The 68,657-nt window shown below is 36.3% G+C and overlaps 1 protein-coding gene and 1 long non-coding RNA gene across 2 annotated transcripts; one reads left to right on the top strand and one right to left on the bottom strand.

Moving 5' to 3' along the window:
- The first annotated feature begins 17,476 nt into the window (after positions 1-17,476).
- On the top strand, positions 17,477-23,755 carry LOC145087270 (uncharacterized). The gene is made up of 6 exons (XM_079025200.1): positions 17,477-17,529; positions 17,622-17,748; positions 18,284-18,781; positions 21,738-21,869; positions 21,999-22,624; positions 23,007-23,755. The coding sequence occupies exons 2-6, from the start codon at positions 17,622-17,624 to the stop codon at positions 23,703-23,705; spliced, it is 2,082 nt and encodes a 693-aa protein (XP_078881326.1). The 5' UTR covers positions 17,477-17,529; the 3' UTR covers positions 23,706-23,755.
- Positions 23,756-40,229: 16,474 nt separating this feature from the next.
- LOC145090560 (uncharacterized) lies at positions 40,230-40,732 on the bottom strand. The gene is made up of 3 exons (XR_013701649.1): positions 40,670-40,732; positions 40,382-40,564; positions 40,230-40,293 (listed from the first exon to the last, which is right to left on the bottom strand). It is a non-coding gene; the product is annotated as an uncharacterized LOC145090560 (long non-coding RNA).
- Between the last annotated feature and the right edge of the window lie 27,925 nt (positions 40,733-68,657).

A 68,657-nucleotide genomic window follows, 5' to 3' on the forward strand; every position in this document is an offset into this window, starting at 1 on the left:
CATACTACGAGTCCAATCTGTGACAACCGGCAAACTTCTGGTCAAAGTCAAAGTAAAGTCAAGGTCAACGGACCATCTGGTCAACTCAACTAGTACCTATATGTTAGGAAATTCTTTATGTTTCTAATGTTCAACTATATTTCCTATTGAAAAGTAACACTTGAAAGTCTCAAAAGTTCGAAATTTGAAACCCAAACTTGATTTAGAGAAGTATCAGCTCTATAAAGCACTATTGAGTACCCTTCGGGGGGTATAACACACAAAATTGAATGTATCTAAGTCTAAGGACCTTTCACTACGAAGAAAAACACTAATAAAGGCTCCCGACAAAGTCTCTCCTAATCTCTCCCACTGTATCTCTCTCTCTCTCCCAAATCACTCCAAGCATGTGAAATCTCTCCCAAATCTCTCCAAGAATATCGAATCTCTCCTAAATATCTCCAGGCATGTTAAATCTCTCCCAAATCTCTCAAAGTATGTCAAATCTCTCCCAAATCTCTCCAAGTATGTGAAATCTCACCCAAATCTCTCCATGTATCTCGAATCTCTCTCAAATCTCCCTAAATACCTTCCTTAGTCGAAAACAGCTTAAAACCGGAAGAGGAAACCCCAAAAGGACCCTCTTGGTCCGGAACCCTCTTGGTCCGGACTCCTCTTGGTCTTGAACCTCTTGGTCCGGAATGTCTCCTAACGAAGCCAAGAGGAAGCTCATCTCGGAAGCCCCTCATCCGGACAGGTTCGCAGCTCCGGAAGGCCTTACCCCACTTCGATTCGAAAGCACCTCGGTCCAGACCACTGATCGCTTCTGACTTCGGAACTCCGCTTGAAGACTCCGGAAAGTACTATTCACTTCGAAACTTGTCATGCGACTCTGGAACTCCCTGCCAACCACTTCGGAACCTCGCAGGCCCTCCTCTCCCCTCCGGAACATAGCTAAGGACTTCGGAATTTGCATAAAGGCTCCGGATTTCACCTTTTAGCTCCGGATTTTGGGCTATTCCGTACTTTTTCACCGTTTTTAGGTATTTTGAGGTAGGGAATCGCACCAAACTCATCTTTTTCATGTCCTAAACCCCTGAAACTCCTATTTTATGCCAAAATTAAATATTTTAAATATATTTATATAAAATAAAACCCCAAGATTTTAGGAGGATCCTAAGAAGATAAAGGAGTTTGACTTATGATGTGTTGCTAATTCCTCATTTCCCATACAAATCCCAAATAAACACACATTATCCATGAGAAAAGAAGCTTTACTTACCAGTTTTCCATGAAAGTGTCAAGTCACTCCCTTATCCTCCCCTTTAGATACGTGAATCTCTTTTCCTCCCTTATCCCACTTCTCACTTCCTCTCCCAGAAAACTCTCACGAACACTCTCAATTCCTTCAAGCTCCAAGTCTCGTCTCTTTAAGGAAAATTTCCAGAATCTTTGGTAAGTGTTCATCCTCCTTGAATAGTGATTTTTCCTCACCATTCCTAAGATTTCACTATACTTACACATAAATTATTCTTATAAGCATCCTAAATTCCTAAGAACCTTTCAAGTGTTGGAAACTTGGAAGCTCCTCATCATCTCCTCAAATCTCCAGCAAACTAAACCCATATGAGCTGCATACCTCTTCTTTTTCCTAAACTTCTATTGATTTTGGGGGATAGTACAAGTCATCTTTTGGTCCAAATTCTTGAATGATTGCATGTATACGTGTGTTTGCTATGTGTGTTGAAATTATATTATATATATTTTTTTCTTTTTGCAACTCCCTGTGAACGTGAGGTTTGACAGAGCCCATGAAAACAAATAATATTATAATCACTATATAGGAGCCTCCCAAGTTTTGGGGAGTGTTCAACATGCACCCTTATATCCATGTTTTCCTAACAAGAAATAAAAGTTGTTGAAATAGACCTTGAAATGTTAACACCAAGTCTAGAATTGTGAAATTTGAAACTGTGTGTTCCATAAATGACTATTTGCAAACTGTAAAGGTGTTATTTTCAAAAGTTTGATAAGTAATTTCACCAAGAATTATATGCAAAGAGAAACTTTATGACAGAAAAATTTGCATGTCATAAAGCTGCTGTCATAACTTCACACAAGGCATAGTTTTACACAGATCAGAACTTGACATTTTCCGGTAAATGGGATCTCACTTAGTAATATATAGAGAGAGGAAAGCCATTTTATCAGACTTTGCTACTATTTAATCGATCTAATAAACATTTAAAGCGGATTGTTTTCAACAAACGAAACGAAACGAAATATATAGTCAACGAGTACAACTATTATTATTTATTTAGTAAATAATGGGTCTCAATGATTTACTCGAAACTGTTAGTATTCTAGTCAGACAAATCTTCACGGTACATATATTATATACATAAACACGATGTAAAACAAATGTAAGCTTGTTATAATGTATGATGTTTGGATTTGCTATGTTTCATTTATATGGAATTGTTATGATACTACACAACGAAGTCACCCGCCTCTGGACGTTTCCGCCGTTTTGGTTCAAGGGTGTGACAAATTAGCATTGTTTGTAGTGAACTCGTATATCTAGCCATAATAGATATACAACTATAAATACAATGAGACTAAAGCATTCTGACTAAACATATACATACTTGCTAAGGCTGCATCATAACAAGGATACAAGTAAACGTTTTTGGAAGAGTTGGACATCACGGTTAAACCTGGGCAGTTATATAATTGTATTAGAGGTAAATATAGCCCGATCAACTATATTTATTCAGAATACGACCAAAATGTGCTTGGGAGTGATCATGGTGCCTAATGATCTAGAAACTTACCAAAACTCAGTTCAAAATTTGTAAGGAACCAAACCTAAACAATTAAAATACTATAGGAGTATTTTGAACCTATTCACGCACACACTCTCCTTACCCATTTCTCGCCTCTTGTGCAGACTATATGGCTGAATTTCATCTCTGATGAAATAAATTCTAGTAGGATCGATAGATTATAAACAGAAAACAAAACGATAATACGAAAAACACAAGTATGGCTCAAACATTATCGAATGATTAAAACTTTCACACCTCAGAAGAGCTTGATTAAGAACTACTACTGTAGAGGTGTTTAGGGTTACAAACGATAATAAAGATAACAATTAAGATCACTCTTTAATGCATACATGCATGCAATATATATACTACGTAACCCTAGTAAATCACGGATGGAGAGGCCTAATCCGGTTTATACAAAATATCAGCCCATGACGCAACACAATAATCCTATAATCTCCCTGGAGACCCTTACTTTCCCAATCAAGGGAGTGGGGGTTGGATTGAAGAAGACCCAGAAGAAGACCACGAGGAACCCATGGAGGATCCCGAGGAACCAATAGAGTTCGAAGAATAGGACATTGATAAAGAAGTCGAGGAAGATGACGAGGAATCAAACATAGAGTCTGAGGTTATCAACCCTCCCTATATAGCAAGGGTACCACCGCATAGGATGGGCTACAACGACCCTACACCTCCTTGGGCTGACGATATCGAGAGATGGAGCCAACGTCAGGGTCAGCAACCACCGTTTGGGATGAACCGAGGTTAGTACGATCTTTGAAATGGAGGACCAGCAGATCGCGCACTCCCTGTCGTGGTCAGACGTATTAGAGACATTGGTACCCAGGCTCAAATGACCGCCAACCGAGTAATGCAGATGCGAGCGGCTATGCAGATCACTGGTACTCGCACGCGAGACCTAGAACAAGACTTCTATCCAATAGAACGACTCATGGAAGATCTTTCCATTGCACGAGCGGAGGTCAGAGAATACCAGGTATTCCACGCCGCTTTGGAGGAGAGTGTGCGGATCACCGAACGCAGGTTAGCTGAATTCCAGGGCACGTCCAATTCATCATCGGCACCACTAGAACCAAATCATCATGACTAGTACCTGTCTACTTGCCACCGTATCGACTTTCCCTTTGTGTACTACTCTATGTATTTTCGTGCTAGCTTTTATTTCACTATGTGTATTGTATGCCGTTATAAGGAAAAAATTTCATGTACTCGAAAGATTATTATTGATGAAAATCAGATATATATATATATATATATATATATATATATATATATATATATTCTTGGGATGTGTTGCTTGTTATGTGCTTTATTACCAGTATTACATGTTAATTTTATGCACACACTTGTTATGTGCAACTAAATCACCGATACTGTCCAATATTCAAGGAAATCGTGAAACAAAATGCATTGGATACTCATTGACCTTCTGTGCCATGACAAAAATTTGCCGAGGAGACCGACCCGTAGGAACAACAACACACCACCACTGCTGCCGCCACCAAAAATGAACATCATGGCTTTCCAAGTGGTAGTGACAACAGCGTTAGCCCATATTCAAAACGGAAATAATGGTGGTAATGGTCAAGGGACGGGAAGCTCCCACCAAGGAATGAATCAAGGACCTGTAAAGACCTGCACGTACAAGGACTTCTCCAATGCAAAACCCCGCACCTTCAATGGGACTAGAGGAATCATAGCCCTGAAATGATGGATCGAGAAGATAGAATCAGTGTTTAAGATATGCGAATGTCCGGAAGGAAGTAAGGTCAAATTCGCTGTCTGCACCTAGCATTGTCATGGTGGAATGGTCATATCGAAGCCATCACACTTCCCCGTTGTGAACGCCATGACCTGGGAAGAACTCAAAGAAATGTTAATCGCAGAGTACTGTCCCCGAGGAGAGGTTCAAAAGCTCGCGCAGGAATTGTGGAATCTTACGGTGCAGAATTCGGACATTGACATGTACATCTCAAGGTTTAATGAGCTATCCCTCTTGTGTCCTGGTATGATAACATCCAAAGGAGAGAAGGTCGAGCGATTCATCTGGGGGTTGACGCCTCCCATTCAGGGTAATGTAATTGCCTCGAAACCTGAGACCTATGATAGTGCAAAACGCTTGGCCAAGAAACTTTATGATCATGGCGATAAGAAGAGTCCCAAAATAACCGAGGGAGAGAACAAACAGGAAGGATGAAGCAAGAAGAACGGGGGAAACAAGCGAAGAGGACGCCAGAACGCAGGGCCATCCAAGAAACCACAGACAGTAGCAGTCGATTCTGCTACCGCTCCAGCAACACCAACCCCAACAGCCCTTGCAGTAGCCGCAACAACGCCAACAAAGACATATGTGGGATCTAATCCCATGTGTGACAAGTGTAACTATAATCACTAAGGGGCATGCAAGGATTTCCAATGTACTAACTGCAATCGAAAGGGGCACACTGTCCGGTATTGCAAGATGCCCCCACAACAAAACAAACAACCTAATGACAATAACGCCGGAGCCAGCCGCGCATGTTATGGATGCGTAGAACCCGACCATTTCAAGCGCAACTGCCCTAAGAACAACAATCAAAATGCAGGAAGAGTTTTAACCATGGGACAAGGAGAAGCGGTGCAAGATCCAACAGTGGTGACTGGTATGTTTCCCCTCAACAACTCTTATACGTGTGTTTTATTTGATAGTGGTGTCGAACGAAGCTTCGTGAGCAATAAATTCAAGCACTTATTAAACCAAAACCCTCACAAATTGAAAGATACTTATACGGTTGAGATGGCCAACGGTAAAATGGAATCAACCAACGATATCTACGTAGGGTGCACACTAACATTGAATAATCACTCCTTCCTTATCAGTTTAATGCCAGTTAGTATTAGGAGTTTTGATGTGATTGTTGGCATGGATTGGTTAAGCCCCCATCATGTTGAAATTATGTGTCACGAGAAGGCCGTTCGCTTTCACCTCCCCAACAACGAAACCCTGATAGTTTATGGCGATAAACCCAGCCCAAACCTTCGACTCATTTCTTGCATCCAAGCACAAAAGTGCCTGCATAAAAAGAATTACGCCTTTCTTGCTCACGTTGTGGATAAAATGAAGGAGGAGAAAAGTATTGACGATATTCCTGAAGTACGTAACTTTCCTGACATATTTCCCAAGGAATTGTCAGGAATACCTCCCGAGCGCCAGGTCAAGTTCCGAATCGACCTTGTACTTGGAGCCACTCCTATCGCCAAATCACCTTACAGATTAGCTCCTGCCGAGATGCAAGAGTTATCTAGCCAACTAAGTGAGCTTCTCGACAAAGGATTCATCAGGCCGAGTTTCTCGCCTTAGGGAGCTCCGGTTCTGTTTGTCAAAAAGAAAGACGGGTCTTTCAGAATGTGCATAGATTATCGAGAATTAAACAAGCTCACAGTCAAGAATCGATACCCACTTCCCCGAATCAATGATCTATTCGACCAACTCCAAGGAGCCAGTTACTTTTCCAAGATAGATCTGAGGTCCGGATACCACTAACTAAGAGTCCGAGAGGAGGATATTCCAAAGACTGCTTTCCGCACCCGTTATGGACACTTCGAATTCGTAGTCATGCCCTTCGGTCTCACCAATGCGCCAGCAGCCTTTATGGATTTGATGAATAGAGTCTGCCGGCCATTTCTTGATAACTTTGTAATTGTTTTTATCGACGATATACTCATTTACTCTAAGAGCGAGGAGGAGCATAGCCAACATCTCCGACAGATTTTGGGAACATTGAAAGCAGAAAAGCTTTACGCAAAGTTCTCAAAATGCGAATTTTAGATCCGCAGAGTGGAATATTTGGGTCACATCGTCAGCGAAGAGGGAATACATGTAGACCCTGCCAAGATCAAAGCTATTAAAGGCTGGACGATCCCAAAAACCCCAATCGAAATCTGAAAAATTTTAGGCCTCGCCGGTTATTACTAAAGGTTCATCCAAAATTTCTCCAAAATCGCCAAGCCTCTCACCGCTCTCACCCAGAAGAATGCGCCCTTCTACTAGACTGACAAACAAGAAGCTGCCTTCCAAACCTTAAAACGAGCCCTCTGCAGTGCACTAGTGCTGTCGTTACCAGAGGGAACAGAGGACTTCGTGGTGTACTGCGATGCTTCTAACCAAGGGTTAGGTTGCGTACTCATGCAATATTTGGGTCACATCGTCAGCGAAGAGGGAATACATGTAGACCCTGCCAAGATCAAAGCTATTAAAGGCTGGACGATCCCAAAAACCCCAATCGAAATCTGAAAAATTTTAGGCCTCGCCGGTTATTACTAAAGGTTCATCCAAAATTTCTCCAAAATCGCCAAGCCTCTCACCGCTCTCACCCAGAAGAATGCGCCCTTCTACTAGACTGACAAACAAGAAGCTGCCTTCCAAACCTTAAAACGAGCCCTCTGCAGTGCACTAGTGCTGTCGTTACCAGAGGGAACGGAGGACTTCGTGGTGTACTGCGATGCTTCTAACCAAGGGTTAGGTTGCGTACTCATGCAGCGAGGAAAGGTGATAGCATATGCCTCAAGGCAACTAAAGACCCACGAAGTAAACTACACCACTCATGATCTTGAGCTAGGAGCTGTGGTCTTCGCCTTAAAGATTTGGAGGCACTACCTTTATGGTACCAAGTGCACCATCTTCACAGACCACAAGAGCCTCCATCATATTCTGAATCAAAAAGAGTTGAACAAGAGACAGCGAAGATGGGTCAAGCTGCTAAACGACTATGAGTGTGAAATCAAGTATCATCCAGGCAAAGCAAATGTGGTAGCTGATGCCTTAAGCCGAAAAGAGTACTCGGGTATCCGAGTAAGAACGTTAACAATAAATGTCCATTCCCATCTATCCTCTCAAATCAAGGAGGCGCAGCAGGAAGCCTTGAAGCTGGAAAACATCACCAATGAAGCATTGCATGGAATGGAAAAGAATCTGATGATCAAAGAAGACGGAGCCTATTATCTTATGGACTGAAATTGGACACCGAGGTTCGATGGGTTTCGGGACATGATAATAAATGAGGCTCACAAAACGAGGTACTCTATCCATCCGGGTTCCGACAAGATGCACCTGGATATCAAACAACACTATTGGTGGCCGAACATGAAAGCGGAGATTGCCACTTACGTAGGCAAGTGTCTTACTTATGCCAAGGTTAAAGTGGAGTACCAAAAGCTCTTGGGTCTACTGCAACAACCCGAAATACCCAAGTGGAAATGGGAGAGGATCACAATGGATTTTATAACCAAGCTACCCAAGACGGCAGACGGTTTGGATGCTATCTGGGTAATCGTTGACCGATTGACAAAATCCGCCCATTTTTTGCCAATAAAGGAAACGTACAAGATGGAAAGACTAACGCGGTTATACTTGAAGGAGGTTGTGAGACTTCACGGAGTCCCAATATCTATTATCTCAGATCGGGATAATAGATTCACGTCTCGTTTTTGGCAGTCACTCCAGAAAGCATTAGGAACCCAACTAGATATGAGCACTTCCTACCACCCTCAGACAGATGTTCAAAGCGAGCGAACAATCCAGACTCTGGAGGACATGCTTCAAGCATGCGTAATGGATTTTGGCAAAGCCTGGGACACCGACTTGCCCCTCGTCGAATTTTCATATAACAACAGCTACCACACAAGCATAGGAGTCGCCCCCTTTAAGGCCTTGTATATCCGGAGGTGTAGATTACCCCTTTGTTGGGCCGAGGTGGGTGACACCCAACTGGAAAGAGGGCGATTACAGGATAGCACCCTCACAGGGCCCGAGATCATCCAAGAAACAACCAAGAAGATTGTCCAGATCAGATCACGTCTGCAAGTGTCCTGGGATAGACAGAAAAGTTACGCAGACAAAAGACGAAAGCCACTGGAGTTCCAGGTGGGAGACCGCGTGTTACTAAAAGTCTCTCCCTGGAAAGGGATGATCCGCTTCGGGAAGTGAGGAAAGTTAAACCCGCGATACATCGGACCATTCAAAATTCTAGCCCAAATTGGTCCAGTGGCCTATAAACTGCAGCTACCTTCCGAGCTCAGCAACGTGCATCCCGTGTTCCAAGTATCCAATTTGAAGAAGTGCCTATCGGATGAAACCCTTGTTATTCCCTTAGAAGAGATAGAGATAAACGAGAACCTCTTGTTCATTGAAGAACCAATCGAAATCATGGATAGAGAAGTGAGGCGTACCAAGCAAAGTCGTGTCCCAATCGTAAAAGTTCGTTGGAGTGCCAAACGCGGACCTGAGTTCACTTAGGAGCGCGAAGATCAAATGAAACAGAAGTATCTCCACCTATTTGCGAACCTTTCAAGGCTACTTCAAAGCAAAATTTCGGGACGAAATTCCCTCAAGCGGGGGATGATGTGACAATCGGCAAACTTCTGGTCAAAGTCAAAGTCAAGTCAAGGTCAACAGACCATCTGCTCAACGGAACTAGTGCCTATATGTTAGGAAATTCTTTATGTTTCTAATGTTCAACTATATTTCCTAATGAAAAGTAACACTTGAAAGTTTCAAAAGTTCAAATTTTGAAACCCTAACTTGATTTAGAGAAGTATCAGCTCTATAAAGCACTCTTGAGTACCCTTCCGGGTGTATAACACTCAAAAAAGAATGTATCTATGTCTAGTGACCTTTCACTAAGAAGAAAAACATTAATAAAGGCTCCCGGCAAAGTCTCTCCCAATCTCTCCCACTGTATCTCTCTCTCTCTCCCAAATCTCTCCAAGCATGTGAAATCTCTCCCAAATCTCTCCAAGAGTATCGAATCTCTCCTAAATCTCTCTAGGCATGTTAAATCTCTCCCAAATCTCTCCAAGTATGTCAAATCTCTCCCAAATCTCTCCAAGTATGTGAAATATCTCCCAAATCTCTCCACGTATCCCGAATCTCTCTCAAATCTCCCTAAATACCTTCCTTAGTCGAAAATAGCTCAAAACCAGAAGAGGAAACCCCAAAAGGACCCTCTTGGTCCGGAACCCTCTTGGTCTGAAACCCTCTTGGTCCGGAACCCTCTTGGTCCGGACTCCTCTTGGTCCTGAACCTCTTGGTCCGGAATGTCTCCTAACGAAGCCAAGAGGAAGCTCATCTCGGAAGCCCCTCATCCGAACAGTTCGCAGCTCCGGAAGGCCTTACCCCACTTCGGTTCGGAAGCACCTCGGTCCGTACCACTGATCGCTTTTGACTTCGGAACTCCGCTTGAAGACTTCGGAAAGTACTATTCACTTCGGAACTTGTCCAGCGACTCCAGAACTCCCTGCCAACCACTTCGGAACCTCGCAGGCCCTCCTCTCCCCTCCGGAACTTAGCTAAGGACTTCGGAATTCACATCAAGGCTCCGGATTTCACCTTCTACCTCCGAATTTTGGGCTATTCCGTAATTTTTCACCGTTTTAAGGTATTTTGAGGTAGGGAATCACACCAAACTCATATTTTTCATGTCCTAAACCCATGAAACTCCTATTTTATGCCAAAATTAAATATTTTAAATATATTTATATAAAATAAACACCCAAGATTTTAGGAGTATCCTAAGAAGATAAAGGAGTTTGACTTATGATGTGTTGCTAATTCCTCATTTCCCATACAAATCCCAAATAAACACACATTATCCATGAGAAAAGAAGCTTTACTCACCAGTTTTCCATGAAAGTGTCAAGTCACTCCCTTATCCTCCCCTTTAGATATGTGAATCTCTTTTCCTCCCTTATCCCACTTCTCACTTCCTCTCCCAGAAAACTCTCAAGAACACTCTCAACTCCTTCAAGCTCCAAGTCTCATCTCTTTAAGGAAAATTTCCAGAATCTTTGGAAAGTGTTCATCCTCCTTGAATAGTGATTTTTCCTCACTATTCCTAAGATTTCACTATACTTACACATAAACTATTCTTATAATCATCCTAAATTCCTAAGAACCTTTCAAGTGTTGGAAACTTGGAAGCTCCTCATCATCTCCTCAAATCTCCAGCAAACTAAACCCAGATGAGCTTCATACCCCTTCTTTTTCCTAAACTTCTATTGATTTTGGGGGATAGTACAAGTCATCTTTTGGTCCAAATTCTTGAATGATTGCATGTATACGTGTGTTTGCTATGTGTGTTGAAATTATATTATATATATTTTTTTCTTTTTGCAACTCCCTGTGAACGTGAGGTTTGACAGAGCCCATGAAAACAAATAATATTATAATCACTATATAGGAGCCTCCCAAGTTTTGGGGAGTGTTCAACATGCACCCTTGTATCCATGTTTTCATAACTAGAAATAAAAGTTGTTGAAATAGACCTTGAAATGTTAACACCAAGTCTAAAATTGTGAAATTTGAAACTGTGTGTTCCATAAATGACTATTTGCAAACTGTAAATGTGTTATTTATAAAAGTTTGATAAGTAAGTTCACCAAGAATTATATGCAAAGAGAAACTTTATGACAGAAAAATTTGCATGTCATAAATCTACTGTCATAACTTCACACAAGGCATAGTTTTACACAGATCATAACTTGACATTTTCCGGTAAATGGGATCTCACTTAGTAATATATAGAGAGAGGAAAGCCATTTTATCAGACTTTGCTACTATTTAATCGATCTAATAAACATTTAAAGCGGATTGTTTTCAACAAACGAAACGAAACGAAATATTTAGTCAACGAGTACAACTATTATTATTTATTTAGTAAATAATGGGTCTCAATGATTTACTCGAAACTGTTAGTATTCTAGTCAGACAAATCTTCACGGTACATATATTATATACAATAGTGTACGCCTAAAAGTCTTGTAAGAGTTATAACCAGAGTCTCCTGTAGGGGGAAACGGGAATTTGTGTATAGATCTATACGGGGTTGACACCCCGCACTTTCGTTGTTCGCTACAGCTAGATCGGCCAGTCTAGGATGACAAATGTCTTGAACAAACTGACGCCTGAAGAACGTCATAACAGGCACTCCGCCATATTAGCATGGTTATAACGACTCACTAGAATGTATCAGAAGTGTACTTATACAGATTTCACCTTTGGTTGATGATCAGGTGTGTTTTGAATCTCCTCAAACGAGACTTTTCCCACCAGTGTTATTGTTTTAGAAGCTAATATTTTATACATAAAAAACAATATAGGATTTTCTGGAGGAAGCGATTTTACACGATTTTGAAAACAAAGAACTAAGACACACATGCAATTATACTCGATTTGAAACAAGACTTACAATGATTTTGATAAGAAAATATTGGATTTTCTGGATTTCTAAACTATCATCAAGTTTCATACGAAAATGCTTATGAACTCACCAACATATTTTATTTTGACCATTTTCAAACGACTTGTATTCTCAGGGAACCAATAAGCAGGTTGTTGGATCGCGGACTCAAGATTATTTTGCTATCTTTTGGAATTTGCTTATTAATGTCTCTTTTGTGTAATATTTGAGAACATAAACACGATGTAAAACAAATGTAGGCTTGTTATAATTTATGATGTTTGGATTTGCTATGTTTCATTTATATGAAATTGTTATGATACTACACAACGAAGTCACCCGCCTCCGGTCATTTCCGCCGTTCTGGTTCGGGGTGTGACACAATCATCCTTGGGATGGAATATTCATTGCCCACAACCATCGGGTTGGAATGCCCATATACTACGAGTTCAATCACCCTCGGGATGGAATACTCACGGCCCACAACCAACAGGTTGGAATGCCCAAGTCTATTGGCTTTTGCACAAAGCAGATAAGCCTCGACCACCAATCAAACATGTGCACATATAACAAATAATCACATAACAGTCTATAGACAGATAAACCGATCTAACTGATCATAGCAGCATAATAACATTCTATCTACCAGGATATTGATCTAACAGATCATAATAGAATATACCATCCTATTTACTAGGATACCGATCTAACGGATCATACTAGCATAACATATCAGGATAACAATCCAAAAAGGGCCAGTCTTGGTGCCTTAGACCCTTGAGTATAGTGAGGAAAACTCACCTTACACTCCTAAAGTCCCACGGATAAAACTCCAGCTGCCGGTTAACAGATTCCCGAGTTGTCAACATCAAACAACACCCAATTAATAATTGGGTTCCAAGCCCAAGGTCCAACTCACACTCTAAAGGCTAATAGTCAACCAATGGACTAAAGCCCAACATATGGCCCAATTTAGCAAATTTGGACCAGACCTCTAGATGGTCTTTCCTTAAGGCCTATCCAATTATTCTAGTCTAAACTCTTGGAATTCCCGTGACCCAATATCACATAATCATAAAGGCCCAATTATGGACCATCTATGGCCCAAATTTCCAAATTAGGCCCAAGACTCTCACATGGGCCTTATCCTAAAACCCATACAATTATTTAGTCCATTTACTTATTCTTGGAAAGGCCATCAGTAACCCAATCACCGAAGTCCAAAAGAAAGGCCCAACTCAAGGCCCAAGTGAAATTAAGGTTTTCACATGAAATGACAATTAGGGTTAAGTGTTCCTACTTAACCCATTAAGGACTTAATACATTAAGTCCAATATTGCCTTAGGTTAATTTGCACAAGATTATTAATTAATATTTCAAGTTCAATAAATAATTCCCGTGCGATCCCAATAAATCCCAAAATTAGGGTTTCAAGGCATTAGGGTTTTCCAAACCCTAATAAGGGTTTCCAACCCAATACTAGCTCATTAATCAAATGGTTGGGCTTTTAGGTCAATTTGGGCTTCATTGGGCCCAATAGGGTTTCATTAGGACTACTAGGGTTTCATTGGGCCCACTAGGGTTACATTGGGCCCACTTTGTCTAAGCATCCCTAAGCGAATCAAACACAACAAGCACACCGCCACCCAACACGGCGGCCAGTGGCGGCAGCCACCACCTCACAGTGGTGGTTATGCATTTCCTTTTATTATTTTTATACCGATTACAATAGAATTTACAATAATATACAAATAACACACACACACACATAGCCACCTTGGGGCGGCAGGCGGCTGTATACGATGGCAGCCACCACCCGACGGTGGTGGCGATGGGTTTTTCTTCGGATCTCCGGCCAAGGGACACTCCGACGGCCTTATACCATCACAGCACATGAGCACAAACACCATAACACACACACATCGTTTTTTTTCTTGGAAAATAAACCCAACACCCACCTGTGGTGGGTGGCGACGACAGCAGCACAAGAAAACGGGCAGCAGCAGCGGCCATTGGCGGTGATATTGCCATATTTATACATGTTTTTAAGCAATATTTACTTATATTTTTATTAATATTTTAGTTATTCGCATTGAATAATGGTACTTATGAGGATAAATTGTTATTGCAGCCAAATAAAAGGCATTTTGAAGAAAAGGACTAAAAATGACAAAACATGGGACTTTGGAGGCTTGGAGACTTAAAAGAATGAAAACCCACATAAAAGATAAACTCATGATGTGAATATTTAGTATTCACGACGTGAGTATGAATCTTCCAGAAGATAGACATCGCCAAGAAAAGTCCTTAGCCAACACAGAAATCTACTATTTACATTGTGAGGTATATCCATTCACGACGTGAGTTTGGAAACATCAAAAATATATATACTTTTTGATCATTACGACTTTAGGGACTTTTTTGGCTGCCTTGAGGGTTCATGGAGACAATTTTCAGAAGGAGAAAAGTTCTGGAATTGGCTATTAGCACCTATGGAGAGGAGAAGTTCGTATTAGTTTAAGAATTTGGTACACTTTAAACATGTCTTTGAATTTGAGTTATTTGTGTTTGTTAGCTAGTATGTCTAGCTAAATCTAGCTGCTTCGGTTAGCTAGATGAAGCTGGAACTTATGGTGTAATACTTTAGCTTTGATTTACTTGTTAGTTAAGACTCGTGTTGGATTGATTGAACCTAACATGTTTAATTTAGTAGTTGATTGCTTTGATTTCTTATTATGTGTAGTTGATGACCATTAATTTGCATGAGTTAGAATACCTGGTAATTTAGTGAATATTAAATTATTAGAGCTAGGATCAAACCAATCTTAGTCAAGCAATTAATTATTGAATTAGGTTGTGCCAGAGAACTCAAATTATGAATATAATTGTGTTTTGTTAAACAATCTTACATAGCTTCAATCCATTAAATAATTGATTATGTGTTAACTTAAGTGTCAACGTACTTTGATTTACATGAATTAATTAATGTTAGTAGATTTAAAACTAAATTGCTAATACTATCTTAAATGGTAACCAACAATATTGTCATAGCTAATTTATAAACCATTGAGGGAAAGTGGATTCAAACTAACAGGAGTGTTTTGTTTACTGATTGAATTTGTGTTAAAGAATTAAGCTCATCTAAACTTGCAAAATTAGATAAATCCCATTTATTTGATAGTAATTAGGTTAATTTAGTGGTAGATAGATTAATTACTCAAAACCGTTCCCTGTGATCGACACCCGACTTACCCGACTATTCTATAATTTGACTAGGTACACTGCCTAGGTGCAATTTAGTTAGTTAAGTTAGTTAGGTTATAAATATAAAATTAGCTGAAGCTATTTGTACGCATCAAGCGGCAACGACTTAGTCATCTACGGCGGCCACCATGGCCGGCTGCCATGGTGGTTCTTTACGACCTCCATCTGACAGAAAACCCACTGGACAAAAACTACACACGCAACCTCAGCACAACCACGAACCACCATGGTCTCTACGGTTGTCGGACTTGATCCCCACGACTGAACAACGATATACGACGACCTTTTTGTCTTCGTCGACAGTGGATGGAATAGTGGAGGTGGTCGTGGCTGAAACGCAGCAAGCGAAGGATAGAGAGGGAAGGCAGCGACGCGAGTTGTAGCAGCAATAATGGACAGTTTTCGCCGGTCGGAAAACATGTATGAAAAGGGTGGTGGTGCGGCGTTCGCTGACGAGGCAGCAGGCGGAATGGCAGTTGTCGGGCTCGGTGATGCCAACAGCGGCTGAGGAGGGCTCCAATGGGGTGACGGCTACCAGAAGTGAAGAAGAAAGAGGGTGGCGGCTGTCTCATACGGTTAGGGTTAGGGTTACGAACAAGTGACGAGTTTATACCCGGTTGTGCACATATTCCCCCATAATTACATTTCCAACCCCTCCATCCTAATTCTCTTCAAAACAAGTCCTTAATTTACCATCTAAACCCTCCCTTCTGAAAATCATTACATATCAAGTCCGAATACTTACCATATGGCCCCTCCATGATCAATTATTTTCAACTTAGGCACCTAATTTACCCTTTTAGCCCCAACCATCCAAGATCCTTTTCAAATTAAGTCTGGTATTTATTCTTTAACCCTCGAAACTAACATTCCGATAATTATTATTTGATTATGGACTATAATAACATATAATAATAATAAAAATTGTTTATCGGGGTTCCGGGTTTATTATTTAATTATTATATTTTAAATGGGATGTTACAAAGTCGTTCCTCGTTTTTTTGTAGCTTTTCCTTTTGATTGCTTTCTTCTAGATGATTGTGTTTCTTGGACCCGTTCGTTGTCGTCATTGTCGAGATTTATAGGTTGAGATTGAGATAATGAGACTTGAGATGGTTATGTTTGAAATTGTTTGAGATGGTTGTGTTTGGAATTGTAGAGGTTGAAATTGTTGAAAAGCCTGGAATTATGATTGATTGAATTGTTTGAATTGTTGTGGTCTTTGTTGTTGGAAGTAGTTTGTTTGATATGAAATGTTGGTAAATAGAGGTTGTTGTTGGATTGGGGATGTTAACATTTGCATGTAATTAAGATGTTGATATTGATCATTTAGAGTGTTTAGGGTTGTTGAGGTCTTTGGAGTAGTTGATGTATTTTGATTTTAATCCATACTTTGAGAAAAAGATGAAAAATAGAAAGAAATTTGAGTGGTTTTGAGGTGGGAAATGATATAAAAGTGTTGGTATATATATGATTTAATTTAAGTTAGAAAGTAAATTTTCTTTTATAAAACTTGGTTAACGAGTCATTTTTGACCAGTTGTGGGATTCGCTTTCTATTGGTCGAAACAACATGTAGCGGGTACCAATTCATATCACATTTGCAGGTTGGGGACGGTGTTCACGCATGAAAAACTCTGCCACCTCAGCCTTTACGCGTCAAAAAGTAAGTCATACCCGATGGCCTAAACAGTTTGGTGTCGATTGGATATTCAAAATTCCACATACGATATGACCAAATAAGGTTGTGCTAATTTTAATGATCTATTTGAAAACGAAAAAAAATTTGATATCCAATTTATCAAAATTAAAATAGTTGGTTGCAGCAAGAATGAGTTAACTTTTTATACACGTGTATACAAGATATAGTTTTCTATACTTAACGTAAGAAATTTATCATATTTTATTTTATATGATTTTACTCGTGAATGGTGATAGATGATAGATGTTATATTAATTAATAAAAATATGAAAACATTTTTGATTTTTTTTGGCTATTAACACTTGCCGTTATTATTTTATTTTCTTAACTGCTGCAAGTTGTCGCTAATTATTTATTGATTGGCAGAAAAATTGAACTTTTAAAGACTTACGACGTTGACTTAAGCAAGGGAGGGTGTTAGGTGTATATAAATCATAGCATGCATGTTCGAATAATCAATCTCAAGTCTTCTTTCACATTCATTCATTCATACGTAATAATCACTTGCTGACGCAGAGGTATTGTCATCAGTTGCACCAAATCCTCTGATTTTCTAGTCATGGCGTCAAGCAATTATTAGAGTTATAACTTTATAATCATCAATGTGCAGATGGCGCAAACAGGTGTGCAAGCCCCAATCGATGAGCATAAGTCCTTAACCCATGAGCAGCAGCAGGAAATCAGAATTTCGGTTGCTTCTCAAGGTCGCTCAAAACCTATTCCAGATCTACTTAATGGTAAATTCTGCTACCCATTTTACTCTTTACTTCATGTACTGCTATTTTACACCACATTTCATACAAAGAAGACGATTCCTTTGCACTAGTGACTGTATGCACTGGCATTGACTCTTATGTTGGAACAGGCCCTCAAGTTTACACACTTAACTGCGTGATTTTTCAGGAAAGAAAAATATAGGAAGAAAGAATGAGGTTTTGTGGGTTATCTCCTGCTACATTAATCAGAAAATAAAAGGCGTTAAATAGCCTGCACATGACAACCGAATTAAACAAAACAACCTAGAACCTAGCTACTACTCCTAGATAATAGGACGCATTCAATGACCAAGCATAACACGTTCATCTCCTAAATACTTAGTCAAATATCCCTTATTCAAACTAAAACCCTACACTTGATCCAACAACACAACTCGAGAACAATCAAGATTATCCAAACCCAACATCTTAATCATGGCGAAATTTAAAGAATATTAACAATATTGTCCCTGGATAAATAAATTTGTGCTAACTTTGAATTTGAATTATTTTAAAGGAACTAGTAAAGAGAACATCAAAATCGCTATCCCTCTATATGAAGCATCTATTAGAGGTGATTGGAATGCTGCTAAAGAGATTCTTGATGAAAGGCCAGAGTTGGTAAGGTATAGTGTCACTGGAAATAATGAAACAGCACTTCATGTTGCTGCATCGACAAAAAGCACCAAACAGGTTGAAGAGTTTGTGAAAAATCTAATGAGTAAGATGGAAAAGGAGGATCTGGAACTTAAAAATAACAGTTCCAACACTGCCCTCTGTTTAGCCGCTGCAGTTGGAAATATTAAAATGGTTGAGATTATGGTTAAAAAGAGCAGGGCCTTGGTGGCAACCACTGGTAGTGGAGGAATGACGCCATTATATATGGCTGCATTGTTTGGACATTATGAGGTGGTGAAGTATCTGTACAAAAATTCCGATAAGTTGTATGATGATTATTGGACACCTCAGAACCGTGGTTGGCTTCTTCAGAAATGTGTTGAGAATGATATGTTCGGTAAGCGTTCTAGCATGTAACTATTACACCTACATATTTTGTTTATTGATTAAATAGTAAATCGTACCAATTTGGATAACTGGCTAAATTTTAATCAAATTAATCAACCTCCAAATTACCTTGGTACACAAGGTTTAAGCGAAGGGATGAACAAAGAAACAGGGACAGACCAAGGGAAGTAACACAAATTATTTGGTATCCAAGGCTTTTATTGAAGTATTGAAATAGGAAACATAGTGCTCTTTTTTTGTTATTATCCATCTTCATGTTCAGATAAGTAATCAACATGATAAAAGTTTAAGATAGACGTAACGGGTAACAAACAACAAGCTACATCGCTAATTATTTTAAACACTTATAATAAATGGAAAGGAGTCATGCTTGAACCAAGCTCGGTCTAGACGATGGGCGATAATAGCTACCGCACATGGCCCATTGTTACAAGCTAGGGGTCCAAAATTTTCATGGGTTATGTAATATTGGTATATAATCATTAGCTTATTTTTAAGAAAAAAAATAAATAGTAGGAAATTCAAAGGCACGATACATTACTAGATATGGAAAGAAACAACAACATGCATATATTTATCGTTGTTAACTTATAAATAAGATGGGTAGGTGCAACCAAAATTGGGGAATATAAAATCGACAAATCATATAAGACAAACTATGAAGGCTCAAACAACAATATAAAGTAGAATAGTCGATTAGGTCGTATGGACTTCTAAGTATTAATGGTTAGAATTTATTGCATATACAATCTTATTAACTATCTTGCTACGAGCAAGCATTTGTAGATAAATTTTTTTTCTCAAATTTGAAAGTTATTTAAAAATTACTTAAGTCATCAATGTTACAAAAAATGTTAAATGGTTTGACTATTTTATGTATATATAAAGATATGCTATTTATGTATATATAAATATATGCAAGAGAAGATTGATCTTAATATTATCATTAATAATTTTGTATTTAAAAAAAAGTATAAGAAGTTTTCTTTCTTTAAATTAATGGATTTTTATAAATTGTTTGACTACATTTGTGTATTTGATACTATTATCATGATTTTGCATCTAAAAATACTAGATTTTTTTTTTAATTAGTGGATCTTTATAAATTGGTTGGTTATACTTATGTATTGAAGGGGCCCATTTATTTTCTCTCACTCACAGCCAAAAATATGTTTGGACCGGGCACGGATTCAACACAGTTACTGCTTAAAAACTTTCCAAACATACCCTTATGCCTAAAAAGCCCTTATTCTGAATTATACCAACATTTTCCCTAATTTAGTATCTGTCACCTTCTTTACTCCCAACAAATCCCTAATTTGGCTCGGACGTCATTCCAACTAAACGTTCATCCTATACTTGGTTCAAAATAATTCTATACATAGGTTATGTAATTTTTTACGTCATGAATCCAGAGAAACGACCTATGCATGCTCACTCGGTCACCATTATTATGCTAATACATAGTCTTAAAATGTAGTATACTTCACAAAGTACTCAATGTACACCATTCTTGCATTGAAATTTAGTAGTACCTTTCCCTTTGGCCTTGTGAGTTGTTGGTGTTCTCATTGTAGTTCTTTTGAGAGTATCTTGATTACTCTTGATTTTGCTTCTTACATCTTTCATACCATTCTTGGTGTGTAAGAAGCAGCTTCTTTAGCTTCTTTTTTCAACCTGACATTGGCCTCGAATTATCTCCTCGCGAGCTTTCAATCTCCCAACGACCTCTTCAACTATCATGGTGTCTAGATCTACAAACTGCTCAATGGTTGAAGCAATATCTAAGAATCTAGACAGTACTGCCCCTAGTATTTCTTGGCAATGTTAGCCTCTTCCATCATGTCTCCTAAGGTTCGAATACTACTTACTATGTTGCTGATCTCTGTAGAGAAACTCATCCTGTCTCTTTTTGTCTCTTTTTCCTTCATCTTTAAGATCTCAAACTCTGTCTTACACAATCAATACCTATGTATACAACTTTAAGTGTGTCCTAAGCTTCCTTTGTTGTCTACTTATCCGCCAACAACAACAAAATATCTTCAGGGATAGCCTGGTAGATGACATCCCTTTCCATCTTATCCTTCTTGACATTCACGACATTTTGAGTGTTCTTTGCTCATTTTCTTGTCTTGATTAGCATAAAAACCCTCATGTTGATGTCCCAAGTAGCATAGTTACTTATTGTTAACATTGGGTAATGGAGCAAGAAAGGTTCGTCTTTCTTTTGGCTTTCCATGTTGAGGTTGTACTATTTATTTTATAAACCTGGTTAGCTCTGATACCAAATGTCATCAAATCAACCTGCAAATTACCTTGGTGCACAAGGTTTAGGCATTTAACATGAAGAACAAAAGCAAACAAGGGGAAAATATAGGAGAACAGTGGATGGAAAACAAATACTCCTTCCATCCCAAAATTATTGTCCACAAACAAAAAACACATAGATTAAAAGAACATTAATTATCACTAACTTTGTGGAATGAAATGACAGTCTTGCCTTTTTTGTTGCACTTAATTTTATGATAGTTGCATTTAATTTATAGTAGTTTAACTAATAATTAAGGGTATTTTGACAAAATGAATATTCATTTTTAGAAGTAGGCTATTATTTTGGTACAAACTAAAAAAGAAACATAGACCATTAATATGGGACAAGGGAGTAACTTGGTATGCAAGGTTTTTATTGATAAATTGCAAGTAAAAACTTATGTAAAACCTTAAACAAATTACCCTATTTATACTAAATGGAAAGGAGTCCTGCTTCAACACAATTACCTGGAAATATGCAAAGTTTCCAAAAATAACTAAACGCCCAAAATCTCTTTTTCTGAATTGTACCAACAGAAATTAGTTGGTAGACATCATTCTTGTTTTGTTGGTGATTATTGTTGCTTTGGCAATAGTAATTTTCCCTCACATAGTGATTGTTAAATCTCTTTTAGATATCGCACTGGACATACTGCGAGAGCACGAAGAACTTAGTAGCAGTGGGATTGTACTTGCAGCTTTGGCTCGAAAGACTAATGCATTTGCTGAAATAAAATCTAATATCATAATTAGAACCATAAAATGGGGTAAGCATCTCTACTCCTTGATGCGGATTATATCCATATCCGATTATTATCATCCATCAATTTTTACTGTTAAATATCTGGCATATATCCTCAAGTTTGCTTCTTTTCTGGTTGCTTTGAATTTTACAGTCATTTTCCCTAAGATGCAAGCTCGTGAAAAGGAAAATAAAGCAAAAGCATTGGAGATACTAAAAACCATTTGGCGCTATATTGCTGAGAAGCCTAGGGAAGAAATTGATATCATACTCAGAGGCCCCCCTGATCCCCCCGTTAAACGATATGAAAAACCAGCTTTTGACAAGATAGATGAAGCTCTCCAATTACTAAAACTCATTTCTGATAATGTTGTCAATATACCTGTTGAAATCCGCAACATAATCAAAGGACCTGCTGCAAGAACTATTGAAGGTCTATCGGGAAATGTACGTAAAAAGTATTCTTCTCGAGTACTATTTATTGCCACAGAGGTGGGCAATACTAGATTCGTAATTGAGCTCATGCGTCTATATCCTGATCTAGCATGGAAAGTAAATGATAACAATCAAAGTATATTCCACGTTGCTGCCAGACATCGTCAAGCGGATATCTACAACCTATTGCATGAGATAGGCTTAAATAAGGATATGATTACTCCTCTCAAAGATCCAAATGAGGACAATATGTTGCATTTGGTTGCGAGGAGTGTGGAGAGAAAGCGACTTGAGGATGTGTCTGGAGGTGCTTTCCAGATGCAACGTGAGCTACTATGGTTCAAGGTACATATTCCTCCCCACACTTCAAGGCTTATATAACTTTCTTTGATGTAAAATTAGTTGTTAGAGGCTCTTGTAGCAAGGAATTTAAGATACAAATGATTGATTTTTGTTTGAAATTACTTGTTCTCATGCATGGCTAACTTTGGGGGCTATGAATTTTTCTCACCTTTTATGATATAAATTCATTATTAATGTTTTATTAATTATGGTGGTGCCATGCATGGGCTTCATGTGAGTAAACTATTTTACTTTTTTATATCCAGCGTATGTTGTTAAGGGGATAATCAGCTATAAACATGTGTTCTTTGCGATTGGCATGCATAGTTGACACCTCAATCGAATTGATCTACTCGATTTATAATTTTATTTATGTTGTACGTAGGAAGTAGAGAAGATGATCCTACCTTCTTATCGGGAACGGAAGAACAAAGATGGACTAACACCACGCGAGTTATTCACCAAGGAGCACCAAGATCTAGTTGTAAAAGGTGAGGAATGGATGAAAGGAACAGCTAGTCAATGTATGGTGGTAGCGGCGCTTATTGCCACCATTGTATTTGCTGCAGCTTTTACAGTTCCGGGTGGATACGATCAGACCGATGGTATCCCTTTCTTCCGCAGAAACGTAAGCTTTTTGATTTTCGTGGTGGCAGATGCCATATCTTTGTTCTCATCATCTGCTTCAATACTCACATTCTTATCCATTCTCACTTCTCGTTATGCGGAAGATGATTTCTTGGAATCATTACCTAGAAAATTGATGTTGGGTCTAGCAACACTTTACATCTCAATAACAACCATGATGATTTCTTTTAGTGTTACCTTCTTTGTGCTATACCGTCAACATCTTAAATGGATACCAATCCTTGTCACCGTGATTGCTACCATGCCAGTCCTCCTGTTCGGTGCGTTGCAATATCGTCTCTTAAAAGACGTAATTCACTCCACATATGGTTCTAGCTACGTCTTTCGGTCCAATAATCATCTTTACAATGAAAAATCTAATTGTAACCATTGTTGTTTTCCATTTCGGATCCCTTTCATTTCAGGATGTACTTCGAAACTATTAAAATTGTTGTAAGATTAACAATTCTAAAGAATTGTAATATAATTCAATATTTGTTATAATAATGGTTTTGTTTGATTCTATTATAAGACGACATAAAAACGTGACATTTAATGCTTTTGGTTTCGGAAGGCAGTTCGAGCCGGAGGCTTGTGGTTAGGAAGACAAAAAAAAAGTATATTGACTCTTTACATTCTTAAATAAATCCTCTTTAATCAAATAAATAAATCCCCCTCACAGTCCCACGACTTGATTTACATTTACCGTCCCATATAAAGGTGCACTTCCCTGGTATTTTATACCAACGAGGAATGTGCCCATGTTTATTTCATGGCTTCTCACACACCTGTGAGACATGCAATATATTCATCTGCATGTGACTCCAACAGTTGTAATTCATCCAATTGACACCATAATGTATGTACACTATTGGGCATCAATTTCAACAAGAATCCAAGATTTAATACCTATATTTCAGCTAAATTCATTAGCTGTAACCACTAACCAGGGCTCTTGATTTAAACATGCGTACAATTATTTAGCGATGAGGAGAATCCCTTAAGCTGCAGGCCATCGAAATTATGGTTGCTTCACACGATCATCAAAACCTTGTCCAGATCGAATTGATGGTAACTTCGGTTTAACATTTTACCCATTTAATTATTGATGGTAACTTCTGTTTGCTATTTTACTCATTTATTTGTTACATGCAATGGCGTATCTGCCCTTCTGCAGTCAAGGGGGTTGCACATTGACCATTGACCAGAAGTCAACTAGCAGAGTCGCTATGTCTGTTATTCTGTTAAATATATGTTATATATCCCCCTGTAATGGTAACGGGGCGCGTTTGAGTCGGGACAGCCAATCCAATTCCCAACGGATATCTTATTGGGAGCCCCGTCGGGGATAAATCTTTCCTGAAACCCAATTTCGATAGCTAACCAATACTGTAAAAATAAGTTAAAGAAACAAAATATTATTGGTTAAAAACAATTTAAACTTAGTTTAAACCCGGTACGAAGAACAATACTTAAAAGAGCTTTGTGTGTGCATTCCAACAATGTGTCAAGCATCCTTTTTATAGTGATCTCCCTCTCCCTTTGTTTCTTTAATGAGGCGATGATGCACATAGGAATGAGAAAGAAATTTTTGGATAATGGTGGGAGTGGGACAAAGTATTTTCACGAGGGGACCAACAATCCGGTAGAAGTTTATTTTGGTAGTAGTTAAAAAAAAAAATTTGTATATTTTTTTGAAGAACAGAACAAATGTATCATTAGATGAATAGAAAATATCATTGATTCAAAAACAAATTCCCTAAAAAACACATCAATGATTTATTTTTCCGTGATTTTGTTGATATTCATTAAAATTGTCATTAAAATAAATTTTTTCTTAATTTACTAAAAAATAAATAATAAAGATGTTTTTTTGAGAATTTTTTCTTCTAAATCATTTTACTTTTGAATCATCTCATGATTCATTTTGTTTGTTTATTAAAAAAATATGTATATAAAAAATTTCTTACATTCTTAACAAAAATTTTCTTCTTACTTGATCTTGCTTATATATATATATATATATATATATATATATATATATATATATATATATATATATATATATATATATATATATATATATATATATATATATATATATACAAATTTGCAAAAATGGTCCATATGCTATGCATTTTTTCTGAGGTTTAATCCAAACTTCAATTTTTTTGGCTTTATAATCCTTTTGAGCTAGTTTCATTATGTTTTTTGTCCCTTTGAATAGTAAAATGACTGTAATACCCTCGTGGTATTTATTTTCCAATTTTCTTCCATTTCTTTTTAAATCTAATACTCATTTATTTATTTTAATAATTAATAAAATAAAAAGGGGCCACACACACACACTCTCTCTCTCTCTCTCTCTCTCTCTCTCTCTCTCTCTCTCTCTCTCTCTCTCTCTCTCTCTCTCTCAACTTCAACAAAAAGGTAAATCACTCATTCTCTCTCACACCATCATCATGACCAAAATCGACTCCCTCCGTCGATGACAACAACACAAACATAAGAAACACTAGTTTTCGATGACCAAGAAGATCACGACTTAGAATCTTCATTCCCTTCGTACACTCGGACTCTTCCTCCCCTTTCGCAATCCAACACGGCCGTCTCAAAATGAGACATTTTCTCCTCCTCAATCTTCCATCCCAACTTAATCCCTTGGTCAAGAAATGTGGTTTGGTTTCAAGAAAGACGCTAGAGACATGAGGGAAATTTCGGCGATTGATGTCTACAAAGGCTTGTTGGGGGATAAAGCTCAATTAAGCATATACGATCCACATGTAGATTTCTTCTAAAAACCCTAAAGCATCTCCTCTTCGATCTCAAAATCAAAACCATAAACCATTTCTTACCCGATTAATCCCTTCTGAAAATCCTAAAGCACTTTTATACCATCATTAGGTGAATTCCGTGACCCATAATATTGGTGGTGGCACATTCATGATGGCCTAATTCACAGTGGAGTTTCACAACATCATCACAATCACGACGGTAACCTTTTCATTGACCCATCATCATCTTTATCATAAAGAAAATGGAATCCCAGATTTTCGGATGCGGGTTTGATCGGGAAAGGAAATGGCAGAGTAGGAGGAATGTGATCAGGGTAAGGATGGTAAGAGTTTCAACTGGAATGGAATCCCTTCACTCTCTTTTCTCAATAATAGATTGAGCTCTCATTTATTTTTATATTTCCTGAATAACACCAGGTTCAGTCCTCCGTCTCTAATCAATCGTAATCCTTCCTTCTTTTCGAATTTTATGTTGCGGATTTATTAGTTCAAGGTCAGATTTAATGTTGTAGATGTAGACGATGGACCTTGATTCAAGATTTGTGTGTAAGATTGGTTACCGATGGTAGTGGATATACAAATGGTTGTCGGCGGTGGTAGATATGACGTTAGTCGGAGGTGGTGTGTAAGAACACAATCACAAAATGTAGGGTATGATGGTTGATTCAAGGCTTTCCGGTTTCCACATTCCGAGAGAGAGAGAGAGAGAGAGAGAGAGAGAGAGAGAGAGAGAGAGAAATAGAAGGTGGGCCCTCTCTTTATTTATTAATTATTAAAATAGATAAGTATATATTAAATTAAAAAAATGAAAGAAAAATGAAAAATAAACACATGAGGGGTATTACAGTCATTTCAGTTTACCGAGGAACCAAGTTTACCGAGGAACCAAGTATGTATCGAAACTATACTAAAAGAACCACCAATCCAAAAAAGTCGAGGTTTAAACCAAAACTCAGAAGAATACATACTACAGGGACTATATATATATATATATGGAAAAGTGATTATACGTAACAATCTCATATAAGCTTACGTACCTAATTTTAATATTACGTCGTTTTTAGCCAAAAAAAAAAAAAAAAAAAAAAAACAAAACAAGTTTCCTTTTATTTTTTGTTTTACGCCTTGAGTTCACGTTTCTCGCTTCTTCTTCCTCAAGACGTAGAGACTTACGAGCATGAGAGATAAATCGCCGGTTTTCGCCCCTTATATCATCAGAAATTGTGTGCCAAATTGTTCTCATTTTTCAGGTAAGAATAATCCCAGAGAAAATCACGTCACGGTGGAGAATATCTTAGAACTCGAAGTCACAAACCAATCGTCAAAACAAACCAGGTTAATCTAATTCGAGTTGCAGCAGTAAGCAATGACGTTTAATGCAGTATAGTAGAAGAAGCTTGGACGACGGGTAGGGTAGAAGAAACCGAGGCGAATTAAACATTTTTCAACCTGAATCGCATGTGAAATTCCTACTCCATCTATTCGATTTTCTAAAACCTAAGTGGTAACAGATTTTATTTGAAATTCCTTGCCAATTTGACATTTTTTTGGTATTTGCAATTGACTTTGTAATTTGCCATCCCTCTTACATATTTAGGTGGTCAAAATTTGGGTTAAATTGTGTTAATGAGAATTGTTCAATTCAACTAAGTTTTCAATGCCTATCAAGGTGTTTGATGAAATGTCGGTTAGGTATTTTTGACCAATGGTTGCTCAACGACCATATACATGGACTGTTATTTCAGTGGCTTTAATTTATGTTAATCTACGGAGGTGAAGATGATGTTCTTCAACCTTTTCTTCCCTTTTCTTCTCGTCTTGTAGCCATAGACTACATTGTTTGTGATGAGAGTGATTCTTTGTCAGTAGCAACAATGGGAACATGCCAAAAAGCCTTGTGTAAGGTATTTTATTTAACTCTATTTCAATTGTATCATATTCCAACGTTGTGTATTTATTTATTTGTTTGTTTAAAGGAGATACACAGGACATAAAAGAACGATTAGACTAAATGCAAAGATGTTTGAGTGCTTTATTCTTGCAAAGAGAGAAGTTGTCATGGGCTAGTTTCTCAAGTAAAGTGAAATCGGCTCAAAGGGGATTCATCCGGGACCGGAATGGCAGGTTAATGTGGTGGTTCATGTGAGACGGCCTAATTTTGTGAGACCGTGAGACGCAATCGTAGCCACTCATTTACTAGATAAAATAACATTTTTAAAATGCAAAATAATTGAAAATTTTCAAAAAAAAAATTCAAATATTATTTTCGGAATTTATATTTTCCAAAAAAAATAAAAAAAATACATTTTTTACATATTCTAGTAGAATATTAAAATATTTTATATATCTGACAAATCTAGTAGAATATTCTAATATTCTAAAAATCACATTAGAATATTTACAGTGTAATATTCAATTAGAATATTTCATGTATTTAAAAAAAACGGTAAATTTCTTTTTTATTTTTTTTATTATTTATTATTCTTTTTAGGTAATTAAAGTTCCGAAAATAATAATTAAAAAAAAAAGAATTTTTGGATTTTTCCTTTTATTTTGTATTTTAAAATTATTTTTAGATTTGGTCTCACGGTCTCACAAAATTAGTATGGTTTCAAATGAACCTGAATATATATATATATATATATATATATATATATATATATATATATATATATATATATAGAGAGAGAGAGAGAGAGAGAGAGAGTACATTACAATTTGGTCCCTATGGTTTGATCAAATTCGCACTCTCAGTCAAACCTTTAAAAATTTGACAAGATGTATCATTGTGGTTTAAATAAATTGTATTGCACATCTTTAGTCCCTTTAAAAAGACTATTTTACCTTTACTTTTATAATTTTTTTCTGTATATATATATATATATATATATATATATATATATATATATATATATATATATATATATATATATATATATATATATATTATTCTTTAATTTTTTTATATTTTTTCGTTTACATTTTATTTTATTTATTTTATTTTTATTATTTAGATTTTAATATTTTTTTTGTATGGAAGCACTCTATAAGCTCATGGTGTTTCGTTGATTTTGCTACCTAATGTCTTCCTAGATTGTAGGGGTGTCGATTGGGTAAAATTTTCGGGCTTCGGGTAGAACGGATATTTTCTTAAAAAAATAATATCCGACCTATATTATAATTCGGGTTTTGGGGTTTTGGGTATTCGGGTTTGAGGTCGATTCGGGTAATTGTTGGGTATACCCGAAAATTTCTTAAGTGTCAATTTTTGATTTGTTTTTTTTACAATACTCGGTGCAATTAATAAGTATATATATATAATAACAATACAAGTCATTATAATATGTTATGTAATTTTTAAATCCATTCCAAATTTTGATAATAAAAGAAACTAAAAAGTTATGAATATGATTAGCATGCAATAATAAGTCTAAACACAACAAAAAGAAATCTAAACACAACCCAACTAAACAATAAAAGTCTAAACATAACAAAATAGTAAAATTAATAAGTCATAGCCCAATTCAAAACATAACCAAGTTTCAAATCACCTTCTAATGATTCTTAGTTTCACAAAAATATTCATCAATCTTGCATCTTCAAGTTGTCCATTCATTTCCATTCTAATTATATGTACCAACTTTTCCCAATCTTATATAAATAGTATAAGCATTAAAAGGACAAAACATAACAAGTCAAATTATTAAAAAGTATTAAAGATAAACAATTACATTTATCAATTTCTTGTAGGTTTTCCCAATCTTGTTCAAAATTGATGTTGTCACTTATACGATCCCGAAGCCAATTTTGTCACTTTAAGCATGCTTACCTCCCGAGTCATTTATTTTGAGTATTATTTAAAAAACAAATTCGGGTATTCGGATTTACCTGAAAATTAATATTCATACCTTAAACCCGACCTATATTATTATCAGGTTAACCTATTACCCGAATATCCATACCCGTTACCTGCTTTACCCGACTCATTTTACCTGAATTCGAAACGGGTCGGGTGGGTAGAACGAATTTCAGTTTTTTTCGACAAGCCTTGATAGTCTTTATTAAAGCTTTTCGTTTCAAAAAAAAAAATCATTTTATGAAAACATTTCGATCAAACAAGTTGATATGTATGTAATATTTCAGATTAGATTTAATTTGCTAAGAAAACAAGCATGTGCATTTGACTTGTCGATTCCACGAAATCCAATTAAAAAAGAGAAAATGACAAAAATAGCCATTTACACTAATTGCATTACAAAAATAGCCAAAAAAATCGAAATTACAAAAATGGCCACCCATTTCGCAGATGAGAAGGTCCTATCTGCGAAATGGGCTTCTCATCTGCGAAAGTACAAGTACCTAAAGCACAGTTGTGCTTTAGGTACTTGTACTTTCGCAGATGAGATTTTTTTTTTTAATACTTTTTCTATATAAATAGGGTTAATTTCGCAGATGGAATAGGTCCATCTGCGAAATCCTCTGAGCCTATCTGCGAAATGGTGTAATTTTTTTAATTTTTTTAATTTTTTTTTTTTTTTAAGTTTGACTATGAAATGAATTAGTTTGACTACGAAATCACGTTGTTATATAAAAACTTTTGTAGAAAAAATATCATTTTGGTTGTTATTTGTTTGTCTTGTAAAGAAATATTCTCTACAATTTGCTCAAAAAAGATTGAATATTTGGTTTGTCTTGTAACCGGTGGGAGATGGCAAGTTAATGGAACTAATCTGGAATACATATGTCCACAGGGAGGTATTTCTGAACTCGCTTTGATATTTTCTGAGTATATTAGTTATAGTGATTTTGTATCTTTGGTAAGAAGCAAAATTGGTTTGTTAGACAAATATAGAATTAGTCTTCGTTTCCACCATCCTGAATTAAATTATTATATAGCTATAGTTGAAGACGTGGATGTTAGAATGTTGATAAACGTAATCAAATGTAATGGAGGAAGGGCTGTGAAAGTGTTTGTGGTGGTTGATGAAGTTGAGGAGGTTAATGGGGGTGGTGAAATTGGAAACCAACTTGTTGGTAATTTATGCAGTTATAAAGGGAGCAACGATCCGATAGGTACTTTCAATACTCCTAGTGTACCTCAGTTTCACAGTGTTGCTGAAAATGTTAATGTTAGTTATTCACCTATTCACTATGTGGATCCCGAGAATTACAAGTCTGTTGGTGATGATGATGTTGGTACATATCTTAATCATGTGGGTGGTCGTTGTGATGATGTTGCCGAACAAGAAGTTAAACTTATGAATAGGCGTGTGGTAGATAAAACTAAAAAGAAAAAAAAATCAACAAAAAAATGAAAAAAATCATGTTTACGGGCATTATGTTGATGTTGGTGATGTATGTTTAGATATAACCGAGCTACAAAGTAATTCCGATAGAGATGAGTTGGGTGATGAAGTTAAAGCTAAGTATCCCGATAACCTTTTTCACGGTATGCCCCCTGTACCAGCATGACCAGTTGATATTAATGAAGATATCCCAACACAGATGGTAGACATTAATCTTCAAAAGATTCAATGTGAGAGTATATTTAAAAACAAAGAACTTTTAAAGCGGTGTATTGGTAAAAAAATGTCTTTGAGAAGGTTTCCAGACGAGGACAAGTAGATCCACCAAATCAAGGTATGAAGCTGTGTGTGTTTCGAAAAATTGTTCTTGGTTACTAAGAGCAAAAGCAATTAAAAATTCTGATGGACTTTTCCAAGTGAATAAATTTGTTGATGTACACACATGTTCTTCAACATTGTTGCAACCTAATCATCGACAAGCAAACAAATATGTTTTGGGTGAATATGTTGCTGATGTTTTGGCTGAAGACTATAGTAGAGTTTATCGGGGAAAAGAAATTGTTAATGATATGAATGCTCAATTGAATATCAATATCTCATACCATCAGGCATGGCGTGCGAAGCAATATGCATTGTTGTCGTTAAGGGGTACGAAAGAGGATTCTTTTACTAAACTTCCGGCGTATTGTCACAACTTGGCCAAACATAATCCGGGTACTGTCACACATATTAAAACAGATGCTGATGATCGCTTTGAGTTTTTGTACGTCGCACTCGGTTGCTCGGTTAGTATTATCATGTCCTAATTTTTTTTTAATATTTATTTTGGTGTATTTGAATAGATATACCATGTATTGTAGGTACGAACTTTTGTCAATTTTTGTAAGCCGACCCTAGTAGTAGATGGAGCTCACCTAAAGGGCGAGTTCAAAGGTACCATGCTACTTGCAGTTACTAAGGACGGACAAAATCAAATATTACCGGTTGCATATGGTATATGCAAAAATGAGTGTATTGATTTTTGGACATGGTTTTTTCAAAAACTACGTGATTGCATAGGAAATATGCAGGAGCTTACAATTATATCTGATAGGTCTCCATCTATAGCAACATCCGTTGCCAACATTTTTCCTCACGCTCATCATGGAATATGTGGTGTCCATTTGTATTTCAACATAGTATCTAGATTCGGCAAGAGTAAGACAGTTAAAGGAATTTTTTGGGAGGCGTGTAGGGCGTACACAGTTGATGCTTTTGATGTTGCCATGGATGTTATGAAAAAGACAAAAGAACCAGTATGGGAGTACTTAAAAAGTATAAATCCAGAAACCTGGTCAAGGGCACATTTTAAAGGGAACCGATACAATCTTATGTCGTCCAACAGTGCGGAGTCTATAAATGCATTATCTAGACACGCACGTAAGGTGCCAATACTTATGTTGATTGATTTTTTTCATGCTACAATGCAACAATGGTGGTTTCAAAGACGTAACTTTGCAGGTATTACGTGAATTTGTAATATTAATGTTTTATTAGTTTTGATGTTATTGATCTTAACTTCTTCATTTTGGCTGTTTTTTTAGCGGAAGCAACAACAACACTTACCCCTTGGGCGGATGAAGTTGTAAAAGAAAACAAGAAAACTTTTACGAAATGGGATGTTCGCATGATCTCAAATACGAAATGCAAGGTCAAAAAGGGGGCACAAAATGTGATTGTTGATTTTCAACATATGACATGTACATGTAGGCATTGGCAACTTGATGGGATACCTTGTGGTCATGTCATAAGATGTTTAACAGTGAACAATTACCAAGACTGCTCGAGGTTTGCATTAAATGCTTACCTTACCGAAACATTGAGGAAAACATATGAGGAATCAATAAACCCTCTGCCGAAGCCATCCGAATGGGAGATATGATTTGATGATTGTTAAGCCACCTATAATGGATAAACGTCAGCCAGGCAGGCCAAGAAACACAGACCGCATTCCATCCCAAGGCGAGGGTCCAATTATAAAAGAGTGTTCTACATGTGGTCAACTAGGACACACGAGAAATAATTGTACTGGAAGGGCGTCTGGTAGCAGAGTAGGTCACATAATTTCTACTCCAGAAATGGCATATAATATTGGTGGTTCAGCGGGTTGCTCACAAACCCATAACGCTGATTTTGATATAAAACAACCTTGAAATTAAGAGTAATGACGAGTTGTTAGCTTATTATGTATTGTAATATTTTTATTAACTCTTACAAGACATTGCTATGCTTTCATATTTTAGTTAAGTTGTTGATTATAACAATGAATGAAGCCTTTATATTAAAAAATATAGTTTGCAGATTTATTTTAACAGTTACAACATGTTATTTAAAAAAAACTACAAACGATCCTTTGGCAACCTAATCTGTTTCATGATAATATTACAACAACTTTATAACTAATTTTTAAACTCAGGGAACTGCAACGGGTACTTCTCTTTCTCCATTGTTATATAGTCATCCCTAATTCTCATTTTGTCTTCGAAACGATCCTTTTTTACCATAATGTGTATCAACTGCTCATCCTTCTCAGCAAGCCGTTTTTCAGTCGTTTTGATTGCCTTCTTACTCTTTTTTATCCAATCTTTATGCTCTTTGATTTTGTTTTTATTAAGGTCAATCCATTCTTGAGCTTGTTTGCATTCCGAATCTATATCATTAGCAAGTTGAGTGAGAAGTCGGGATGACTCTTTGTCCTCTTCTTGTTGTGCTTCAGCCTTCTTTAATTCTTCAAAATTTTCATGTGACATATATGGCCCGGCTGAAGAGGGTGTAAAAAAAGGGTCTACCGAATCACAGTAGTAACAATCTACTTCGTTGCATGAGCAAATTTCGAATTTGTGTGAGGAACTCATAATAAAGTCGATATTGTATTAAACTGGAGCAATAAGTGGTATTTATACATACTAGACAGTAATGAGAAGTCCAACTTTGAAATGACTAGACAGTAATGACAAGTCACTGTAGTAACCTGCACATCCCAGTGGGACCCTTAAGTGACAAGAGATAAATGACAGTTTGACATGACAAAACACTACATAAAGCTGAAAATAGTAGTCCAAATATTACCATTTCGTAGTCAAAGTATTAATTCGTAGTCAAAGTATTAATTCATAGTCTATTTATTTATATAAATAGATGTTTAAGATCTATAAACCAAACACCCAAATCACCTAAACGAAACGAATTCCCATTATTAGAAATGTCGTCAAATGCAGCAAGTTCTTCGAATGAAGTACCTAGTTCCAATTCTGAAAGGCCATGGACGACAAACGAGGTGTTACTTCTAACACGATGTTGGCTAAGTGTTAAGGATGATGAACCGTTACTTGCTCCCCCGCATTGCCTAATTGGTGATGAATGGAGTCGCCTCACATCTTTGTTTAACCATGAGATGGGAGAAGGACAAAAAAGAGAAAAATCAGATGTTGTTACTAAGTGGACGGATGTAAAGGAAGAAGTGACATGGTTCAATCGAGCATGTAGTTATGCGAAACGTAACAATGTTCGTTATCGTGACGAAGAAGAGTTCTTGGAAGTTGTTACAGAGTTTTACATCTGTGAGCATGACGGCAGAGACTTCGAATATGAGGAAGTTTGGAAGGTTGTTAGAGATAAACAGTATTTCAAGTAGACCGCTATAATTTGTGTTAAGAATAACCCATGGACTTGTGTTTTACGTTAATGTTTTGTTCGTATTATGTCGTTGTTTTTCATGTAATTGTTGTGATGTTGTTAATGGTTCATGGAATCCTTGTTACTAATGTATTCTAATATATTGTGATAACTAATGCAATGGTTATTTATTAACTCAAGTTAATCATACGAGTTGCTCACATAATAAACTAAAATAGATTTTAAACAAACGAAATGCATACGAAATACATCAGAAATACATGAAAATAACCTAGTACATGAAAATAACCTAGTACTCAAATAATAAACTAAAATAGATTTTAAACAAACGGGATATATTTCAAAATATTCCAAGGGGCTTCAAACTGGAATTCCAACCCGTTACTTAATGACTTGTATTCCTCCTTAGCAGCTTCCAAGATGACATCCTCAGTAGCATTTAAACGGGTGTCGTCAATTTTGGTATAAAGATCGTTGAATAATAGAACTTCGGTTTTCATTTCATACCATCTTGCTAAGATGTCTAGTTCGTCACGATCGTTTCTTGTAGCCATTCGGTTTTCAGCATTGAAAATATTTGTTAAACGGCTCCAAAACATTGGATCGTTCAACTTGCTTGTCTCGTACACATGAATATAAGCATGTGTAAGAACCAAGAACTCTTCATTGCTCCATGATATAGAAGTCATTTGGATTGAAACAAAGAGAGTAGAATCTAAAAAACAATATTTGAACAACTATATTGGTTAATTTAATAAAGTATTGCATGTAACTTAGGGTCAATTTATAGTAGTTTCTACACAAAATCGCAGTCCAATCTTCTAATATGTCTGCAATTCATAGTCAAAATTAACTGACGAATGCAGTGTACTATACTTATAACACAACAGATCACTGTTCGAGTTGACAATTCATCCCCGGTTGAATGACAACACAATACATTGCTGTTTGAGTTGACAAGTCATTGCACCAGGAAAGTAAGGAGTCGTTATAAATAGATTTCAATATCCGTTGTAATTGTATTCTATTACTTCCCTCCTTGCAATTATGGACTCACCATGTATATGGAGGAACGCAGAGGAGGTCGCTTTGGTTCAAGCTTGGATTACAACTGTAGAGGTGGATTTTCCACCGGGTCCCCCACAAGTTCGTGCTGGATCATTTTGGTCTCGTGTCTGTCATTTGTTTCACCATTTAATGAACCGCACTCAATATCGAAGAAGAAGAGATGTCAAAGCGAAGTTTCTGGATATGAAAATGAAGGTGAAACAATTTCAACGTATTTATAACGAGTTGGATAACGAACATGCAAATACGGATGAAGACATTCTACGGCAGGTGGCTTTGGAACTATACCGTTTTCAATACGATGGTAGCGAGTTTACCCACTTAGATGCATGGAATGTTTTAAAGAATGTCCCTTATTTTTAATATGCATGTTGGTTAAGTTAATTGTTTTTCGTTATTTAAGTTGCTTGTTGTTGTATGTGTCTAGTCGTTACTATTTAATAAACGTCCATTTCTTTTAATGTATGTTGTTTCCTCAATAGACAATATTTAGAACGCAATAAAATATAAATGGGGTACATAAATAACTAACACATAATACGACATAAAAAATAAAGTGGTTACATGGATAACTAATACGTAACACAACACTAAAATAAAAACGGGATACATAAAAAACTAATACATAATACTACATAAAACATAAAGGTGCTACATGAATAACTACTGCATTGAGGGAGGTAACATGACCACCGTTTCATTTGGTATTTCCCAATGCTCATGTGATGGTATAGCATTCACCAACTCAGATCCATATGCAAGTCGATACACATAATTAGTGAACTTGTAATCAACCATTCTCTGAATGGACTCAGATGTACGGGTTCTTAGACATGCTATAGCGTGGCCACATGGTATACCGCTTTTTTGCCATTTACCACAACTACATACCCTTCGTTCAAGTTGTACGTTGCTGGTGGCAAAAGTGTCATCGACTTCAAATATATCCCCATACAAACGTCTTGCATTACAATTATAAAACTTGTTGAGACTTTTTTGAACCTTACTCTCAACGTAAGGGGTCAACCCACCAGACAACCTCCCTGAAAAATTTGATATTTTAATAAAAATAGTAGCACAATAAAAAAAAATAAAATATAACAATCTCCCTTACCAGCCAGTTCGGCCCGTTCAGCATACTTTGATTGTATCGACGTGGTGGTTAACTCAATTATCGTTGTTATAGGAAACTCACGTGAGGATATAATTTGCAAAATTTCAGGGACGTCAATCGATTTAACATTGTAACGTATTTTGGGAAAAATGCTCTTGTCCATTTTGAAATCGGTATATCGTCAAGCCAGTAAATTGGACTCATAAGCAAGGTGCAGAAAGGTGGTTGCCTACATGTACTTTGCAACCTTTCCAAACACAAGTAAAAATCATCAACGCTATATGCATTGCATGACTTCCAAAACAACGATTCGACTTCCGTATTGTTATGTCCGATAGACTCACGTATCTTTCGAGCTATATCTTTAGGACAATATCCACGATAGGAATCCGGGTAGGCACTCTCAACACCAAAGTCTATGTTATCACACAGGTTGCTTATGAAACCAACCTCTATGTCCTCACCTAAACAATCTCTTAACCTCATCATGAACCATCTCCATGATTCTTCACACTGTAAGGTTCCCAAACCAAGTGCTAAGAGTAGTGGTTCATGATTTCCATCTAAAGCCACTGCAAAGTACATTGTTGTCAGAAAGCTCCCAAGAAGGGGTAAATAACCCACATATATCAGCGGTATCATGCACCTAAGGAAGGTACGAATCTACATAAAAACGAACACATATTAGTGATAAGTAACAACTAATCGACATACATTACCATGAAATATTGTATAACTCAATAAAAGAAGTATGTTATACCACGCAACCTAAAGCCACAAAACATAATTGAAAGCGGTTGGTATCGGTTTTCTTAATGGCTGTGAAGGTATTAGGATTTGTTCTTTGAAGGTTATGCAAGAAAATTGGTAGTTGAGAAAAGGTTCTTTTGCTGTAACTACTCATTTTCAATACCGATAATTGTGCTCTACAATGATCACACAAATGCAATTATAAATAGAAAATATTGTATCTCTACTGATCAAAATTCATAGTTTAACCTTTTAAATTCATAGTTGAACATTTTGAATTCATAGTCAAACCAGTTCATTTCATAGTCAAATTTCACTGACCGACATGACAATACTACGGAATGTACTTGTCTGCATTTCATAGTTGAACTTTTTGAATTCATAGTCAAATTTCACTGACCGACATGACAATACTACAGAATGTACTTGTCTGCATTTCATAGTTGGAACTTTTTTAATTCATAGTCAAACTAGTTCATTTCATAGTCAAATTTCACTGACCGACATGACAATACTACAAAATGTACTTGTCTGCATTTCATAGTTGAACTTTTTGAATTCATAGTCAAACCAGTTCATTTCATAGTCAAAAAGAATTGTCCGTAATATGATTTATTCTATAAATGGGTGTCACTCATTATGAAAAAATTTAACTGAGAAAGTAACTCCGATTTAAAAGAATAAGAAGGCTAATGGCATACTGCAATTGCGGAGGAGAACGTATCGTTAGGATTTCGGGTACAGCTAAAAACCCAGGAAGATTGTTTTACGCTTGCCCGTATTTGGTATCATGTTCTTACCGTCATTCAAATTTAAACCCTCGTGTTTACATCACACAAATTTATTTTCTTACTGTGAATATTAAATTTAACAGGGACCAAAATGCGGGTTTATCAGTTGGGTTGATGAAAAGAAGGACCAATCTTCTACGGTAATAGCTAAAGTAGCTAACTCTAATAAGCTCTTTCAATCAGAAAATAAGAAGTTAAAGATAGCATAGGTTTGTAGTTGGGTGTTGTTCTTGGCAGTTCTTGTTTACAAGTTGTAAGCTTTTCAATATTGTTTTTATGGTTTTGAAGTTGTTAGGTCAATAAATTGTTGTATTTGTAACGTTAAAACAAATGTTGTAGTCGTTCTTATGTTGTATGTATTGATAAGTAATTAGTAGGTCATTAAATTGTTGTAATTGTCGTAACGTTATATTTTTTGTCATCCGTTGAGTAAACTCTAAAAATAAACTAACAATGAAATCCAACATTAATTTGTATATACATTTATATAATCAACTACAGAGGAGCAAGACTAGACCCCCAAATAATTTTTGCCATCCGGAGACGGAACTCTAAAGCTGCGTTCTTTGGGTCAATAAGAACACGTATTGGTTGACCTGAAACCAATTGCTCCATAAACATACAAAGAAAAACACCGCAATCTCCCAAATGACTACTTTGTTGGGGAACGTTTTCTTCATAAATGAATTGCATATTCAATGGAATCCTTGGGATGTTCCTCCGGGCCCAATACTTAATCTTGTCCAAATAATTTGCCACCTGACGTTCAAATTTGGAAAAGATTCCTTCGGATTGGAATTTTTCATAAGCACCTCTACCAAGACTGTCATAAATATGCACTTCCATTGACGCTAATCGTAGTTCCCCAAATAGCCAATGATTAGGGGATGAATGAATCGACAATAAGACCTGTATAAGGATCAGAAAATAAAATTATGTTTATTTACATCACAATACAAAAACATCACAATACAAAAACATAACAAAAAAACGATACTATTTTCAATATAAACTATTAAGTTTACCGTATCAACATCCCACCAAGCAACCATGAAGTTGGGGTACGTAGCAATACCAGCCATAAACGCCCTCCAGTCCTGTCCTTCTTCCAAAGCATGAGAAACAAAAAAATTTGGAGGCATTATTGTATGTCGGTCGCTCTCAAACCGTCTCTCCATCAAAAGTCGGTACCAAATGGTTATATGCTGCACACATGATACTTTTGTTATTGACTAAAAAATAATTAACTTTTAAAAGAATTAATTAACAATTTATTTACCGCTGACTCCAACCATCCGTCGTGTGTATGCCCAAACAATGAGCTCCAAAAATCTCTATCTAACACGAAATTAAACAAACGATGCTGCACATCGTATGAATGCAATACATAATTTTGGATGACATCCTCACCGCCTGTTACGTAAGGTTGCAGGCGCAACATGGAGAAGTCATGAGCAACACCAAAAACTGGAGGAGGAACGGGGCTTGTTGATTTCATATCAACCTTCTTTTTTGTTCTTCTTTTTTGCTTCGGTGTCGTGTGCAACTAAAAACAATATTCAAATGTTTAAATCTATATCTTTCAGATAATTCACATAAACATAAAATCATCAGTTTATAAATAAAACGAATACCTCGGTGTAAGGAGGGCACAAATATTGTGATGGTTTTCGACTCCTCGGTTTATCGGGTGTAACTTCTTTGTCATCATCATCATCATGAAAATAATCTACATTTCCCGTTATTATTAGTTCGTCTTCGTCCGGCACATCATCATCAAATTTGTTCCCCGCATTGTCATTCCTCTCCTCCCACTCCTACATTAAAAATAATACTTTATACTTAATAACGAAATACACATAATTTAATAAGCAATAATATCTAAAAAAACAAAATATTTATATTAATGTAACTATAATAACCTCTTTAACTTCACTATAATCGTTTACATCAAACACATCATCATCAAATTTGTTCCCCGCATACTCATTCCTCTCCTCCAACACCTACATTAAAAATATAACTTTTTACTTAATAACGAAAGACACTTTATTAAAAAGTAATTATTAAAATCGTAAAGGTAACATCTATAGCAACCTTGTCGTCTTGAGTATCACCAAAAACATTTTGAGTTGTATTGTTTTTATTCATCACTTCATCTTGCACAACCTATATTTTCAAATATAAAATATGAACATAAGTATTCATATATGTTAATAAAATTTAATAAATAATGTAGCGTGTAACTAACCTGTTCATCATAATTTCTTTGTGACACTGTCGTATCATCAAAAAAAATGTCGTTCCAAAATTGGTCATTATTCACTTCTTCAACAAAAACCTCTGTAGGTTGTCGGTTCATAAACACATGCTGCTCCAGTGCATGTAGCCATTTCAACACCTCGTCTAGCTTGTGTCTCCCACTGCCCCGACCTCTACCATGAGAGCGACCACTGGACGACATACTAGACGAAGATTCGTCTTGTTTCCTAAAATGGTCCCGTACTGGGGATGGAACTGTTTTCCCTTCACCATATACATACTCTTGAAATGACATATAATAAAAAGATGTCATCTCACCATCACCCGGTAACATGTTTTGTCTTGGTGGTAGCCCCTCCTAAAAAATTAAACATATTAAAAATGCATATAAAAGTATAATAATCAACTTTATTAATAATAAACGAAATATTTTTAAACCTGCAACTTTGACCAAATCTTGTTCACGTCAACCCATTTCAATTTTTTTGTTCCACTCCATCTTTTCATCCGAGGCAAGTCTTTATTTTTTCTCGATGCAAATCCACATGCACGAACAACCAGAATCATCTCATATATCAATATCTACAATTTTTTACAATTACAGTAATAAAAGTTAAAATTAAAATAAAAAACATAACAATAAAAAAATTTAAATATAAGAAAATTTTTATACCCTTATTGGAGCCGTAAATCCTGAGACGGAATACTTTAAAGTTTGACCACGCTCAGGAAGTGATAAATAATTATGTATCTTATTCCATGTATCCTCAAGGTCAACATAAGTAAAATCCCAGAGATAGCTACCCCAAGCGAAGCTAACAAAACAAAAAAAATAAAATTGATTATTATATAAATTATAACTTTAATAAAATAGAACTTTTAACGTAAAGAAAATATACCTATTCCAGAGATCCAAATTCTCAGCCAAATAAAACCAATCTTGTGGCACCCGATCGTTAACTTCTTTGCCCAAAAAACCTTCACACAAAATGTATATCAAACATACTCTAACCGCATCAAAGTCGTCAAGTGCTAGGAATGTTTGATTTAAAATTAAACTTTTCAGGTCGCCGATTTTCACCGAACTATTAGTATGGTCCGGAAATAGCCGTTCACGCAGTAAACATCTTTTTTTACTGCTTATTAATTTTTCCGACCCTTTTCTCCCAATGTTTTTTGGATACTCCCCAAAATTGAAGCCAGTAATCAGACAAAACTCTTCCGGCCCATAAACCATTTTGGTATTGCCTACTCGAAAATATAAACGTTTTATTCCATCTAGAGATAAAACATGGTCCGGCCGGATCTGATGAAGGAACATTTTATGAAACAATAAAGCGTCCCCTTGTAAACGAGGGACATCAATAAAATAGCCAAAGACGGTATCTCTGAAAATAGCACGTCGGGCATCATCTAAAACTTCAAATACTTCCCATATGTTACCGCCAGAGCCTTTTAGGTTCGCAAAGGCTTTCGTATTCATTAAACTAAAATGATGCTGCAAAAAAAACACAAAAACAAATTAGATAACTAAAAAATATATTTTTTTTAAATATATGATTACGAACTGCAAATACAATTTCTTAATTACTAATATATATATTTCCGATAAAAAACAATAACATACACATATATAAACAATTTTCCAAGTTATACAACAAATATATTTACGATAGAAAACAATATCATACATAATTATATAAATATTTTATTAAACATATTTTCAACTTAAACGACAAATTTTCAACTTAAACAAATTTTCAACTTAAACAACAAATATATAAACAATTTTTATCTTTCTAATTAAAACTAACATTTTATAACCATATAAACAAAAAAATTTAAAAATAAAACGACAACCAAACTAACAATTTTGCAAGTTATACGACAACTTTATACAAATTTTCAACTTACACGACAAATACTAACAATTTCTAACAATATATATACGACAAATTTTCAACTTATACAAATGTTATACTTATACGACAAACACAAACAATTTCTAACAATATATATACGACAAATTTTCAACTAATACAAATGTTATACTTATACGACAAACACAAACAATTTCTAACAATATATATACGACAAATTTTCAACTAATACAAATGTTATACTTATACGACAAATAAATATATATACAAATGACTATTTTGCACTTTATATAAACAATTATACGATAAGAATATACAAGATTTAAGGTTATACAACAACTAAAAAAACAACAAATTGTAAACATTATCTATGCAGTCTCTACTTGTCTCTACTTGCATTTAAACTTCAAGTATACTAAAAAAATATTAAAACTATCAAACACAACAAAATTACCCTTTTTTAATACTAAATAATACAACAAATTATAAAATAAAGAGATTGTTGACATTAGAAAGAGTTAAAATCTAACCATATTTGCAGGATTGTTGACATAATCCTCCATTTTCTCCAAAAACTAGCAAAAATTCCGAGAGAAACCCAAAGTTAGAGAGAGTTTTTGTGTAGAGAATGGTGAAAAATGAAAAAAAAAAAAAAACGTTTTTATAGTCAAAACGAGGGCATTTCGCAGATGGGGCTTCTCATCTGCGAAAGTACAAGTACCTAAAGCACAACTGTGCTTTAGGTACTTGTACTTTCACAGATGAGAAGCCCATTTCGCAGATAGGACCTTCTCATCTGCGAAATTGGTGGCCAATTTTGTAATTTCGATTTTTTTTGGCTATTTTTGTAATGCAATTAGTGTAAATGACTATTTTTGTCATTTTCTCATTAAAAAAATGTCATGATAGAATCTTAATCTTTTTAGAATTAAATAACCGTTAATTGTTGTTAAGCGAATATGATTAGCAATCTTTTTTCTTTAAATATAAATGCCTCCCAAAATTTATTATTTGGGTCGTAGGTATGATACAAGTTATCTTAAAATATTATTAATAATAAGTAAAATAAGAAATAGAAAATAGTGTGGATAGACCCTAACCACAATTGTTAGAAGAAATAGATCTTTTATTTAAATACAACAAGATTATTAATATATTCTCCATTTGTAATAGGGATAATGACTTGAAAGGGTAACGAATTTTCGACTTTTATCACATTTAGTCACTAAACTTTTTTTCGTTATCTATTTGTCATTGAACTATTGAAACTGTTCACATTTTACCCTTATGACCGGCTATAAGGGTAAAATGTGAACAGTTTCAATAGTTCAATGGCAAATAGATAACGAAAAAAAGTTTAGTGACTAAATATGAACAAAATCGAAAGTTCGTTTCCCTCTAAAAAGTTCAGTGACTAAATGTGAACAAACTTTCTCTTGTATTATGTTTTAGCAAATTATTTATTTTTGTTAAATTGTAGCAACATTTGTTGATGAAGAAATCTATGAAATAAAAAAAAAACAGAACCCTGAAAATATATTTAAAAAAAACAAAAAACCAAAACTGAAATAAAAAACCAATGGTTTGACATTTTCCAAAATAAAAAATCAAAATTTCCAAGCTGATTTTGGTTTTACAAAAAAATGAACCATTCTCACTGATGTGAATTATGACCATTAGTTTGGCATGCGGAATTTGTGACATCCCATGAATATGTAGTTACAACATTGTCTAAACTCGTAATTCATAGTAAGGGGTTAGAGTATCATCGCATGAATACGTAGTTACAACATTGCCTGAACTCGTAATTCATCACCTACAGGTTATGGGTCTGCTAGTGTTTCTACTGAGTTGTCTAGAATAGTCTGTGTTCGCCATCTATACTATGATAGATGACTACATCGCCACATTGTCGGTTAAGGTTATGGTATCTCCTTTTATCCTACATCACATATTCATCATCATCGATTTACCTAATTATCATCATCTTTCTATCATCTCCTATCTCTCATCATTTTATTTCATCACACACCAACTATTTCATCTACCCATGTTTCATCCACAACATATTTGTAGATATAAAATAAATATACCGTTTAAATCTTTTAAAACATGTATAAAATCGTTCATCCAGCATAGACAGCAAGTATTCAAATAATATGCACACATAGCACGTAATTTATATAAAATACTTCATATCTATGTGTAAGATGAAAATAACTATATATACCATAAAAATCCCATAAATGCTTCCTAACTTCGAACCCCAAGGTTTACTCTACTAAAGCTTCATATTCTCGGCTCTCTGGACCTAGAAGGGTCCAGATCCATCACACCAAAAAGCTCAAGATAGCTCTTCCTTTCACTCTACACACTCAAGCTCGCTAGGGTTCTCACTTATGGGAAAGGTAGTCGCAATTGAAGGTCATAAGTGCCTTTAAATATGGCTCGGGCCCAAAGATTTAGGGTTTCTACCAACAATGCGGACTCGTCGAGTCGCCTCACCGACTCGTCAAGTCCATTCATTAATCTGAGTCATCAGTCGCGACCTTACTCGACGACTTGAGTCGTCAACTCGTCGAGTCTCTCTTCTTAACTCAAAAGAAAAGTACTTAAATTATGATACCTGGAAATCCGGATATTACATTTTGTTTTTTTATTTCATAGATTTCTTCATCAACAAATGTTGCTACAATTAAAAAAAAAAAAAATTTGCTAAAACATAATACAATAGGAAGTTTGTTCACATTTAGTCATTGAACTTTTTAGAGGGAAACGAACTTTCGATTTTGTTCACATTTAGTCACTAAACTTTTTTTCGTTGTCTATTTGCCACTAAACTATTGAAACTGTTCACATTTTACCCTTATGACCGGTAACAGCCGGTCATAAGGGTAAAATATGAACAGTTTCAATAGTTCAATGGCAAATAGATAACGAAAAAAAGTTTAGTGACTAAATGTGACAAAAGTCGAAAGTTTGTTACCCAATCAAGTCATTATCCCTTTGTAATATTGTAATAATGGCAAACGGTGAATTCATATATGTATCGACAAAAACGTATATCTATTCTAATAAAATATTATTAGAAATAAAGATAATTTTTTCATATATCAATCTATAATGAGTTTTGATACTTATTATTTTATGATATTTTTTAAATAAATAATATCTACATCTCAATTTATGGATTTATTTAATTTTTAAAATTAAAAAAACCGTAAAATATCAAATGTAATAAATATGGATACTATTTTTTCTTCTTTTCTTTATTTCAAAATTTTATTTTAAAAAGTAATTATGGTTTACATTTTAATATTCTATTTTCTTAATCAACGCGTGTAATACACGAGTTTTACACCTAATATTTACTAGAAGAAAAAAATACATGCACATTTCAGAGACTTTATATAGGAATTATATAATAAGATTAAAACTTTGTTCCCTTAAGAACACTAACTCTTTCTGATTGGACCAACATCATTTTTTTTGATCGGTGGGTTCAACCACTCCAGTTTATTCCACCACCACCAAACTTTCTCACACTATCAGGATACGTGGCTTTTACATTTCCCAATCGCCTCACCTACCACTCCTATTATGCCATCTTCATGTTCCACTGCCTACTTCTCTCCATCTTTTACGTCTTCTGACCGTTCTACTCCATTTCTCCAATTTACATCTTCTCCATTTTCTTTCGACTGTGCTTTCTTGCTTGCTTTCTTCTGTTTTTCTACGGTTTATGTTTGTAGTGTTCATGTTATTCTCTTCTACGCATAAATTCGCTGCCCTACTCCATCTCCATCTTTTCCGTTTACAGATCTGGATGGGACTGTCTTTCCCTCTTCTGCTTCATCAGCTTCGAATTCGGATAATGTTGGCTTCACTTTTCCACCGCCTCTGTTGCGTCTTCAGGTAAGGGTGTAGGGTTACACTCACACCTTCCATCTCTCACCTCCCACCACACTCAACACTTATTACCCTACAACCGATAAACCCTATACCAAAACGTCGTCGGTATCCTCTTGTGCTTCACGTTTCTTCCCACTCTTCTTATTATCACCATCAGAGTTAGCATGTATGTCCCCGGTTTGAAGGAGTATAGATGAGCATCGACTTTGTTGTGTTCTTTTGATTCTTATCATCACTATCAGAAATCACCAGTACGACGAGGGTTTGAGGTGACGCCTGCTGCAAGGGGTTGTTTTTATTTGTTACACCATCAGCACGCCGCCGACCTCCACTTGCTATTTGGTTTTGATTACGAATTGAGGTCCATATCAAACCATACATTCAAACATATAAGCTAAACATGCAAACATATAAGGATGCCCTGGAAACCCTCCAAGGTCTTAAACGGGTGCTACTGGAACCCCCACGTGGTCTTAGCCCATTGCCATGGGAACCCCCACATGGTCTTAGCCTGAAAAGCCATGGGAACCCCCATATGGTATTATATCCAACTACCTCGGGACGCCCCCGGGGTCTTCCATGCAAGTATCATAAAGATAACTAGCAGACCAAATACCACACAATCAACTAGCGTATCACATATAACTAATTGCCATGGGAACCCCTACATGGTCTTCACATAAATACATAAGGTATCGATTGCATATTCACAATAATCATCAAAACTAAATAAATAGGCCCGCCTTGGTGCCTTCAACCCATTGGTATGGTGAGGAGACTCATTTCACACTGCTGAAGTCATGCGGATAAAACTCTACCTGCTGGTTGACAGGTTCCCGAACTGTCAACATCAAAACTGTTGGGTTTTGAGCATTCTAACACTCCTAAGTGTACATGCAACCCTAAATACCTTGGATCTATGTTTTCTCTATTATACATGCAAATAAGAACTTCCAAGGTATTATCCTAATCTAGCATACAAAACAATGAATGTAACAAGATAGAATACATACCTCTTGTTGTAGAAAGTCTTCATGAAGCTTGAGTGCCTAGTGCCCCAAGTGTGACACCTCAAATGGAATCACAATCATCAAAACACTTAGAATAGCTTGAGAGAATTCTACAACTCATGAAATCGGCTTGCCCTTTCACTTCACACCCTAGTCTCTCTAGTGGCCGATTTTTCTCAATAATAAGATGCTTATATAGTTATACAATTAGGGTAAATCCTAATTGTCATGACTTTCCATTTCCTTGGATCCATGGGTTCAAATACACCATGGAGCATCCATGGACCATCCTATGGGTTTTAGCCCAACTTGATTATCCATGGAGCATTAGCCCACTATACAAGTATGGATGATTTACACAATCAACCCATATATTTAATTAGTCTTCTTTTGATCACTTAATTAATCCTAGATTAATTCTTGATCAATACTAATTAAATAATCTTATTATTCTTATTATTAATATACTAGAACTTATAATATATTAATAACCATAAGTGTCTTATTTCTCTCATTATAGTCTATCCAAGTGCATGATGGTATGCAACCCAAATGGACCATGCCGGGTCGGGTCAAGTCTTACCAATTATAGTTATGGACTTAGACATTAATCCAACAGTCTCCCACTTGGATAAGTCTAAAACTATTATTGCGTATGACTTCAAGAACCAACCGGCAATCGTAGCTCTCAAAAGCTTCTGTCGAACTCTGACCTTGTAGATGAACTCTGACCTTTGTCAATGACTTGTCCATTAGATAAGGGATCATATATTCCTCCATTCTAGATATCATATGGACTGAGACATGGATTATAATCATTCTCTCTGTCCATTTGTTGTTTCCCGATTTTCGATTTATGACGACTGACTAATTGAACAAATCAAATCAGTCCTGGCCCGGCCGAGCACTTCCATTTGTCATCATCAAATCATCGAGGGGCCCACAGATATCGCTTTTATCCCTAAGGTAAAAGGAATGGATAAACTTCGACTCATATGGCTTGTTCTACTACTTGTTGAATCATACACAAAGGCACGTTTTATAACACCGAGTTACCAAATGCGTTTTCATGCAATCAATGTACTATCAACTCATAGTAACTACTCATATCTCTAGGTTTGAAGAATATAAGATATTATCGTCTCATGATCACTCGTGATAAAATCCATGAAGTGATTCCAATGAGCGCGGGTTGAATCCAATACTCAGAACTTATGAGCACTCATGAGTGTTGTAGCCCTTTGTCTAACACCTTAGACCTCTACAAGCCAACCCATGACAGTCTTAATTCATATCTACTTCCAACATATGACCGACTGTGGATGGTTTGAATAACTTAGTCATTCCGGAAGAATAACCCAGTTTATTCGGGAAGTCAAAACATGCAAAATGAAACACAATAATAATTGAATCCAATATGGTATCAACACTTTGAACATAAATAAAACACCTTTTATTTATCACCATATGATTACACATTATTCATTGTATACTGTTTCAGCTATCAACTTTATTCTTGAATTTAAAACAATAGTTGTCCCATGCTCCAAGCATGCACACTATGTTTTCTTAAACACTAGTCATGCCATACACCAAGTATGCATACTATGTTTGTCTATGATCTTTACTTTGTGAACTAGATCAATTGAACATAACTTCAATGATTCTCTTTTCACACTTCCAAATCCTTACTGCAAATGCAAGAATTCCAAATTCATGCCATTTACTGAAATCTGTTAGATTCTAAACTTATATGCATTGATCTTCTTGTAATGATTATGCACAAAGTCAGAAAGACTTGACAACAAACATTACAGAGCATTCCAAAGGAGATCAACTCCTTGGAAACATCCTTCTTGCATTAAGTTTTCTTAATCTTACACAGATTGAAAATTCTAACTTTGAAACATTTCCAGATTCCATTTTGACTATCACTTCTGAAAAAGAGTTGCCTCCTTACAGATTATGTCAATATGGTCTTTCCAGAATTATCACTATACTTCCAATTGTCCTTGAGTAACCAATCTTTGGTAAACCTTGGATTGTCCTCGACAATTGTTTAATCCTTCTAGTCATATCCAGTTCTAAACCTTTTCCCTTCTTCATGCCCCAGGCATTTGGAAAATTTTAGAACGGATGATTATAGCACATGTAATCGATCCTATATCCGAAGCATATGGGACATGATTCATGATGTCTCACATAAAGACTAAACCAGTCTTTTGCTATAATATGTCCATTTCAATTTGCCAAGTTCTCATAATTCAGATTATGAAAAGGGATGTCGTAATCATAATCGAATTTTAGAACGCAAATAATGGACCCGTATATAGAATTTCCTTATGTTGAGCCATTCCAACATGAAATTCATATATATATATCCTTGACTAAATGATTAAAACCTCACGATCTACGCTTGTAGATTTGAGATGAAGTATAATTTCCTCTCCCTTAATTATAGCAAAACAACCTTTTCCCAATTGAAACTGTTGTTTTCTATAATTAACATTGCTAACTTGCAATACTTATCATAATTATCATGCTCCCACTAACATGATGATTATTAGCATAACACTTATGCTCCCACTAGCTTTGACATGTACTCAAAAATCAGCTAACTTTCTTACCAAAGTTCAGATTTCTGATACTAGATTGTTTTGATAAAACTTTATCAAAATCAGACACCTTCCCTTAGATAGCACACTTGTGTATTTAAACAATTATGAAGAGGGATGCCGTAATCATAATGTTTAGACCTTTTTGCCACTTCTCACAAGTCCATGTTAGTGTGCCGGTTAACCACACGCGCTCCACTAACGACTTTGAGAATGCAAATATCACAATTGCTATCTAGCTAAAATCTACTTAGTGAAAGTGCTTCCTCACCATCATTTTCATGAATCGGAGAGAAACCTTATGACACTTAGATTTTTAATGGTGTATGTGTTCTTATCCATGTGAATTGTCAAAACCTTAGTCACAGGGCAAGGGTAATGACAAATCCAAACTCATATGGACTGAACTCAATCTTAATTTCTTGCCACCTGGCAGCTCAAGGGCCTGCGATTGCTTCCAAGTTGTTGTGCAACAAATTGAGAACTCTAAGAACTCATATGCAAAGTCAACTTTAACTGGAATGGGCACAGAATATGTCAACACGATAGGTTATGAACCTCAAGTTGTGTGCTAGTGAAGAACTTTAGGTTTTATTCTTGATTAGTTCTTGAGACTTTCAAGACTTTTAAGACTCCCACTGTCCTCTTGACCTATAAGACTCCCTTGTCAAATATTCAAGAGATAGTGTGGATTCTAATCAAGAAAAACACTTCACACAATTGGCCTAAGTTGGTCTTTGTTTTATCCAAAACATCACAACTTACCAATTTCAAATGTACTAGAGTAGAAAACTTTTACTCTTACATTTGACAAGTGTTTTAAACCTTCTTTAAGACATGTCACTCAAGTTACAATCTTGGAGTATGACTCTAAGACTTGTATTGGAACGAAGTATGACTCATCTTCTTGATTTAACCATTTCAACAATTCAAGATCCCTCTTCTTAGTCATAAGAATGCACTAAGATTTCCTTAGAGAACTAATTGTGCTATGGTTTCTTAATCATTAAGATGATCACAAAACTGATACTAAAGTACTCTCCCATCTTTTCAGATTTGAGAAACTTTTATCCTTCTGCCTAAGTTGATTCTTCTTATTCGCTCTGCCATACATTGGGACCTTTTCCAATGTCTCAGAGTTACACTTAAGCTTGTAAGTATAATCATATTTACTGAGCTTTAGTAAACTATGACGAATAGTCTTATCAATCTTTTGTGGTGGACTTGACCAGTGCACAAGAATGTGTACTCGATCCCTTAGTCCTTTACTTGACTCACACATCCATGTGACCGAGTAATTAGTCTTAATTTTTCCAAAACTTGAAAGTTCTTATTCATCATGCTATACAACTTGCATGATTCCAAGTTTCGGTCCAATTGAAACTTGGGTGATGAGAATCTTTCCTTATTTGGTAAATCTAGACATTACCACAAATGAAAGAATCAATTTCATATTTCCACTCTTGCTCTTAATGGAATCATATAAGCAACAATTTTTCCTCAAATGCCATTGTAAGGATATTTTAAAATAAATAAAATCAAAAAATTTTCTTTTATTTTAAAACTTTGCGGAAAACTTATCCTTACAATCCATATGAAAACTTGTTGTTATCTACTCCTAAGCAATATCTCATAACTCCTAAGAAGTAGCTCAAGAATCCGATCTTCAAAGTATGCGATAGAAATCCATCTATGCGATCAGATTCAACATATTCTTTCTTTAAGTTTCTTCACTTTTTCTTTGATTCTTAAAACATCACCATGTGACCCAATCACATCATGTATCAAGAATCTCAGAATAGAAACTTAACAGAGTTAGATAGTGGACTTTACCTGAAGTAGAGTCAAACTTATTGACTTTAACATCCTTAGGTAAATTTTGGCAGCTTCGCAACCAATGCCCCTTTCTTTGGCAATACAAACATATGGGCCCTTTGATAATGGTACATGAGACTATCACAGACTTAGCTTTTCTCTTTACCATTTGGTCAACCGAGTTGACTATGGCCGATCCCTTTCCATCGGGAAGAGAGAGCTTTACTAGATATCCAATGTCATCATTGTCAATGTCCATAAAGTTTTAGGAAGTTGATCTTAGCAAATAGATAAGATCATTAAGGGTCTTGTCATAGTCTGTTTCATAGGTGTCCCAAAGGAACTCACTATGTGACTTAGAAAGTGGTTGAACCACCAACTTTCTCAAGACTTTGACACCCAACTCTCCCGGCTTGTCAATATGTGACTACATCTCCAAGATGTGTCCACACCTAGACCTTGCCTTGCCAATAGGGCTTGAGTGACCTTAAACTTTTTTTAAGAACTTGTGGATTGGGGAGAATAATTGGAGGAGGAGAAAGAAGTATGATATCCATGGGACATCATCTTCATTAGGAAACCTTGTTTCAAGAGATTTGGGAAGATCATAGGTGTCTAAACCAGACATCTTTTGGGAGATATTCAAGATAGTTGATTTAAAGTCCTTAATATGACACCCAATATGAAATATTAAGGCTAGGACCCAACAAACTATTTTATAACTTAGAAGAGGTATGTCGTAATCCAAGCTATAAAATATTTGAAGGTAGGTGAATGACGATTCACCAATTTCCACCAAGATAAACGAAATGTATTATTAGGTTTTAATTGGTTTTGAAACTCCTAGATCTTTGAGATTCATTGAACTGTTCAAAGGCATGTTTCAATCTCGAGTGTGCCCTTCAGGTTTTGTGACTGGGATGCCGAGGATCACAAAACAAGGTGTGAAGTAACCATGCAAATCACTTGGTACCCTTAATAAATTACCCCTCAATCGATGTGCCGGTTAACCACACACGCTCCATCGATACTATGATAAATATTAAGTCACCCTTTACCTACCTTGTTAAGTCCAAGTTAGTGTGCCAGTTAACCACACACGCTCCACTAACGACTTAGACAAAGTGTAAAGTGTAATTTCATGGGTTAGCACCTTATTCACATTTTTCCTAAGTAACTAAGATTGGGTATTATTAAGAGTTTAGTTACTTAGTATTATCATTAATACTTTTAATGAAGGAGAATTATAGTCTTGTCAAACCCGTTCGGCTAACGACCCTCCACCGGTCAAGCAAGCGGTGGGTGAGAGTGGACACCCATTAAGTTGCCATTTTATAGGCAACAACCTTATACCCACCTTATAGACCGGCTTCGTGAATGAGGCGTACTAGCGGTAAGACTGACTTTACTCTTATACATATATATATTATTAACTTATAATATTATAAAGTATAAGGGTTGAATTTTAACTTTTAAAATTCTAAGGGCTAACTTGGAATTAAAGTATTCATAAGGAACACTTTTCAAATTCCAAAACTTGAGGGCAAGTTTTGAAACTATTCAAAACTAATTAATTCCATAACTTATGTGTTTAAAGTAGTTTTAATCCAAAAACTCTTCAAGTTCCATAACTTGAGGACAAGTTATGGAAGACTTTAAACTAATAAAAGAACTAACTTTTTCTTTATTTTATAACTTATGGATTTAATTATGGTTACATATTTTTCTTTAATGAAGCGACTCTTGAGCTTCCATAACTTAAGGACAAGACTCTTCATCTTTGTAACCATTGCCAACTTTTATGAGTTTTATGAGTCTTTAATGTGACTCTTCATGTAACTTGAGGACAAGTTACACAAACACATTTTATACTCAACTCTTAGATTAAAATGGATTGAAAACAACTATTTCAACTAACTTTTTCTATTAATCTAAGCAACTCATAGTTACAAGATAATCAAATCAAACTTTTTCATGTAATTAGTCTAAACCTTAAACTAATACAAAACATGAATCTATTGACAATTATCTTTGAAAATGGATTAGCATGAACATTACCACATCAAAAACAAGTTTATAAGTTCAAAAACAACTTAGGGTAATGTTCCTAGTCCATTTCTAGCCAAAAACCTCGAATATATGCTGTCTGGGGCTCCTACTCGGCGAGTGGCATCAACCTACTCGGCGAGTAGGATGATTTTACTCATGTACTCGGCGAGTTCATCAGTGGACTCGGTGAGTACAGTGCCCAGAAAGCCAGAAAATCGAGTTTTTCAGCATTTCTCAGCAATTTGCATCAAGTATAAGAGAAAGCAAGCCTAGGCTCTGATACACTGTTGGGTTTTGAGCATTCTAACACTCCTAAGTGTACATGCAACCCTAAATACCTTGGATCTATGTTTTCTCTATTATACATGCAAATAAGAACTTCCAAGGTATTATCCTAATCTAGCATACAAAACAATGAATGTAACAAGATAGAATACATACCTCTTGTTGTAGAAAGTCTTCATGAAGCTTGAGTGCCTAGTGCCCCAAGTGTGACACCTCAAATGGAATCACAATCATCAAAACACTTAGAATAGCTTGAGAGAATTCTACAACTCATGAAATCGGCTAGCCCTTTCACTTCACACCCTAGTCTCTCTAGTGGCCGATTTTTCTCAATAATAAGATGCTTATATAGTTATACAATTAGGGTAAATCCTAATTGTCATGACTTTCCATTTCCTTGGATCCATGGGTTCAAATACACCATGGAGCATCCATGGACCATCCTATGGGTTTTAGCCCAACTTGATTATCCATGGAGCATTAGCCCACTATACAAGTATGGATGATTTACACAATCAACCCATATATTTAATTAGTCTTCTTTTGATCACTTAATTAATCCTAGATTAATTCTTGATCAATACTAATTAAATAATCTTATTATTCTTATTATTAATATACTAGAACTTATAATATATTAATAACCATAAGTGTCTTATTTCTCTCATTATAGTCTATCCAAGTGCATGATGGTATGCAACCCAAATGGACCATGTCGGGTCGGGTCAAGTCTTACCAATTATAGTTATGGACTTAGACATTAATCCAACAAAAACAACACCCAATTAATAATTGGGTTCCAATACATAACCATAAGTCCATGCTTGGGGTAAAAGGCCACTTTACCCCTAACCTAGCTTGATTCAAAACCAAGGCCCAAACTTACACTCTGAAGGCCCAAAAGCCCAATAATCAACCAAGGCCCAACATATGACCCAATTTTCCAAATTAGGCCCAAACCTCTACATGGGCTTATCTTAAAGTCCAATCATTTATTCTAGTCCAAACATTTGGCATTCCAATGGTCCAATATCTCATAATCATCAAGGCCCAATTATGGCCCACTTATGGCCTAATTTTCCCAATTGGGCCCAAGCCTTTCCAATGGGCCTTATCCTAAAGCCCAGTAATTTCCTTAGTCCATAAACTTGTTCCCATTTGGCCCATTTGGCCCACAACAAGCTAGTCCAAGAAATGGCCCAATAAGAACCCAAACCCAATTATGGTTTTTCACATAAAATGACGATTAGGGTTAAGTGTTCTTACTTAACCCATTAAGGACTTAATCCATTAAGTCCATCATTCTATTAGGTAAATCATACGGTGTGATAGGGACTAATTCATGATTCCAATCCAACGGTCCAAACTTGCGGGTCCCGACAATTCCAAATTAACATATACAAAATTAGGGTTTTCTAAACCCTAATTAGGGTTTCCAATCCAATCACAACCTAATTAGTCAGTTTGTTAGGTTTTTAGGTCAATTAGGGCTTCATTAGGTCAATTAGGATTAAATATGTTGCGCACCACCCACTACCACCTCGGGTAGTGGTGGTTGACGGCGGCTGGCGGCGGCGGCCACCACCTTACGGTGGTGGTTATGGTTCTAGTCCAATTATGTCCAAACATCCTAAAAGAAAGCTAAACACAAGCAAAAGCACACCTCAGCACGACGGTTAGTGGCGGCGGAAGGCGGCAGCCACCACCTGATGGTGGTGGTTATGAGTTTTCTTTTGATTATTCCGACACCGATTACAAATTTACAACGAAATGACCAGGGGCGGAACACAAACAATAATGCTAGAGGGGCCGAAACTTAAACTTCACACAAATTATATAAAGAAAATTAACCTATGATTACTATATTTTCATTTTAATATAAATTACATGAAAAAATTAACAAACATTAAATGAAAATAATAATACGTTGATTTTTAAAAATAAAAATGATATTTTGATAAAAATAAAAAAATAAAATAAAAAACTAATAATCTATAATTTCTTTACCACTCCAAAGTTAATGTCTTTTATATATTAAAATTTGGTCCATAGAATCTTTAAGAACTAATTTAAGATCGTATCTATTTTTTTAAAGCTTGAAAATTAATCGTCTTTTCAAAACTAAATAGATTTTGAAATTAAGAATTATTTGTAAATTGTAATATATCTACAAACGTAGATAACACTATTTGTTATTATTATTAATCTGTACTTTTATAGCTATGATAGAGGCTACAAGCTTACATATACACAGCTAGATTACTTGTTTCAAAGTTTTTACTGCATTACTAAGTCACGTCATATTAATATTCATATATACTTTGTTTTTTGAACTGGGTTCATATATACAAATGAGATCTATTAGGTTTGAGCAACTGAAAGAGAAATAGAGGTGATGCGTACCTCATTCTGACGGAGAGGAGAGCACGAACAATAGAAGCAAAACGTCTGTCGGCATTTGGCTCCAACAACTCGGCGATAATAAAGGACAAGAAGTAGGTGGAGAAGAGATAACTAACCTGGCGAGGAGAGAGCAAAAGGCCTGATAAGTTGCATTGCGGTGGTCCGATGGAAGAGTTATGTTTTCAAATGAAAATCTAGCCTGAATATTCTGATTTCAGTCGGATTAAAAGCTCCGGTGAGTTGCATGGCGGTGGTGATAACATTTAGGGTTTTCTTTTGTTTTGAAGATTGGAGTCTGTAATTGTGTTTTTTTGGTATTTGTATAGAGTTATTACTTAGTTTCCAATGTTAATTTTGTGTTCGATCTGATAAGATTCATTATTCCTACTTAAATTATGTTTCCTTTGATAAGATATTATTTAAATTAGTTTTTGATTTGCTTAACTTTTCTTAACTAGACAACGATAGTTATGATTTTTTTTTTTTGTAATTAGAGAACATAATTACTTGTTTTTAGTAGATAAAAATCTAGAGGGCCAATTAGTTTTGATTTTCAAATAATTAATATATGATTATTAATTTCATAAATTCTAATATTAACCGGCTACAAAAGCTGGGGGGCCGTGGCCTCCCCCAGCCCCTTCTGTGTTCCGCCACTGGAAATGACCCAAAGTAAACGCACACACAATAAGATAAACACACACAGCCACCCTTGTGGTGGCCGATGGTGGTATAAGGTGGCAGCCACCACCTCACGGTGGTGGTGGCTTTTCTCATGAAATATGGCCAAGATAACCACACCTACGACACATACTAACAACAGAACACACATTTTTTTTGCTTGGAAAATGAATACAACCACCCACCTTGCGGTGGTGTACAGGGACGGCCACCACCGCGATGGAACAGGAGATGGAGAAGTGAAGAGGGTAGCGACTCCGTCTTGCAAACAACAACAACGATAGGTCACGACGCCGATTCTTCTAATCATCCAATGCCTCGTCATCCAAGGCAGCCTTCATCTTCAACGAAAGGGATTGCAGCAGTGGTTTTCCGGCGTCATCAGGTAAAGAGGCGGCGGCTGGAGTAGTCGTCAGAACCACCGCAACGAAGTACCGAAACATAATTGGAGAAGGAGATGAATGGTGGAAGTCCGGTGGTCGATATGCAGTTTGCTAATCGGAAACGGGATGGTGGCGGCGCCAATGGGGGAGACATAAGGGTGGTGCGGCGCTAGAAATAGAATGAGGGAAGGTGGTGACTGTTTTAACAATTAGGGTTAGGATTTAGTATGGCATGGTGAGAGGTTATTATACCCGAGTTATAAGCATCTATCCCATATTTACATTAACAACCCCTTCATCCTAATTTCTTTCAAATAAAGTCCATAAATTACCCTTCATACCCCTGCTCCCATAATTCCTTTCATATTAAGTCCAATAGTTACCAAACAGCCCCTCCTCTACAAATTATTTTCAATTGAAGTCCATATGTTACCATTCAGCCCCTTTGCCTCCAAAACCTCTTCAAATTAAGTTCCAATAATTACTAAACACCCCTTGATTTCTGGAAATATTTACAAAATAAATCCTAGAATCAAACTTTAACCCCCGAAAAAAAATTATATCATTTGGCTCCTCGAAACCAACGCCCCGCTAAATATTATGGATTTTTGGGCCATTATAAAAGAATATAAAATATAAATTTACATCTTGGAGTTCCGGGTTGTGACATCCCCATTTTCACGGTCAGAAAAGACCGATTTTGTTTATACTTTATAAAAATCAGAGTACCTCTTTTAATAAAAACGTTGCGGAATTTGTTCCCAGAAAAAAAAAACACGATAAATACGTTATCAAAGCATTTCCGATGAAACGTATTTTATTCATTTTAAAACATTTGGGATGTCATCGTCAATACAGAAACATAAGCATAAACAGAACTTACATTTATTTACACTAGTGATCTATATCTCCTTAATCTCTCAGTGTAATGTAACTTCATATCGTCATCTGTGATAAAAGTAAACTAAGTGGGTCAGCTTGTGAAACCTAGTGAGTAAATAAGGTTTTAAACCCACAATAATATAGTTAATTTGTTTCTTCACATAATACATGTCAAACAATTAACCCGATTACCCATCCCCATTTTCTTCAATTAATATTCCTTAAAGAACTATCTTAAGGGTCATCTCTTATATCGTATTTACCACTCATCTCTTTACATCGCATTTCCTTACGTGTTCGTTCCTAAGGAATTTTCCTAAGGATCATCGCCTACATGACATAGACAGTAATGATTCGGGGATTACTCCTCCATACGTGCCTAGTAAGGGATGTAGTATCATCGAATGAATACGTAGTTACAACATCGCCTGAACTTGTAATTCATAGTAAGGGTTAGAGTATCATCACATGAATACGTAGTTACAACATCGCCTTAACTCGTAATTCATCACCTACAAGTTATGAGCCTGCTGGTGTTTCCACGGGGTTCTCTAGAATAGTCTGTGGTCGCCATCAATACTCTGGTAGATGACTACATCGCCAAATTGCCGGTTAAGGTTATGGTATCTCCTTTCATCCTACATCACCTATTCATCATCATCTATTTACCTAATTATCATCACCTATCTTTCATCATTTTATTTCATCAGACACCAACTATTTCATCTACCCATGCTTTATCCCAACATATTTGTAGATATAAAATAAATATACAATTTAAATCATTTAAAACATGTATAAAATCATTTATCCAACATAGACAACAAACATTCAAATAATATGCACACATAGCACGTAATTTATATAAAATACTTTGTATATATGTGTAAGATGAAAGTAACTATGCACTCACAACACGTAATTTATATTAAATACTTCATATCAATGTGTAAGATGAAAGGGACCATGCACTCACTTGATAAGGTGGTGACTCGGTACTCGGACAGCGCTTCGTTTACTTTAAAATATTTTCCTTCGACAAAACCTAGTATTATTACCACTAGATTTTAGTCTAGTATTTACCATGACTAATTATTAGTCTTATTATTATTATTATTATTATTATTATATAAGCATTTAAACAATACTTTCGAACTACTATGTACAGACAAGGGTCAGACATAAAACACAGGAGGGCAGGACCATTTTGGCATATAGCACTTCTAAAATCCAGCAACCCTATGTGGCCCTTTAAACCAGATTCCCCGTACCACGAGTAGTTAAAAAGATATTATAACGACACTTATATAAGTCAAAATAATAGCTCAAATATTTATTAGAAGTTCATAATGACAATATTAATTTTAAATATAAACTATATTTAAAATAGGATAAGCATAACTTACTTACAATGGGGTTTTAGCTAGAAGTTGGACTCTGTAAGGGCAAAACTTCGTCGTTGAATCTTTTTAAGAAAGATTCGTGCAGCGCTTCAGCGCTCACCTTACTATACTAAAACTACAGAAAGAGAAGTCGAATCACGAGGGACCGAAATGCTCGTGGGATAAAAAGAGAAAGAATATTGAATCAAGAGAATGGTGCAAGAAATATGAGAGCCCAAGCTTCTTATTTATAGTAATTGAATTTACAAAAGCTACCCTCCATAATTACTTAATGACCTTATAGTTATATAAACGACTAAACACCCATTCATAGTACTATTTTAAAAAGATTTAACAATTTTTGTACTAAACTAATGTCGAAAATACTCAACAATAGTCTTATAATGACCGCATCGTCAATACCTTTCAAATGATATATACATTTGTGTGTGTGTATATATATATATACATATATATATATATATATATATATATATATATATATATGTATATATGATTTATACTTTATTTTAATACGTAAATATGCTATTATATTTTATAACTTGTTCATACGAACTCCGTTTTTGACGTTATTTATATCCACGCGTAGGCGGGACCGTACCCTACAGCTTTTGTTTAGATTCTGTAGGCTAATTTTGACTTTATTTTTAAAGTTATATTTTTAACAGGCCGGGATAGGATTGGTCCCTTAAAAATTCGTAACTTCTTCATCTAACGTCCGTTTTCGCCTCTCTTTTTATCGTTACGCTACTATTAACGAGATCTTCGATTCTCGTTTAGGTTGTTTCGGCTAATAACTGCTCGATCTAATAATCGAATATCGGGTTGTACACTGCTAAGCCGAAACTTCGAAAAATCATAATTTACTCATACGAAGTCAGGTTTGGGCGTTCGGTTTTTGTATGTTCTTGGTTTAAAGTATACTACAACTTTTGTTTAGATTACTAAGTCTAAAAATTAGTTTATCAAAATTCATTTTTTTACGTTACGCGGTGTCGTGTCGGATTCGCCGTAAAACTTCGACGAGCCATAACTTCTTCGTTATAACTCGGATTTCGGCGTTCTTTATATGTACGGGACCCTTGTAACATATACTATAACTTGGTTCAGATTAATCCTTCTAAATATTATTCCATCAAAAACACATTTTTTTACGCTCACTGTCTCTAAATTGACTAGCCCGAATCTGCGGGCATTACAATTATATCCTCCTAAGGATGATTACGTCCTGGAATCATCAACAAAATAGGGCTTGTATAATGACTCAATAAGTTATATCTTCATCCTAGGTAATAATCGTAACTCTTATGTCCTTTCAAACGAGTATTTAAGTCTTGGACTTCTTGACTGCTGGCGGTACTCAATCTATCACTTCAATCTTCTGGCTTAACTCAAATGCTACATCGAAATTGGTTCTCTGAACCATGTAACATACTTTTCTTAGTCGGACTCGGTTTGATATGACCTCTAGGGTCGGAACAACAATCATCCTCTTAGTCATTACCGAAACGATGGTAACGACAGACATGAACAAAACATAATCGATTACTAGCTTCTTGGTAACCTTGTGACTTTCCCTGATCCAAGTGTGAGTCTTGTGCTTCCAGTAGTATAGGCCTCTACTACCATTCACAGCTACTCATACTCGTCTCAAGTATTGTCTCGCAGTTCTCCAAGTTATTATCATAAAAACAATTTATACAAATGTGTCCAAACAATCATATGATTTTCTCTAGACTCTACTAGGACTTTTTCTATAAGTATCTACAATCATCAATTATGTTTCAACCCGGTTGGTGGTGGAAATGTCAGACGATGGGATAACTTCATGGATTCTACCAAAAATCTTTCTTTCTAATCGAAGGTGAACTTCTCCCGTACTAGACATATTATTTATTAGACGCATTCTAAAGGCAACATATCACTCTTAAAATATCTTCCAATAGGTATCATTCACTATCGTAAGCCTTCTCATTTCCTCCATTTGCTCAGTGTGCTACGAGTCCTTATCATGACATCCTATACACCAAAGCAAGCATTCGATGTATCGAGACGAGTATATAAATAGAGGAAGATTCAGACGCGTATTCCTTCGTATTACTCCAAAAAGTTAAATGCTAGTTCTAATATCGTAATTAAACGTTTAGAAACCTGAGCACATAAAATTTCCAGATCTGGTCGGCAACAGACCATAGATCCGATCAAACGGTAGCATAAAGCATCACAAATCATTTAGCACATAAAAGCATTTTAGGTATCTTCCTTAATTAAGCTAGTGCTTGTGTCTATTCAGGTGTAGTTCCTAAAATATATTAGACACTCTCCTCACGATCATCGCTTAGCATTATAAGTTTAAGTCTAGAAATAAATCCTTATTCCTAGTTCGCTTAAACTAATGCTCTGATACCAACTGTGACATCCCCATTTTCACGGCCAGAAAAGACCGATTTTGTTTATGCTTTATAAAAATCAGAGTACCTCTTTTAATAAAAATGTTGCGGAATTTGTTCCCAGAAGAAAACACGATAAATACGTTATCAAAGCATTTCCGATGAAATGTATTTTATACATTTTAAAACATTCGGGATGTCATCGTCAATATAGAAACATAAGCATAAACAGAACTTACATTTATTTACACTAGTGATCTACATTTCCTTAATCTATCAGTGTAATGTAACTTAATATCGTCACCTGTGATAAAAGTAAACTGAGTGGGTCAGGTTGGGAAACCTGGTGAGTACATATGGTTTTCAACCCACAATAATATAGTTAATTTGTTTCTTCACATAATACATGTCAAACAATTAACCCAATTACCCATCCCCAATTTCTTCATTGAATATTCCATAAACAACTATCTTAAGGGTCGTCTCCTATATCATATTTACCACTAATCTCTTTACATCGCATTTCCTTACATGTTCGTTGTAATACCCAATAAATTTACGCCAAATTTTAAACTTTTAACATTCACAAAAGAAACAACAGTAATTATTTTTACAAAACATTTCTAAATTGTTTATCATCAGAGTGTCCCAAAAACAGTTCGTAAGGATGGGGAGCAGTACGGTCACGCCTTCGCCTTTCCTTTATCTCCCGAAGTACCTGAAACAATAAACTGAAAACTATAAGCCCGAGGGCTTAGTGAGCTACCCCCAAATACCAATATCGTATAAACAGAAATCATATCAATAATAATCAGTCAATCAACATGCATATTGGGCCATCGGCCTGACTAGTCCGCCCTTCTGGGCCTACAGTCTATCTGAATCTATCCTGAGCCTTCGGCATGACTGGTCTGCCATGTGGGCCTACAGTCTCCCCGGACCGCTCATAGGGTATGTTGCCTTCAGAACAAAGCAGGACCGCCTCAACCCAACCAACAAGCAATAACCATGTACGCATAATATCATATACTTGCATGTACAAACAGCAAACATATCTATCTCACTGGTCATCAATCATAGAGTTCACTCGTAACTAGAGCATTGACCTAACAGGTCACTAACATACTAATCCCTAAGGATCATAAGAGCATATCATACTGTCTACCCTGATTCCAATTGAACAGATCATAATTACATGCAGCATACCATAATAATAATAATCAAAGGGTTGGCCTTGGTGTCGTAGACCCTACCGATATAGTGAGGATAACTCACCTCACAGATGTCGACTCGAAAGGTAACTCCAGCTATCAGATCGCTCGTCACCGACTCCACCACCTATATCCATAGCACAATATACTCATAAGTCTTTAGCCTTATAAGGCACTCCATAACCCACTAGTCAAACCCTGATCAAGGTCGAAGTCCTTGGTCAAGGTCAACAGTCCATGTTGACCTCAACTCGCCGAGTACTTTAGGCTGCTCGCCGAGTTCTTGAAGTACACTCCAACTCGCCGAGTCATAGGGGTGACTCGTCGAGTTCCTTCGAATCCCGATCAAATCTTAAGGCCATCCGTCGAGTTTCCTTCCTGCAACTCGATGGGTATACGTGCAAACACATCCTTGGCTAAAACTCATACGACTCGACGAGTTGTTCTTCAACTTGTCGAGTTTCATGACCATCTTCATCCAACTCGCCGAGTTGTTCAACCAACTCGTCGAGTCCACGGCTTCCTTCATCTGACTCGCCGAGTTGTTCATCCAACTCGTCGAGTTCAATGCATATCTTCAAACGACTCGCCGAGTCGGCTTTGCGACTCGCCGAGTTCCTTCAGTCATTTTATCATGCAGATGTCCATAAGCCATGGCAAGGCCCCAAATTGCAGATCCAACTCCCTTTGGCCTACTTATCACGTAAAGTTGCAAACTTTACGTGCATGCATGGCTTTACAAGCTCCAAATGCCATCATCAAGCTCTTAATGGGTGCTCAAGGACAAAGGGGACCTCAAACTCGACTAAAGTTGGGACTTTATGTCTGAATAATCCAAGGAGGGTTCAGATTTGAAGTTACAACTTCAGATCTAGCCCATATTTTGCCATAGTAACTTGATCCCCTCCTCTAAAACCCTAGAACTCATACAAGGTTGATTCCTAACCAAAATAACTAAGGGAAAAGATCAATTACCTTTCCAAATAGATGACCACAACAGAAAAACACGGATCCCCTCTCAATTCCTTGCCCAAGCCACTTGGTTCACCACACTTTTCACCAAAGATCTTCTCTCAAGCTTCACACACAAGGGCACACACACACACAAGTTAGTGGAGCAAGGGAGGCTGTAAAGGAACTGAAAGAGGCTTGAGTTCCTTTAAATAGGGGTGCAAACCCCGGGGATTAGGGTTTCATCTTCCTGCTCCTACTCGCCGAGTACTCTAATGGACTCGCCGAGTAGGCCACTAAACTCGCGGTCCATCCCCCTGCTACTCGGCGAGTAGGGTAACCAACTCGTCGAGTAGGGCGAAAACTCCAAGAACATTTATTTAAATTATTACCTGAGATTCGGGGCGTTACATTCATTCCTAAGGACTTTTCATAAGGAACATCGCCTACATCGCATAGACAGTAATGATTCGGGGATTACTCCCTCCATACGTGCCTAGTAAGGGTTAGAGTATCATCGCATGAATATGAAGTTACAACATCTCCTGAACTTGTAATTCATAGTAAGGGTTAGAGTATCATCACATGAATATGTAGTTACAACATCGCCTGAACTCGTAATTCATCACCTACAGGTTATGAGAATGCTGGTGTTTCCACGGGGTTGTCTAGAATAGTCCGTGGTCGCCATCTATACTCTGGTAGATGACTACATCGGCAAAATGCCAGTTAAGTTTATCGTATCTCCTTTCATCCTATATGTAACATCCAAATTCCAAGGTATCCTATTTTGTTCATTTATTTTGAGTTAAAGGGGAGGACTCGACAAGCTGGTGCTTAGACTCGTCAAGTAGGATCGCGGTTTGCTGACTGGACTAATGAATGGACTCGGCGAGTCGGCAGGATGACTTGATGAGTCTGTGCTGTGAGATGAAACCCTAAATGCTCGGGCTTGTACCCTATTTAAAGGACCTTATGGCCCTCTGTCACACCCCAAAACCGATAACAGCGGAATACGTCTCGGGGTGGAGGACGTCATGTACAGTATCATCACAATTGTATAATAGCAAACAAGAAACATACAACCATTGTATTTACATAGTGAATTTAATTACAAGCGTGTTTTATATTGTTCAACAAACACCAAAAGTAATTCAAAAATAAGAGATGGGTCTTGTATGCTCCACCTTCTCCAAAAATGCTGCGTCTGTACCTGTCTATCTTTGACCTGAAGATACAAGTTATTTTGAAAACGAATATCAGCATAAAGCTGGTGATTTCATAAGGGTTAATATGAGTTCTTGTATAAAAAGCATTAGAACCAATAGTACGAAAAATGTGCCATTTACATTCATAAGCAGTAGAAAACCTAGAAAATCCCATATTTTCCAGAAAATACATTATAAGTGAAAATCTGTGAAAAGTATGCATTCTTCATTTTTGAAAACAGTTTATTGTAAAAGTATATTAGCAAATCTCCAATTAGTAAATGTGATAGAATAGGTTAAGCCTGTAATCAGTGATAGAGGTGCAAGCTTCCTTTAGTGATAGATACTTACTTACTTCGGGATGTAATTTAGCATTTAGTGTAGTATTTTAGTGTAGTTAGAGTGTATTCCTTGTATGTTACTAATAGTGAGGATAATAGAGGATCCCATGACCTTCCCAGTCTTGCACAGTATAGTGAAGTAGTGGCATCCCTGGGCCTGCACGGCGCGGACTGAAATTAACAGTCGGGATGTAATAGCGTCTGCCACGTATAGATCTATACATGTAGTGTCGTCTTCCTGTCGGAAAACTCCGGGCGTAGTGAGTAGCGAATAGAGTACCTCGTAGTGGGTTAGTGTATTATCGTTTGTTTAGGGTTTTCTCTTTCGTTGTAGTGTAGTAATCTTTTATTATGGATCATAGTGTATTCTCTTGTCAGTGTACAGCCTCGTAATAGTGTGTAATATAGTGCATAGAGTAGTGGCTATAGCGAGTAGTAGTAGTATTAACTATGCCTATCATAGTTAACTTAGTGTGTATGGTTCTTATCACTAGTGGTTTATGCATATAATGAAGTGAAACACTCGTATCCTATACTAATATACATGATATATAACTAAGAAGTCAACGACAGTCGGACGGATAACAACTACCCTAAGCCCACAATCAAACAAGAACAGGAAATAAGGTGTGCTACCGGTCCTAAGCCCTTCAAGTCTTACTTATATAAATATATTAGAGTGGATACATTTCATAAGAAAATTTATTTAATTAAAATCTTTTCCAAAGGAAACACTTAAAAACCTGTTCATTTATCCAAAGTAGTTTTGAAAATGTAAAATCATTTTATAAGGCATAGTGGTAAATCACATGTGATTTGAACTAAAGATAGTGAATCACATGTGATTAATTCTCGTAACGTGGAAAATCGTTCTGTATAACTTTCCATAAACATGTATAATCAACTTGTATCCCCCCTAAAACATATAAGACATTTGAAAGGTTCATTAAAGGGGTATGAACTCACCTGAATTCGCGTAAATCGGGTGAATCGGGTAAAAGTGTCGGTTGAGCGTTTGGTACCCAATAACGACTTGAGCACCTTTTTAGAACCCTAATTCCATATGAAATATGTATTTTACAAGAAATTAATCATCTTATGCTTTTCATTAAAGTATTTGGGCATTCTAGCATCGTTTCGGGGTTTTAGGGCCTAGAAGGGGTTCCCGGGAGTGGTACAAGGCCAAGAATGATTTACGGGAGGGTCCATGAGTTCAATCCCTTGGAGTTTATGGCCCAAAGGCCACTCCTTGGGAGTTTACGGCCGTAAGCCCCCTAGGCTTGGCCGTAAACTCATGTCGTCCTCCAAAATGCAAGTTTAAGGCCTTATTTCACTTCCCTAATTTAATAGCAAGTGTCTTGAACTAATATGGAGGGTTTAAACCCTCATTTTGTGACATTTTGGGGAGTTTACGGCCAAGACTTGTGCTTGGGCCGTAAACTCCATTTAATCCCTCAAAATGGATGTTTAAATGGTACAACACACTTCCCTTCACCTTAGATAAATTGTAGAAGGCCTTAGATGGAGTTTTTGGACATTTTGGCATAAAAATTGGGGAGTTTACGGCCCAAGTATAGCCTTGGCCGTAAACTCTTCTTTTGGCCTCAAAATGAGATGTTTAATGGTACAACACACTTCCTAGGGCCTTAGCTAATTTCCTTACATGCCCTAGATAAGTTTTTGGGACTTGTTTGACATAAAATTTGGGTGTTTACGGCCCAAGCTTAGACTTGGCCGTAAACTCCTCTTTTTGTCCTCAAATGGTGTTGTTTAATGCACTTAAACATCTCCTAGTGTCAAGACTAAATTACTACATGCACTAGATGAGTTTTTGGGACTTTTAACAAGGATTTTTGGGTGTTTACGGCCTAAGCATAAGCTTGGGCCATAAACTCCTTTTTAGGCTTCAAACTCTTGTGTTTTAATGTCCAAACTCTCCTAAGTATATCCCTTAATTAGTACATAAACTTAAAGGAAGGAAAAATGAGGCTTTTGGCAAGTTTTTAGGTGTTTACAGCCTAAGGGGCTTCTTAGGCCGTAAACTCCCTTTTGATCCTTATTTTCAATGATTTTTAGCCTCTAAATACAATGAAGTATGTTTAGAATAAGATAGGGAATGAGTCCTTATGTTTGGAAGACGGAATTCGCGGTTTTGGAGTCGGGTTCGGGTCTAGAGAGAGAAAGTAGTGAGAGAGAGTGAAGGTGTGGTAAAAGAGCTTAAATGTAGTG

Source organism: Lactuca serriola, chromosome 2 (assembly GCF_051521515.1).
Source record: "Lactuca serriola cultivar US96UC23 chromosome 2, Lser_US96UC23_V15, whole genome shotgun sequence".
Lineage (NCBI taxonomy): Eukaryota > Viridiplantae > Streptophyta > Magnoliopsida > Asterales > Asteraceae > Lactuca > Lactuca serriola.

Excerpts from the sequence above, each read along its gene's own strand:
- LOC145087270 (XM_079025200.1), top strand. The coding sequence starts at position 17,622 with ATGGCGCAAACAGGTGTGCAAGCCCCAATCGATGAGCATAAGTCCTTA. Across the intron at positions 21,870-21,998 it reads AATTAGAACCATAAAATGGG|TCATTTTCCCTAAGATGCAA; the intron begins GTAAGCATCTCT and ends TGAATTTTACAG. Across the intron at positions 22,625-23,006 it reads GTGAGCTACTATGGTTCAAG|GAAGTAGAGAAGATGATCCT; the intron begins GTACATATTCCT and ends TGTTGTACGTAG.